We start from the raw sequence: 72,089 nt of genomic DNA on the forward strand, positions 1-72,089 counted from the left end.
AGGCATGGACTCAAGGGACAGGGACATAATACTCCCCCTTTATAAAGCATTGGTATGGCCTCACCTGGAATATGCTGTTCAGTTTTGGGCACCAGTCCATAAAAGGGACACTGTGGAGCTGGAAAGGGTGCAGAGACTCAAGACTAAACTAATATGGGGCATGGAATATCTTAGCTATGAGGAGCGATTAAAGGAGTTACAATTGTTTAGTCTTGAGAAGAGACGTTTAAGGGGGGATATGATAAATGTATATAAGTATATAAATGGCCCATACAAAAAATATGGAGAAAAACTGTTCCAGGTCAAACCCCCCCAAAGTACGAGGGGGCACTCTTAGTCTCAAGGGGCGACACGCCTTTTTTACCATAAGAACTGTGAACTTATGGAACAGTCTACCTCAGGAACTGCTCACAGCAGGAAAAATTAACAGCTTTAAAACAGGATTAGATACATTCCTGGAACAAAATAACATTAATGCTTATGAAGAAATATAAAATCCCATCCCTTCCCCAATATCGTGCCACACCCCTACCCTTCAATTCCCAGGTTGAACTTGATGAACGTATGTCTTTTTTCCACCGTACTATGTAACTATGAAACTATAAACACAATTTTGCAAGACATTAATGTCAATGAACTGCGTAAGAACTTACAGGTGCCTAACTCACAAAAAGTTAATGTATGTCTTACAAGATACTGTAAATTGCTCTGTTTATGTTAAATATTTGTACTTTTATTTGCAGGAAATGTTGCAGATTTATGTTGCGCATTGCACTTGTTATGTTGCCAGAAGGTACACCTGCCACCTGTCCATCAGTGTTACATCTGCAGTGTCTCACTGGGATCCCTGAAAGACCTGTGGTTGGGTTTTGTACAACCAGTTCTTTATTTTATATTTGTTTTATATGTATTTGTGCACACTTTAAAGGGGTTGCCTGGTTATATTCATATTTTCTTATTGTACTCAGGCTGCCTAATAAAATAACAAACATTTTTACTCACCTTCCTCCGCTCCCTTGTAGGTCAGTTATCAGGGCGCTCCATCTCCGACCAATCTCAGCTCACTGGTCGCAGTGGTGTCCTGACTTGGCCAGTGATTGACGAGCGGCACTGTCAGTTCTCCCGGCTGTGTAGACGCTATACAGCAGCTAGGGGGTCGGATTAACATGTACACATACACACACAGACATTAATAGGAACCATACAGACTTGCACCGGCTCTTCACTGTGTCACCCTATGTACCATGGGAATCAATAGACTGGATGCAGCAACAACAGTACCATGACATAGAAGTTTCTTTGAATAATTTATTCACATGTGCAATGTTTTTGCTCAACAATGCAGCCTTTATGAAGCATTCTGTCTGTAGGTTATAAAAAATTGACCAAAAGGGGTACTCTGCCCCTAGACAACGTATCCCCTATTCAAATGCCTGCATTAACGGGGTGTGGCCGTGACGTCATGAGCCTCCGCCCCACGTGCACCAGATGTCTAAATCATGGGTGTTCCCAGCGGCGGGACCCAAGCGATCAGACATCTTATCCCCTAGTAACAGGCCTCCAAAATTACTATCATGATCTCACACTGCTACTTTCTGAAGTGTCAAAATAATTTACAAAATATAAGCCCCCTTATACTGCTACTCATACTTACACTCTTATATTTTGCAAATAATGCTTCCCTAGGGCTTTCCCTTGGTTTCTAAATTGGATGCCAATCTACATTCTGAGTCTTCTTCATGAAAGGATGCTTTTTGGACACTGAAATAAAGTAAACAACAAGACATAAACTACCACTGACTCAACTTTCTTCATAAAACGTAAAGATTTATTATAAAACATTTCTTGCTGAAAGTGCATTGAATCCATTTAAACAGGGTAACATGCAGCATGTGTGATGTCCCAGTACAGGTATATGGTCCTATACAACCTGTAGGCCCTGTCAGGTTGAGTCCCTCAGTGACCTGGGGGCTCCCCTTCCTGGTCTCCCTTTGTTCTCCATTCACCTCATTGACCTCTTGCTGGGACAGTCTCTGCAAGATCATAATAGTGGTTTTCAATTGGATGGTCTAAGCATACCGTTTCCTCACTAAGGTGTGTCTGAGTGTTTAGAGAAAAGGAGTGCTGGACTATATAGGGGTACTCCGGTGGACAACATTTTTTTTTTTAAATCAACTGGTGCCAGAAAGCTAAACAGATTTGTAAATAAAATGGACAGAGATGTCAGCAGAGAGCACTGTGCTCGTGATGACAGCAAAGAGCTCAGTGTTCCAAAAAGAAAATAATTTCTTCTGTTGTATTCAGCAGCTAAAACGTACTGGAAGGATTAAGATTTTTTAATAGAAGTAGTTTACAAATCTGTTTAACTTTCTGTCACCAGTTGATTTAAAAAAAAAAGTTTTCCACCAGAGTGCCCCTTTAAAACTCTGTAGAATCTATCTAACTGCAAAGGTTTGTAGTCTGTTGCATCTGGAGACACATGGTACAAAGGAACTAAAGAGAAAATTGCGCTGAGTGTGGAAAGGGCAAGGGCAAATGCTCAGCCTAATGATAAACTCCTGAATAAGCCCCCTTCCTGAATATTTACCATCTCTATGAGAAAGAGTGAGGGCACACTTGCCAGGCAAGTTGCAGTTTAAAAAACAAAACAACACAACTTCTGCAAAAACGTCCAACATGTCCTCGTATAAAATGACTGAGGGCTGGGACAATGAGACCACACACTGTCAGACTAACTCTCCCTCACATTGTGGACTGTCAGTCAGAAGAAAGACCCCATGTCCCAACCGCTGTCTATGTGACAACCTAATTGTGGTACCCTTTAACTCCCCATATCTCCCAGTAGCACACTATGAATGATAAAAGTATAAATTATAAGCAAATTAATAGCAAGCAAAAAAGAAAAAATGATCTCCTTACTATAATAAATATAAAATAAGAAGGGAGGGTGGAAGAAAAACCAGACCCTGTCAAGTCTTTGGCAATAGCCACTTGGTGATTTGTTACTGTTTCCCTATTGGGAAACACTGAAGTCACAGTAATCCTAAAATTGTACTACAACTAACAGACAATGCTGAGTCTGGACTATAGGACTAAAACAGGATATGAAAATGTCATGCTCTCAGTTCCATGCTCATTACTACCGAATGTGGTGTCCCAGTACCGGAGTGCGTCCTGTCATGTAAACAATGCTTCAGGTGCCCACGATAGGCCCTGCTGCTCAGGTGATGCTTTAATATCTGTTATGATCTTTGCCTGTTAATTTATTTTGTTTTGTACTGTACCTTTAAGAAATGTACCGGATATTTGTGATGAGGTATGATGCAGAGCACCCATGTGACCCTGATTGCTCAATGGGAGGCCATATAACTAGGCCATGTATAGTGTAGGGGGGAGGAGATATTTAGTTTAGTTCAGTCAGTTTTCAATTTCAGTTTACTTGAGACTAGTGCAGAGCTCAGTGGGAGCTGTAGTGTAGTAAAGAGACAGCAGGAGTGTGAGGTGGATTCAAGAGAAGCCTAAAGTAAATCTTCAAGCAAGTAACCACGTCATTCTGTAAGTGTTCCCCGCCCAGGAGGATTCTGAAATTCTTAGTTGCAGGCATAATACCTGGTGACTCAACAGGCCACATAGAGATAGTTCATACCCTGGAGGTGTAGCATTAATTGGACACTATCAGAATTCTAGTCAGCGTGGGAGGCGTCAGCATTAAACCTAAAATCCCAAGCACAAGCACTACAAGTCACAGCAAGTCTATAGGGCTCCCAAGGGTTACACTGCATCTCCTCTAATCTAATCTGTGCAGTGAGGATTGAAACATCTACTCCTGCCTCAATAAAGACAGTTATCCGTTACCTGGCATCGGTATATTTCTTATCTCACACCTGACCCAGGAGAAGCTGTCCTATGCTCAGACTGTGTAGGTTAACGGTGCCTTGGCATCACAAAGTGATACATCCAACCACCCCAAGTCACGTACCATACCTCACTCTGTCCAATTCCCTGTGGCTGCCACACCGAAACACTCAACAGGGCAGCCCCTACATTTCAGTCAGGTTTACACTCTCTATTACGAAGTACTGAAGTTTTTTGTTCTGAGCACTCCAGTTTGCACATCTTCCATTTCTACATCCATATTTACCTCCCCCCAGTGCTACATGGACACTGAGCGCTGCTATCAGCACTCAGTGTCCTGACGCTAGCCATCCTCAGGACCTTGCATGCTTGATCCAGAAGGACTTAATGTGGCAGTGGACCTGCGGGGTCACTGGGCTACACAGCCTCATCAAAGCTATGACCCCTAAAGTTACTGCACTGTGAAGGGGAGTTAACCACGGTTCTGGTGCCTCTGGTGGTAGCAATCAGAAGAAAAGGATTGGGTATTTTGAAATCCAACTCTACGATCCTTCTCTCCTTGAACTTGCTGACAGAGGAGAATAAGGAGATGCCCCTACATGTTAGGAGTCTGCATGGCCAGTTTAAGATAATGCTGTGTTGTGAGCAAAAGCTAAAAGGATTTTATCTAAAACAAATAATCCTTCCCTTGCTTACTCCTTTGAGTGCCAGATAAAGGAGTTTCTCAGAATGTTTCTTGCTTACACTTGTTTACCAGCATGTTACAGTGTGTTCTGATCCTTTTGTACAGGTCATTTCCATGGCATGGGCCCAGTTATTTATTGCACACACTTGCTGATCATTACCAAAACAGTTATCTGCATCAATGACTAAAAGAATAGTAGAATCCCTAGAATAGCTAACTAAATGTGAATGCTTCCTCTACAAAACAAACCTATCCCACTACAGATATAGAATATATTCGTGCTACATAAATAAGTAAATTAATCTAATAGGTCAATGCTTGTGTCATTTACAGCACCGTTGACTATCATGTTCGAGACAACAAAACTGACTTTCATACTTTACAATCTTTTTTTTTTTTTTGGAATAAGGGCAGAAATATGAAATTTGTAAAGGAACCCCATACGACTATAGCTGCATCTCTATGGGAATTCAAGGTTGGTTCCAGGTACTAGAATAAAGATCAAAGTGATGGTAGAGACGCAGCTGGATGTCGAAGTCCAATTGCCTAGGCAATCATATGATGCCAAAAGTCTCTCTTGTAAAATATGACATCTGGATATCTACCCCAAAGTAGCTTCCATTATCATAAATATAGGCAGACATATAACATAACATTGGATCAAGCGATTATTTGGCCAAAATTTCTAGTGGAAAGTACATCCCTGACTTAGGAAATAGCCCTCTTGTACCATGTAGGAGGGGAAGATCAGATTGCTACTATCATCATTTCTTGTCATGGATATATTAAAAAGTTATTTTACACATATGAGGTGTACTAACTCCTCGGACTGCAGAGTCACCTTTAGATACCGTAAAGAGGGTCTCAAGACAGAAATTACACTGGGGTCACCTCTTGTTACAGAAGTTACAAACATGTCTGCCCTTAACTTCCATTATTTAAAAAAGATATGCTTATTTATAATTAATTAATTAGCAAATTAATTATTATAATTTTTTTGTACTTGCCAAACCTGTGCAAGAATGGCACAATTTCAGATTACATCTGTCACAGAAGTCTATAGGCATACAAATAATGGAAATTTGGAAAAATTACGTTGCCTGTAAGCAAATATCCTATTACAGAGCCACATAGATCCTACCAGAAAGTCTACCAATAACTTTGGAATATAGTAATAGCCATAATATTTTAATAGTAATAATGATCTTTTTTTTTTCAGAATGATAAAGGTAACACTATTTAAGAAATTTCTAAAACCCTTCCAGAAATGATGTTTACTAAGGACATATTGTAGAGGTTTAGAACTGCTGAGTACAATATAATGGTTAACTCAACCCAAAACTGCATAAAAGGCCTTTGTGAACTCTCTTCCTAATGATTTCTCATCTCCGTGTCCACAGTGAAAATTTCTTCTCACCAAACAATAATTTTATTACAAAATGTCCAAATTCCAAATTCCAGAAATCATCACATTTGTGGTATGGGACTACCTTGTTTTTGGAGCACTGTTTTTGATATCCGCCGGAATTGGGGTGTTTTTTGCTATTAAAGAGAGAAAAAAAACAACCACGGCGGACTTTCTTGTTGGTGGTAAACAGATGACATGTGGACCAGTAGCCTTATCCCTGACTGCCAGCTTTATGTCTGCTGTGACAATTCTAGGGGCCCCATCTGAAGTCTATCGTTTTGGGGCCTCCTTTGTTTTATTTTTTATTGCCTATGCATTTGTTGTCTTTTTTTCAGCTGAGCTATTTGTGCCCATGTTCTACAGGGCCGGAATCACCAGTACATATGAGGTAAGTCAATCTCTGCTTCACCAATGTATCTAGCATCTATTAACTTTCCAACATCGCTGACAATTTCATATGATTAGAAATTCATGAGGATTTTAAACTGTTTTATTTTGTAACATTAATGGAAATAATGGATGTGACATTTACAGTATTCACAGTTTTAAAAGTGGTCTTAAAGGGGTACTCCGCTCCTAGACATCTTATCCCCTATTCAAAGGACAGGGTATAAGATGTCTGATCAGGAGGATCCCACCGCTGGGAACCACCACGATCTCCCTGCTGCTTCGGGTGCAGCTCTGGAGGCTTGTGACGTAACGGCCACGCCCTGCTCATGATGTCATGGTCACGCCCCCTCAATGCAAGTCTTTGGACTTGCATTGAGGGGGCATGGTTGTGACATCACAAGCGGGGCGTGACCATGATGTTCTGAGCCTCTGCCCAGCATCGCGAGTAATCCGGCACAGAGCGAAGTTCTCTTTGTGCACCGGATGTCTGGGGTGTCTCAGCCGAGATCTTGGGGACCCCTGCGATCAGACATCTTATCCCCTATTCTTTGTATAGGGGATAAGATGTCTAGGGGTGGAATACCCCTTTAAGCTTGTATTGCCTGACTGTACTTAAAGCTTCAGGATCACAATCGGTGTAGATCTCTGCCCTTAGACACTGACTGATAAGTTTTTTTTTTTTTACATGTCTGCATGATATGTCCAATATATCATAACGGTTTAATACTATAAACAACTGTAAGAAACTTTGTAATATAGCCACCCTTCTTAACTCTGAAAAAAAAAACTGCTCACATCCATTTCTAATTATTTTAGCTCACTGAAGTGTCAAGTTAAATCTGCCTATAAAAGCCTATGGAGAAGGGGTAGACATAAACAGAGAGTGAGAAAGACAGAGACAGGGTTGCAGCATGTAATTAGGGTTATATTTCACCCAGTGCTGGATTCACTGCTAGATACTGTTTCATAATGTCCTTCATGCTGCTTCTTCTGAGATTGTCTGCTACAGAGAAAAAAAAAGGGAAGCAGGACATCTTTAGTGTGTGCAGTGAATGGGGGCCTCATAGCAGCTATCTTTACCCACCATCTCAGGGACAACTGAAAATTAGAAATTACGGTAAGTCTGCAGTGGGGAAAAAAAATGGTGAAACATGCCATGTACAGGAATATAATGCACAGAAATATTGCAACTTCTCATGTACACACATTAAAAGTTCTTTTTGAAAAGTTACCTGAAAGTGCTTGTATCCTTTACAGTGTATGTAATGTTTTGATCGGCAAAAAAACTGCTTCGCTTCAGGAGCTGGACTTCATATATTTATTATAGAATCCATCTTGCATCTAGCAAATAGCGAGCAGCAAGCCAGGGAGAGAGACGCTGTTTGGGGATCTGTTGGGGTCTGTACATGCAGACCCAACCTAGCAAGACCATTGACATATCTCTGTAACATGTCAAAAGTTTTTTTTTTTATAAATGACAGAGACACTTAAAATGACCAGCAGGCTTAGCCATAAAAACTAGCATCTATCACAATACTATAACTGGACAAAACAATAAAAGAACATCATATTTTCCTACTGAATGAAATCCTGTGAAATGCAAAAAACAAGCCCTTATATGCGTCTGTAGGTGCAAAATTGAACGTGTTATGATTTTTAGAAGGTGAGGAGGAAAAGATGAAAGTACAAAAACTTAAATTGTTTCGAATCCTTAAGGTTAAAATGGGCTGAGTCCTTAAGAGGTTAAGGGATCATTGTAGTCTTATATGGGTCCCTCCTAATGGCTAGATATTCTTCAGAAAAGTATATGCTTACATTATCCATATTTGGGGCACATTTTTCAGAGTTTTTCTTTAATTGCCAATGAATAGGCTTTTATTAACTCCAGTAGAAAAATTTACATACAAGGGAAAATTATCTGTTACACATTTCATTGGTCACAGATTTACCTTATTGGAAAGTAGGGGTTGAAATCTACATTATAGGGGTACTCTGGTGGAAAACTATTTTTGTTGATATAAAAAAAATAGTTTTCCACTGGTGTACCCCTGAAATTCAATATAGATTTAACAGTGTGTGATCATGGTCTAAAAGCTTATTGAAACAAAGTAGAAAAGGAAAAACTCACTCACCCCTCCATGATGTGCAGTCACAGTCCAGCAAGAAACAAGGTGCTATCAGGGCATCGCTGCCGCTAACAATTAGTAGATACAAGGAAATGGAAGCCCCCAGCAGGGAGCTAAAATCCCTTAGCACTCCAGAGTCATCTTCATAAAAAACAACACTTTTATTTATGATCGATTACAAATATCAGAGGGTACAAATGTTAAAAAAGACTGAGGCGTTCCAGAATGTGCCTTTCTTAATTGACATAAATCTGGGCCCACCTAAGGCTGCCCACTTGGCCTCAATGAATTACACTGCACTCAGCTTATTGTCTTCTGCAGCGATGTCCCGCCTCAGTAGGTGATTGGTTGAGTGGCAGTGTCATGTAACAGACCTGGGCCTGCCCTTCTTCCTGGTGCCCAGACCCCTTAAGGTATGTTCACTAGTGTTGAGCGGCATAGGCCATATTTTAATTCGCGATATTTTGCGAATATATAGACTAATATTCGTCATATATTAGCTAAATTTGCATATGCGTATTATTCGCGGTATATTTTCGCATATGCGAATATTCGCATATGCAAAAATTTACATATGCGAAAATCAGCATATATAAATATAAAAATGTACATATGCAAAAATCAGCATATACAAAAATTAGCATATGCGAAAATTCGCACACCGGTCTCACACAGTAGTATTAGAGCCTTCTTTACACCACACAAGCTGGAAGCAGAGAGGGGTGATCACTGTGATGTGTACTGTGAAAAAAAAAACTAATAAAAAATAAATAAATAAAAAATATTCGTAATTGTGAATATATAGTGCTAAATTCGCGAATATTCGTGAATTCACAAATATGCAATATTCATGAATAAAATTCGCATTGCGAATATTCGCGAGCAACACTAATGTTCACACTGAGGAATTGGAGAGGAATTTAATTCCGCTCGCTTATTCCTCTCCAATTCAGTCAACAGCGAAAAACCTAATCGAGTTTAACTATATTTCCGCTCCTCAGTTCACACTGAGGAATTTCCACAAACAGAATTTTGTCGCTGAATTCCGTTCCGCATGAAGAATGAATATGCTCTTTCTTCATGCAGAATCCGCGTCTTTGTTCCATTGAAATCAATGAATTTTTTTTCAGCTCAACGCCGTGTGGAATTCGCACGGAAATTCTAAAAAAAAAAAAAAAGAGAAATTCTAATTGGTGGTTGTCGTCCAGCATTAAAAAAAAAATAAATAAAACTGTTTCCTCCTGCATTCCGCACGGAATTCTGCGCAAATTCCGCACAAATTCTGGGCAAATTTCACATGGAATAAAAGAAAAGGAAATTCTGCAGCGGAATTTTTAAATGAGAATTCCTCGCCAATTCCTCAGTCCGTACAGAACACTGACACTCAGCCTATCACTTGAGCTGCAGAGGGGGGAGTCAAATGTTGAATTCTCCCTGGGTGCCAAAACTCTAGGTATGCTCTATGAATTGTTTCCTATTAAAGGTGGGAAAAAAAATCAAATCAACTTGTGCTAGAAAGTTAAACAGATTTGTAGATTACTTCTATTAAAAAAAATCTTGATCTTTCTAGTACTTATCAGCTGCTGTATACTCCAGAGGAAGTTGTATAGTTCTTTTCACTCTGACCACAGTGCTCTCTGCTGACACCTCTGGCTGTGTCAGGAACTGTCCTGAATAGGAGAGGTTTGCAATATGGATTTGCTTTTACAGTTCCTGACATAGACAGAGGTGGCAGCAGAGAGCACTGTGGTCAGACTGGAAAGAACTTCACAACTTCTTCTGCAGCATACAGCAGCTGATAAGTACTGGAAGGATTATTACTTTTAAATAGAAGTCATTTACAAATCTGTTTAACTTTCTAGCACCAGTTGATTTGGAAAAAAAAATGTTTTCCACCAGAGTTGCCCTTTAATTGTGAATTCCAGTGAAAAGTTTTCTTACCTCTATATGCCCTGGCTACCAAAATGAAAATGATAAACTTTAACTCTCTTTCTGTCGCTCCCCAGATGCCCCTGGAATTGCAGTAATCCCTCCATGGTATCACCAGGTAGCACCCTCAGCAAACAGGAAACTCCCCAGTTAGTAGCCCCCCCTCCCCCTTGTACTTATGAATTTCCGCAGTGGTCAGATGGTCCCCCAGTTAGCCCCCCCCCCCCCATGAGTCAGACAATACCCCCGCAGTAGGCACTTATCCTCCCCCACAGTCTCCTGCACTTATCCCCCCCACCCCCAGGAAATTGTCATCCCTCCTTCCTAATAGACACTTATCACCCAGACCAAGTAGGCAGGTGGTAATCACTATGTGATACTGAGTAGCTGTGGAGGCTCAGGTGCACAACGTCACACCCAGATGAAGATATTCACCCATATCCTTTTCTACAGGTAATCTCCAACCTGCAAACATAATAAAAACAAAACATAAATACTTACCTCCTCTCCTATACAGGGCAGCCGTACCGCCTCCTCCCTCTTCTGTTCTTCTGGTGCAGGTGGTGATGACATCACCGTCTACATCAGGGCACAGGTCGTGTAAGTTTCTAAGTATATCTATTAAGTTTGTCTCCCACAAATCTACTGAGGTCATGTCCCAGTAGGCAAGAAATCCCCCTATTAGTCAGATGGCAGCCCCAGTAGGCAGGCAATCCTCCCAACAGGCAGATATCCAAAACTTCCCATAGGTAGGTATTTCTCCAGTTTTCAGACAGTCCCTCAAGTAGGCAGTTAGCCCACTAGTAGTCATGCAATCCACCAAGTAGGCATTTAGCCCCCCTCCAATAGTTAGACAATTTTCCTAGTAGGCAATTATCTCCTCCAGTAATCAGGCAATTCCCACAGTAGGCAGTTATCCCCCAGTAGTCAGACAATCCCTCCCAGTAGGCACTTATCCCCCACCAGTCCTCCCCAAGAGTGACATCACCGCTTGTGCCGAGGCAGAGGTCACTCTTCCCTCCCGGTGTAGGCCACAGCCTGAAGCCTGTGCCAAGGCAGAGGTCACTCTCTCCTCCCAGTTTAGGCCATGGCGTGAAGCTGTCTTCAAGCTGTGGTCTACATCATCAACTGGAACTTGCTGACCTAGGGATCTGGGACAGGTGTCCAGGATTCCCAGAGTAGGGAAAAGATTATAATGCGGGCAGTTGTGGACGCACATTATCTGCGGATAAGCTAGGTCTAGGTTGGGGGGGGGGGGGGGGGTTGGGGCCTTGTCATTGCTATTGCCCAGGTCAGTGGCACCCGGGGTTAAAGTATAGTATTTTATATGGTAATGTATGACAAATTTCTCAAGAGACATCCGCTTTTTAATACATTTGTTGCATCCTTGGCTGTCGCACCATAGAATAAAACATACACTAGCAATGAGTTGACTTCACCTACAAATGGCGCCATGTACTCTCCCACTAGGCCCTGCCCTCTTATAAAGACATTAGTATGAGTGGTACAAAACTGAAAAAGTGACTCTTGTCTTCCAGGAAACTGTAATCCAGGGAATGAAAAATTGCCCATTATATTTTAAATGCAATCATCAGATATTCTTGACATATCCTGTGTATCCACATCCTTCTGAGAATTTGTATTATTGCATTAAAGGAACAAATTGACACTTGGACAGGAAATGTAGTGTAATATACCTGAACTTCTTAGAGCCTGAAATAAAATATTTAGTCAGTTGCAGTAATCCTAAGAAAACCAGCCACTAAAAATGTGTGTTAGGCTGGGTTCACACCCCGTTTTTGCAATACAGTTCCCATATTCGTTTTCAATTTGAAAACCGTACGGAACCATATTGAAAACCGTATGCATTGACTCTCCAATGTAAACCGTATGCCAAACGATGCATCCAGTTGTGTCCGTTTTGAATCCTATACGGTTTTGTCCATTTTTTTCCCGTACCCAAAACCGTAGCCTACCACGGTTTTTGGTCCAGTTGAAAAACCGTATTGAAACCATATGTATATATATATATATATATATATATATATATATATATATATATATATATATATTTAACATGCGAGTCAATGGAAAACGTACAGAACCGTATAGGCATACGTTTTCATCCGGTTTGCACCCTACGGTTTTTGATTTTGCACATGACGGTTTTTGATTTTGCACATGTGCAGTGCACACCGAAAGTTTTTTCTTGGAATTTCAATCAAACAAGTGAAACTTTATTCATAATGGAGTGAAAAGTTAAAAACATTTATGCTTTTTTTCTTAAAAAACTGATGCAACCGGACATAATTTTTCAAGCAGTATACAGTTTTCAACCGAATACGGGTTCAAATTTGTACAAACGTTTTGATACAGTTTAGTCCAGTTTTGAGGAATTTGTTTTCCATCAAAAACCTGGTACGGGAACTGTATTGCAAAAACGAGGTGTGATCCCAGCCTTAGAGCAGTAAAAGGTGTCATGATCAATCCTGGCAGTTAACCCCCTCAAAGGAGTATTCTGGGGGGGGGGGGGGGGGGGGGATGGGGGTATTCTAAAGGGAACATATATTTTTTTTTAAATTACTTGCTGCCAAAAACTTGTGCAAATATGTAAGTTGCCTCTATTTAAAAATCTCAATCCTTCCAGAACTGATCAGCTGCTGTATACTACAGAGGAAGTTGTGTAGTTCTTTCAAGTAAGACACTGCGCCATCTTCTACCACCTCTGTCCACGACAGAAACAGTCGAGAGCAAGGCAATATATTATTTTCACAATATATTTATAGATTGTCTTCCACAAAGATAAAAATTAAAGCTCTTGGACCCAAAGGCAAAATCTGTAACAAGGCCACATTTAAAACACTGTTGTTCTTTTATATACCAGAGGGACCTTTGGAGTCCTGTAGGCACTAGGACTTAGGTGGGACTACTGCTTACCTTACCTTACAATTTGTCCTACAATCATATTCTTCTACTATATCATCTCTTTTACCAACAGTCAGCTAATTGCCTATAATTTCCACTTGTTGTCTGTTCCATTTGCACAACAGCATGTGAAATTGATTGTCAATCAGTGTTGCTTCCTGAGTGGACAGTGTGATTTCACAGAAGTGTCATTGACTTGGAGTTACATTGTGTTGTTTAAGTGTTCCCTTAATTTTTTTGAGCAGTGTAGGAGTAATGCCTATGGCTTGCTTAGTTCTTTCCTTAATTTCCATATTCAAATGAAGAGACTCATGTGCATCTTAATTCCTCTCTATTTCGGTCTCCAGCTGCTTTGTGTGATTTGCGGGTGTCACGCTATAGATGTCTAAATGGAAATATCTGTTTAATGTAATTGGACATTCTGTAATACTTTATTGTTGAATGGAGAAACCAGTTAAGCAGTTTAAATGTAATGTATGTTCATTACAAATGCACAATAATAGACTTTCTTTTGCAATAATAACCTAGGTTTACAACACCTAAGTACTCATAAAAGGATTATTTATGCTTATACAATTAATGTTTAACCAAATAAAAGGACAGATTCGTCAAGGTGTTATCAGGCAATTAAGCAATACTATTGGTTGTGTGTAAGGTCTGTGCCTCATCTGAAGATGCAAGTTATACCCTGATAAGTCGTCGATATACCTCGTGGCACTTTAAACTATTGCTTCTATCTTTTCATATGCTCCAATTTCCAATGATTATTGGAAATCATTTATTTTAGATTTTTGTGTTCATCGTATCAAAGATGTCGAAATTTCAAGCACCAGAGATCAGTGGCTTTGTGGTGTGGGACTATGTTGTTTTTGCAGCTCTGCTAGTCATCTCCGCAAGTATTGGGGTCTTCTTCGCAATTAAAGAAAGAAAAAAGAAAACAACAAGTGAATTTCTGGTTGGTGGCAGGGAAATGACATGTGGCCCTGTAGCTTTGTCCTTGACAGCTAGCTTCATGTCTGCGATCACAGTTTTGGGGACACCTTCGGAGGTTGTTCGCTTCGGAGCATACTATTTTTTTTTCATCATTTCCTATACCTTTGTAATCACTCTGTCTGCAGAACTCTTTATACCGATGTTCTACAGATCAGGTATAACAAGTACATATGAGGTGAGTCAGATGCATTAAGAAATCTAACCGTTCTTTTACAATACATTTTATTCTTTGTTACATAATAGGTCTTGAAGTATACCTTAAAATGATTAAATGGGCAGTAACTTTTGCAAATATGTTTTATATGATGTGGATAATAACATCATATATATTTGTAATATATATTTGTTACAAAATGTGTACGTTTTTGGGTGAAAAATGTTGTCTTTTCCCTGCAGTTATTGCCTGTGTGTCTCTGTGCAAAGACAAAATACAGGAAGTGTGGGTGGGACAATCAGGGCTCTGTGCGTTAAGAACAAGCAGGGCTCTGTGCACTGAGGCTCTATGACACACCCCGGCTCACACAGCAGGCTGATTGACAAGTAAGGAGCCTACGCAGTTTAAAGCATTGAGAGTAAAAGTTGACTTATAGGTTAGTGACTGGTCTGGTAAAGGAATTGTTGGATGGGGTAGAGAACAGAGCACCCCTCTTCCAGTAAGATCATTTATGGAATTACCAGCACCCAGGGGCGTAGCTAGAAACCACAGGACCCCAGTGCAAAAAATTGCCTCTGGCCCCCTAACTCCCTACGCAAGGGTCAGCCTGGGACCAAAAATAGGCCCAGGCATTTTAGATTAAGCAGCCAGTTTTTTTTCTTTTTATTTTGGTGGGGTCTGACTGCTGGGACACCCACAATCACCTTGGTTCAAGTGGCTCTCCAGCTGTTGCAAAGCTACAACTCTGATCATGCCTGGAGAGCCTCCGGCATTATGGAAATTGTAGTTTTGTAACAGCTGGAGAGTCACAGATTGGGTTTACATCGTCATCCATCATAACTACAGAACTTACAAGTGACTACAACTCTGATGACAGTCAGGAGAATACACAATGGTATCAGTGACCTGATTGATATCTTTTCTTTTCTTCCTCATCTGGTTCAGATGTTAGGACTTCTTCCAGCAACATCTGCTCTGCAGAGTCTGATGCCCGCACATCATTGGTTTCTCACTTTGTCAGTAGATCCTCATCCTCTGTATGAAGACAATAACCATTATAACCATTATAACCCTGCCAGATACTCTGCGCCCCCTACTTCCACACACTGTACCCTCTGAATATAATATGGCAATATATAATATATGTGGAAATAATAATAACAATAATAATAATACTGACACACACCATTTCTTCTTCAGCTGAATCCCACTATTGCACTGTCCTCCTCCAGATCCCTCTATCCTCCTCCTCCAGGCTCCTCTGCTCCCTTCTCCAGACCCCTGCTCTAAGCCGACCTGTACCCAATCGCCCGCTGGCCCACATCCCTCCACAGTATATGTATGTATGTAGATTTATGTGTATATAACTGGGGAATGTATGATAGATGTGTGTATGATATGCATGATAGATGTCTGTATGTATAATAGATGTGTGTGTATGTATGATGGCTGGCTGTCCAGGCATGTTAAGAGTTGTAGTTTTGCAACAGCTGGAGGCACCCCCGTTGGGAAACACTTTTTTAGACCATATATTATCTTTAGGCTTTTTGGGAAATGTGTTCACGTTATAATGTTTTGGATAATTATTGCACTTTTTCACATAACGGTAATTTGTGTGTGAATTAGATATACATTATAGGCATCAGCCTCAGTCAGGGGCATAGCTAGAAACCCCAAAAAATTGCCTGGGCCCCCCCCCCTACCACCTGACGACCCGTTTCCCCAATCCCGGACGACCCCTTACTCAGCCGCACAAAGATATCAGTGACTACAGCACTGATGGGACACAGTCAGGAGAATACACAACAATATAAGTGACTAACAGGCAGGGCCGGACAGACAAAATATAGGCCCAGGCATTTAAGAATAAGCAGCACATTTTTCTGGAGGGGGTCCAACTGCTGGGACCCCCACCAATCACCTTGGTTCCAGTTGCTATAAAGCTATAACTCCCATCATGTCTGGAGAACCTCAGGAATTATGAGAGTTGTAGTTTTGCAACAGATGGAGAGCCACAGATTAGGCTACATCGTCACCTATCATCACTGCAGAACTAACAAGTGACTCCAGCTCTGATGGGACAGTCAGGAGTATACACAATGATATCAGTGACCTGAGTGACGTATTCTCTGTTGTCTTTTCTTTTCTTCTTCATCTGGTCCAGACGTCAGGATGTCTTCCAGCTCCATCTTCTCTGCAGAGTCTGACACCCGGACATCATAGGTTCTCACTTTGTCAGTAGATCCTCATCCTCTGTATGAAGACAATAATCATAATTCTGCTAAATACTGTACCCACTGCATATAATACTGCCAAATACTGTATCCCCTGAATATAAAACTATCATCCACTGTACCTCCTGCATATAATACTGCCACCTACTGTACCCCCTGAATATAATACTGCCACCTACTGTACCCCCTGAATATAATACTGCCACACACTGTACCCCGTGAATATAATACTGCCACCTACTGTATTCCCTGAATATAATACTGCCACATACTGTACCCCCTGAATATAATACTGCCACCGACTGTACCCCTAAATATAATACTGCCACCTACTGTACCCCCTGAATATAATACTTCCACACACTGTATCCCCTGCATATAATACTGTCACCCACTGAACCCCTTGAATATAATACTGCCACCTACTGTAACCCCTGAATATAATACTTCCACCTACTGCACCCCCTGAATATAATACTGCCTCCTACTGTACCCTCTGAATATAATACTGCCTCCTACTGTACTCTCTCAATATAATACTGCCACCTACTGTACCCCCTGAATATAATACTTCCACCTACTGTACCCCCTGAATATAATACTGCCTCCTACTGTACCCTCTGAATATAATACTGCCTCCTACTGTACCCCCTGAATATAATACTGCCACCCACTGTACCCCCTGAAAACACTGCCAACTACTGTACCCCCTGAATATAATACCGCCTCCTACTGTACCCCCTGAATATAATACTGCCTCCTACTGTACCCCCTGAGTATAATACTGCCTCCTACTGCACCCCCTGAATACTGCCACGACTGTAGCCCTGAATATAATACTGCCTCCTACTGTACCCCCTAAATATAATACTGCCACCCACTGTACCCCCTGAATTTAATACTGCCACATACAGTACAGACACACATCATACAGTACATACACACACATACGTAATACATACATACACACATCATACACACACATACATAATACATACATACACACACGTCATACACACACATATCATACACACACACATATCATACATACACCCGCCGCCTCCAGATCCCCCCCCCCACAGAATACATCTCCACACGTCATACATACATCTTGTTTACACACATCTTTCATACACACATCATTCATACATCATACATACAGTACATACACACATCATACTTGCACACACATCAGCAAAATCTGCTGAAGCAAATCTGCAGCAAAAATACACACACATGAACGCACCCTTAGGGTAGGGTCACATGTAACAGATCAATAGTGTATGTTACGCTGCTGATCAGTCAATGACCTGACCCTATAGTGTGCTTCCAGCTGTTTTTCCCCATGTCCTGCTTGCAGCAGCAATCTGCCGCTACACGATGTCTCAGAGTACACTGCATGTGCCCATGGTAACTCACAAGTCCCTGTGTGGCTGCTTGTTAGTGGCGGATTGCTGTTGTGAGCAGCACACAGGGGGGAAAACAGCAGGAGGCTCTCTAGAGAGTCAAGTCATCGGCGGATCCGCAGCTTAAAATACGCTGCAGATCTGTTACCTGTAACCCTACCCTAATGTTAATCTGTACAGGATGATTTATGATAAGAGAGGTTTCCACAATTTATAATTTTTTTTCTCTAACTTAAAGGAGTACTCCAGGATGCAAAAATGTTCAGACTGCCGGCAGTAAAATAATAAATATATATACGCACCAGGGGAGCGACCTCCGCCACGATCCTTTTCCTGGTTGCCGGTGGTTGGTGAGTCACACTGCCGCTAAGCCTATCGCTGGCCGTGGAAGGACTTCGCTTTGGCCGGTGATTGTCAGTATGCCTCCCCAACCACCGGCAACCAAGAAAAGGATCGCAGCGGAGGCCGCTCCCCTGGAGGCACCAGGGGAGCAACAAGAGGTATGTATATTTATTATTTTACTGCCGGCAGTCTGAATGAAAATTTTTGCATCCTGGAGTACTCCTTTAAGATATTTACTGTAAGCCAGTGTTTTCCAACCATGGCACCTCCAGCTGTTGCAAAACTACAACTCCCAGCATGCCCAGACAGCCTTTGGCTGTCCAGGCATGCTGAGATCTGTAGTTTTACAACAGCTGGAGGCACCATGGTTGGAAAACACTGGCTTCTAAGATCAGAGGATGTCACTATGCGCAACTACTATGAAGTGAGCGCAGGAGTTCCTGCACTAACTTCATAGCCATGCCGTAAATGAACGGCACTTCATGTCCCTTTTCTAACCCCCGTCCTCCTCCATGCTCCTTTTTTCCACCCCCTGTCCTCCTCCATGCTCCTTTTCCAACACCCTCCCCCATGTGCTCCTCCATGCTCCTTTTTCTAATACCCTTCCCCCCTGTCCTCCTCCATGCTCCTTTTTCCAACACCCTCCCCCCCCCTGTCCTCCTCCATGCTCCTTTTCCCAACACCCTCCCCTCCTCCCTGCTCCTTTTTCAGGGGGGTATTGGAAAAGGAGGTCCGAGGGGGGCTTATCCCCCCCCCCCTGTCCTCCACCATGTTCCTTCCCCCTCCCATCTGTCCTCCATGTTCCACCCCCCCCCCCCTGTCATACTCCATGCCATTGTTTCCCAACCAGGGTGCCTCCAGCTGTGGCCAAACTACAACTCCCAGCATGCCCTGACAGCCTTTGGCTGTCCAGGCATGCTGGGAGTTGTAGTTTGGCCACAGCAGAAGGCACCCTGGTTGGGAAACACTGCTCCATGCTCTTCTAGCCAGCAAACCCTCCCCCGCCACTCTCACCTCTGACCCTCCGTCATTGTTTTCATGCCTCGTCCACCTCCTCGCCTTGCAGGGAGGATGCACCATCTCTAGGTGGCGGCGGGATGCCCTTGTCTTCCTGCGCAGCTGGGGCAGGGACCGTGACGTCAGGTGCGTGCTTCCGACGTCTGCTGCTCTTAAAGCGGCAGTGTCCCTTCCCCCAGCCGACGTTACTTGGGGCCGGGGACCGGACTAAATGAGGCCCCCCTGGCGTAGAAGCCCGGTCGCCATGGCGATCATTACGACCTCTATAGCTACGCCACTGGCCTCAGTGCTTATTTTTATTGCTTGATCCAAGGAGTCGTATGTACTATATCATCCTTATTGAGGGGAAGTCTGTGTTCATTGTACATTGACCCTATTGGGATTGCCACCAAGGGGTTGGGGTTGTTAGTCACATATACACGATATACAGAACCCACCAGCAAACCCCCCCCCCCCGCCCCCCAAATACTGATTCTCCACAAAGCATTTGCCCAAGCATAGCACTAGAGGGACTGGTGGTAGTAGGTGGGATTAAAAGGCATTATGTTGGATATTTTGAGTGGGAGCAAGGAACCCATGATCAGACTATAGAAATGTATTCTGAAAGGAGAGGTGAGGATGATGAGGAGGAGGTGGATCATGCTGATGTCAGCAGGCCTGTTGGTCTGATCATCTCAGGAGCGGGTGATGGTGATGCTGCTGCATCTGCAGGATTGGGGCACAGTCTGGTGGTGGTGTTCCTATCTCTTTACAGTATCCTGCTGTGGGTAAAATCTTTTCTGTTTACCAGATGCAGAAAACCAGGCACATTGCTATTTCGGCAAAAAAAAAGTAAGACATATCCAGGGTCGGAGTTTAGAAATTATGTTTCTACTTAAGCACATGGAGCAGCATCACAAGGCCTTGCTAGAAGTATCACTAGTCCACCATTGCCTGCTGTCTGCTGGCTAGTTCATCACTGCCTGTTGTCCACTGGTGACAGCTACCATTAGTCCACCAATGCCTGCTCTCCACTGGCTATAACTACCTCTAGTCCACCAATGCTTGCTGTCCATTGGCTACAGCTACCACTAGTCTAACAAAGCCTGCTGTCCGCTTACTACAGCTACCACTGCTAAGTCTACCAATGCCTGCCCACACTCATAGGTGTATTATGCTCTTGAGGGAAAAAGATGATTACTGGATAGCCACACTCTAGGACCCTTTGTATAAAGGAAGAATTAGGACATTTTTTCACATTTTGAGATAAAGGCAAAATTGGATTTTTATAGAGGCAAGCTACACAGCCAGCTTGCCACGGCATTCCAACAGCAAACACCTGCCAAACTGGGGTTGCCCCTCTGATATCCACTCCACTCTCTCTGCCAGTGCTACCACTGCAAGGGGAATGAGCAGGAGCAGCATCTTCACATTGGAGTACATGATGAGGAAGTTTTTAAATCTGGTATTCTCACCTGACATGAATCATCACCAAAGGGATGTACTACTACTACCAGCCAGGCCTACACATAGACCACGATCCCATTATTTATTTATTTTTTACAAATTTGCTAAAGTTATTGCTTTCCTTTCCATAAGTTCTTTAATATCCTGCTGCAACTCCCAAAAGGGGATAGTTTTGTACATATTTTTTAAAAATTCTAAATTTGAAAACAGCTATTTCTTCATTTTAGATTCTTTATCATCTAGGTTCTTCATCTTCAATATCATGTTGCAACTTCGAAAAAGGAAGAATGTTTTCAAATTTATTTTTAAATGCAAAAAAATAAAATAAAAATAAATAAAAAAATAGATTTTATCACTATTGACAGATTCTTCAGTATAATGAGACACTGTCACCAATCCTGTTACAACTCCTAAAAAAGGATCATTTCTGGAATGTTTAGAAAATCCTACTTCATCTTCAAATACCTCTGTGTGCATTTTAACACTGGCAGGCATCTGCCAACGCCCAGGAAGACTTCATGCCGCTTTAGTTTTAGGGTACATTCCCACACGGCGTATTTGCTGCTTATTTGCTGCTGCGTATTTTATTTTCTCTGTTGAAGTCAATGGGTAGGAAAATACACAGCACCAAATACGCAGCAAATACGCAGCAAAATGCGCTGTGTGGGAACGTACCCTTAGCATACAAAATCTGCTAGTTCAGTGTGTTTCTAATGAAGCTGTCACTTACCATGGCTTACTGCATGTTGCCGTAACTTTGAAATTAACTTGGCCATAAAAACACTTTAAAACTACTTGAATACTAGGTGACCATAGCAGTGTTATACAGTTATATGAGAAGATGTCTAGGCCACTGTCTACAGATCAATGTCCACTGTTGTCCCATCCGAAGGCATTTCACAACTTTTTCTCCTTTAGAAAAAGAAAACTTAGCATTATTAATTTTGTACAATTTTTGATGTCGTACATTTAGGTTATATACTATTTTCAACCATAACTATCATTCTCCATAATCCATAAACATCACTTTATATACAGTATGTTTTGTAATTAGGGAAAAGCAAAGAAATACTGCAGCTGCAAAGGGCCCTTGGAGAAGGGATGTTTAACTCTAGATGTTCTATCTCTTTTACTATAAGTAGCTAGAACTTGTGCAAGTTTCCCCCTCTCAAGGAACTGTATTGTTAGCAAGCAGGAAGGATGTGGAATCTATCCAATGGCAATTGACCTAAAGCAAATAACAGGGCTTCTATGTTGGGAGGAAAACCTTGCCAAATAATAGGAACCAATCTTTGCTAGTGTTCCTCTCCATGGCCAGACTGGGACCAAAACTAGGCCTTTTAGACTAAGCAGCCCATTTTTATTTTTTGTTGGTGGGGGTCCGACTGCTGGGAACCCTCACCAATCACCTTGGTTCATGTGGCTCTTGGTTCAAGCTACAATCAAGCTTGGTTCAAGCTACAACTCCCAGCCTGGCAGGGACACATCTGTGACTTCAGGGGCATGTCTGCAGGCAGCATGTCTGGTAACAGATGTGATACTCTTAAAGTGGCAGTGGTCTTGCCCCGGCCAATTGCACTTGGGGCCAGGGGACCAGCCCAGAGTGTGAGGACCCCTCCAGAGAGAAGAGAAGGCACAGGCCAGCTGAGTTTTTTTTTAAAGGGTCTTGGGCATGTGGATGGCCTGGCGGACGGCCCAGTCTGCCCATTGGCCAGTCCAGGCCTGGGCCCCTCTCTGCGGTGTATACCACTGCTTAGGGTTCTCTTTCAGAAGAATGCAACTTTTTAAATGGGTTTTGCTAAATGAACTGGAATGATTTATGATTTTGTGTCAGTAAATAAAACATGACATGACATGAGTTGTGATTAAAGTAGTGTGAATTTATTCTAACCATGTCAGTATTTTAAAGTTTTCTTTTTGTCTTCCTATAGTACCTAGAACTGCGGTTTAACAGAGTTGTCCGGTATGCAGCAACAATTATGTACATTGCACAAACGGTAAGAACTAGCTACTATGGATCATAATTAGTGATGAGTGGCAGGGGCCATATTTGAATTTGCGATATTTCACGAATATATGAATGAATATTCGTCCTATGTTCGCAAAATGAGCATATTCGCCATGTTTGTTCTCTTTTTTTCCATGCGAAAATTCATAATGAAATTGGAATAGTGCGCATGCACAATTATATCACCAAAAAGAAGGGAGGGATCAGTGTCCAGTCTGGAAATGCGGATATTCGCATAAATATTTGCTTAAAATAAAATTAAAATTAAAAAAATTACGAATATATATCTAAATATTCGCAAAATCGCAAATTGCCAATATTCGTGGTAAAAATTTGCATCGCTTAACACTAGTTATAATCTTACAAAAGTCAAATTATACATTGATGCCATTAAAAATACATAAAAGTATAATTGTGATTTGGATTTACTGTCAGAAAAAAATGTCATGGTGAGCACAAAAGTGACCTAGGTATGTTTCTGGAATGTAATAATTGAATATAGTTACTAGTTCAGGACAAGGTGTATTGATCATTTTCAAAAGATGTTTAAGAACCTGCATGGTTTTGTTAGATTAATCTTATAGAGTGGTGACAAGGGGATTTTAGTGCACTTTCTGCCGTCATTGAGCCCCTGAGAGTCCTTTACATGGTGCACAGCTATTTCTCATTCTTTCAATTTCAGGGGGCAGGAATAGAGATTCCCATGGGAATTCCAGTCCCCGCTGCTCACCAAGGACAGGACTGGGAAACCCATACAAACCCCTGGGGGGTCCTGAAATCAATTCAGATCGATGATTTGCGGTGATTCCCAGCCAATCGGGTCACCAGTGACCTGGAGAAAAAAGGTGCTGGGTGCCATCCGAGATGTAACCTATCAACCTTTAGCAGCAGGAGTAAAGTCGGTCGGTTACCAACTCCTGCTGTGGGGGGTGTCCCTAACGGCACCCGTTCCGCCCCTATTCCTGAGGATGAGAGCGGGTGCAGGGAATCGGTACCTGTAGTGAGGGCCCTGATCCCCAGCGGTGGGATCAGGGCCCCAGAAGCGGAGTCAGCTGCTGCGGCGACAGGCTGGAGTATCCTGGAGCAGCAGCAGGAGGTAAGGCTGGCCTCCTGCTGTTGCTTAGCAAAAACTCCCAGCATGCTGGGAGTTGTTGTTATGCAACAGCAGAAGGCACAACTACAGCTTCCAGCATGCCCTTTGGTAGTTTGTGCAAACTGGGGGTTGTAGTTATGCAACAGCTGGAGGCACAATTTTTATATGAAAAAGTATGCCTCCAGATGTTGCAAACTACAACTCCCAGCATGCAAGGACAGCCAAAGGGCATTCTGGGAGTTGTAGTTTTGCAACAGCTGGAGGTTTGCCCCCAGCTCCCCCCCATCCCCATGTGAATGTACAGGGTACATTCAAACGGGCGGGGGTTTACAGCGAGTTTCTTGCTGCAAGTTTGAGATGCATAGCAAAGACAAGAAAAATGCGTTGTAGAGATCAAACAATACTTTATTAAACACACAGAATCATTAAAAACCCATAAAAGGGATTGAAAGAAGTACAATACACATTATAATGATGGCCACAATGGACCAGAATGGTGGCTACCAATGAGATAAATATAAAACACAGGAATGTATGTAAACAATTCCTTATTGTTGGGCCTAAACAGGTGTTGGTTACCCAGGTATACTCTGTCCCACTGTGGTTTTCTATATGTTGTTATATATTTTGCTATAATCTATTCAGCACTAGAGTAACCTGTCTTATCATGTTATATCTTTTCATGTGGGTTTAGGCCCAACAATAAGGAATTGTTTACATACATTCCTGTGTTTTATATTTATCTCATTGGTAGCCACCATTCTGGTCCATTGTAGCCATCATTATAATGTGTATTGTACTTCTTTCAATCCCTTTTATGGGTTTTTAATGCTTCTGTGTGTTTAATAAAGTATTGTTTGATCTCTACAACGCATTTTTATTGTCTTTGCTATGCTCTTGTAAGTAGCGTGGGATCAGTTACCCATTGGGGTAGTTTTTGATTTTCAAGTTTGAGATGCAGCAAATTTTCCACTGCAGCTCAAACTCCCAGCGGGAAATTCGTTGTGAACCCCCGCCCATGTGAATGTACCCTAAAAACAGTACACTAATTCATAATAAAGAGTAAAAGACTACATGTACCCCTACACAGTTACCCCCCCCCAACCCCCCACCCCAATAAAAATGAAAAATGTCTTGTACGGCACTGTTTCCAAAACAGAGCCTCCAGCTGTTGCAAGACAACAACTCCCAGTATTGCCAGACAGCCAGTGACTGTCCAGGCATGCTGGGAGTTTTGTAACAGCTGGAGGCACCCTGTTTGGGAAACACTGTAATAAGGTATTTTTTGGTATCGGATTATTTTGCATCCAGGTCCATCCCTATGAAAAACCCTAATTTAGACCTCAAATGCGTATTTCAAGGCAACAGTTTAGTGCCAAATATGGGCTATTTTCGTATTTGGGAGAAATTGCCTAACACATTTTGGTGGGCTTTTTCTCCATTTACCCCTTATGAAAAGGTAAAGTTGGGGTCTACTCCAGCATGTTATTGGAAAAAAATGAAATTTTTTACACTAACATGCTGGTGTTGCCCCATACTTTTCATTTTGGTAAGAGGTAAAAAGAAAAAAATGCCCCCAAAATTTGTAACGCAATTTCTCCTGAGTACGGAAATACCCCATATGTGGATGTAAAATGCTCTGTGGGCGCACAACAGGGCTAAGCAGTGAGAGCACAATGTACATTTGATGTGATTTGCACAGGGGTGGCTGACCAATACAGTGTTTCTGACATAAATGCCATTTTGGAAACTACACCCCTCACAGAACGTAACAAGGGGTATAGTGAGCCTTAACACCCCACAGGTGTTTGGAGAATTTTTGTAAAAGTTGGACGTGAAAGTTATTTTTTTTTTTCACTAAGATGCTGGTGTTATCCCAAATTTTTCATTTTTCACAAGGGTTAATACATTTTTCATTTTCACAAGGGGTAATAGGAAAAAAAAATTAACACCATTTCTTCTGAGTATATAAATACCCCAAATGTGGATGTAAAGTGCTCTGCGGGTGAACTACAGTGCTCAGAAGAGAAGGAACACCATTTGGCTTTTGGAGAGAGAATCTGTCTGGAATTGAAGGCCATGTGCATTTACAAAGCCCCCATGGTGCCAGAACAGTGGACCCCCCACATGTGACCCCATTTTGGAAACTACACCCCTCATGTAAGATAATAAATGGTGCAGTGAGCATTTACACTCCACAAGTGTCTGACAGATTTTTTGAACAGTGGTCCATGAACATGAAATATTTGATTTTTCATTTGCACAGCCCACTGTTCCAAAGGTCTGTCAAACGCCAGTGTGGTTTAAATACTCACTGCACCCCTTTTTACATTACGCGAGGGGTGTAGTTTCCAAAATAGGGTCACATGTGGGTGGGTCCACTGTTCTGGCACCATGGGGGCTTTGTAAACGCACATGGCCCCACGAAAAACAAACAAATTCTCTCTCCAAAAGCGCAATGGCGCTCCTTCTCTTCTGAACATTGTAGTTCGCCCACATATGGGGTATTTCCATACTCAAAAATTGGGTTAAAATTTTTTGGAGGCTTTTTCTCCTATTACCCCTTGTGAAAATGAAAAATTTGGGGTAACACCAGTATTTTTGTGAAAAAATGAAATTTTTAATTTTCACATCCAACTTTAGAGGAAATTTGTCAAACACCTGTGGGGTGTAAGGGCTCACTGTACCCCTTGTTATTTACCTTGAGTGGTGGTGTTTCCTAAATAGTGTGCCATGTGTTTTTTTTTTTTTTTTTTGCTGTTCTGGCACCATAGGGGCTTCCTAAATGCGACATGCCACCCAAAAACTATTTCAGCAAAATTTGCATTCAAAAAGCCAAATGTGACTCCTTCTCTTCTGAGCATTGTAGTGCGGCCGCAGTGCACTTGACGTCCCCACATGGGGTATTTCCATACTCAGGAGAAAATTCCCCCCAAAAGTTGTAACCCCATTTCTTCTGAGTATGGAAATACACCATGTGCGGACGTCAAGTGCACTGCGGGCGCATTACAATGCGAAGAGAAGGAGCCACATTTGGCTTTTTGAATGCAAATTTAGCTGAAATTGTTTTTGAGTAGCATGTCGCATTTAGGAAACCCCTATGGTGCCAGAACAGCAAAAAAAAAAAAAAAAACACATGGCATACTATTTTGGAAACTACACCCTCAAGGCACTTAACAAAGGGTACAGTAAGCCTTAAAGGGGTTGTGCGCTGCCCTGCAGTTCGGAGCTCCGCTCACAGAGTCCGGAAGTTCATTACTCCGAACGCTGTGTGCGGGCTTCCGTGTTCGCAGCCGCCGGGCGTGACGTCACGCCCGGCCCCTTCGTGACGTCTCGCCCGCCCCCTCGTGACGTCTCGCCCGCCCCCTCAACGAAAGTCTATGGGAAGGGGGCGCGAACGCTGTCACGCCTCCTTCCCATAGACTTTGGTAGAGGGGGCGGGCGTGACGTCACGAGGGGGCGGGAGATACGTCACAAAGGGGCCGAGCATGACGTCACGCCCGGCGGCCGTGAACACGGAAGCCTGCACACAGCGTTCGGAGTAATGAACTTCCGGACGCTGTGAGCGGAGCTCCAAACTGCAGGGCAGCGCACAACCCCTTTAACACCCCACAGGTGTTTGACGACTTTTCATGTAAATGAAAAAAAAATTTTTCACTAAAATGCATTTTTTCCCCCAAATTTACAAATTTTTACAAGAGGCAATAGGAGAAAATTCCCCCCAAAAGTTGTAACCCCATTCCTTCTATGACCTCTTATAAAAAAAAAGCATTTTAGCAAAACATTTTTCTTTTCATTTACACGAAAAGTCATCAAACACCTGTGGTGTAGTTTCCAAAATAGTATGCCATGTGTTTGTTAGTTTTTTTGCTGTTATGGCACCATAGGGGCTTCCTAAATGTGACATGCCCCCCCCCAAAACCATTTAAAAAAAAATTCACTCTCCAAAATAGAGAGCCACCACAGAGCACTTTACGTTCACATATGAGGTATTTCCTTCTTTTTCTCCTTTTACCCCTTGTAAAAATTCAAAAACTGGGTCTACAAGAACAAGTTAGTGTAAAAAATTGAGATTTTGAATTTTCTCCTTCACTTTGCTGCTATTCCTGTGAAACATCTAAAGGGTTAACAAACTTTCTGAATGTCATTTTGTATATTTTGAGGGGTGCAGTTTTTTTTATAATGGGGTCAGTCATGGGGTATTTCTAATATAAAGGCCCCTCAAAATTTTTTGAAAAATTTGAAAATTGCTGCTGAACTTTGAAGCCCTCTGATGTCTTCCAAAAATAAAAACGTTTCAACTTTATGATGCAAACAAAGTAGACATAATGGGGGAGATTTATAAAAGGATTTAGACTGGTTTTTCCTGTCTAATTTTGTTGCACAGAAGGTCGCAGTCTAAATATGTGTGACTTTTTAGCGACTTTAGCTTTAGAGGGTTTTTAGAACATGATGCATTCTAGTCTATTTTAGACAGAAAAATGCATTGGTGCTGAATTTATCAGAACTGACTTTTCAGCGACAAGTTGCATCAGCTGAAAGTACGCTGAAATGTCAGACCATGCTGGAGCAGGTTTAAATACAGTCTAAATCATAGATCCCGAAGTCTGTGCGCAGAATTTATCAAGAGCAGTGCAACTTTTGATAAATTAGGCGCACAATAGACCAGACTAATGCTCTGCAGTTTGGTCTATATTGATACATAGACAGCTTTGATAAATCTCCCCCATTGTATATGTGAATCAATATATATTTTATTTGGAATATCCATTTTCCTTACAAGTAGAGAGCTTCAAAGTTAGAATTTTTGAATTTTTCAGGAAGAAATTAATCAAATTTATAAGTAAAAGCATCCCAGAGTTATTAATGCTTAAAGTGACAGTGGTCAGATGTGCAAAAAATGCTCTGGTCCTAAAGGTAAAAATGGGCTTGGTCCTTAACCTCTTAAGGACGCAGGGCATACCTGTACGCCCTGTGCCTGGTCCCAGTATAAAACGCGGGGTCATGCCGTGACCCTGCATCATATTGGGTTGGTCCCAGTGGCTAATGACAGCCGGGACCCTGGCCTAACAGCGTGCGGCAACGATCGTTGTGCCGTGTGCTATTAACCCTTTAGATGTGACGTTTAAAGTTCATTGTCGTGTCTAAAAAGAAAGTAAAAGCTTACCGGCAGCTCAGTCAGGCTGATTGGGACCATTGCGGGGAAATCGCAATGTCCCGATCAGCTAGAACACGAGTGGAGGTCCCCTCACATGCCTCAAGGCTTGAGCAATCAGCCGCCAATTACACTGATCTTTGCCGTGTCAATGCACGGCAATGATCTGTGCATGAGATCGGTATGTGCAGTGTAATACCCACTAAGGGGGGCTATAACACTACAAAAAAAAAAGTGTAAAAGAAAGTAAGAATTAATCCCCTTTTCCCATAAAAAAAAAAAAACTGTGTAAATAAAAATAAACATATGTGATATCACCACATGCAGAAATGTCCGAACTATAAAAAAATATATCGTTAATAAAACCGCACGGTCAATGGCGTGCGCGCAAAAAAATTCCAAAGTCCAAAATAGCGTATTTTGGCCAATTTTTATATCATGAAAAAATGAATAAAAAGCGATCAAAAAGGGTGATCAATATAATAATGGTACTGATAAAAACTTCAGATCACGGCGCAAACCGGCCCGTATCCAGAAAAATTGTAAAGTTATAGGGGTCAGAAGATGACAATTTTAAACGTATCAATTTTCCTGCATGTAGTTATGAAGTAATACAAAATCAAATGTTTATAAGTAGGGTATCATTTTAACCATATGGACCTACAGAATACAGATAAGATGTAATTTTTACCAAAAAATGCACTGTGTAGAAACGGAAGACCCCAAAATGTACAAAATGGCATTTTTTTTCTTTCATTTTGTCGCACAATTAATTTTTTTTCCGCTTCGCCATGGATAGTTTGGTAAAATGACTAATGTCACTGCAAAGTATAATTGGTGGCACAAAAAATAAGCCATGATATGGATTTTTATTTGCAAAATTGAAAGCGTTATGATTTTAAGAAGGTTATGAGGAAAAAAATTAAAATGCAAAAACAGAAAAACCCTGCATCCTTAAGAGGTTAAAGGGGTTCTCCACCATAAGGTGATTTTAGTACATACATGTCAGACAGTAATGGACATACATCTGCACTTGTCTTGGGGCTAAATGGCTATGTTGTGAGATCACCATAACACTGTGGCTAGCTTTTTGTGAACTGGTATTTCCATTTTGAGTTTTCTTTTTTGCCTATGAATCCCATAATTCCATTTTCCTCCTTCCCACACATCAGCCACCCCACCCACTGAAACAGAAATGAACTGCATCCATTCAAAATACCTGTGGTTTTCAATCAGGGTGCCTACAGCTGTTGCATTAGTTGCAGATTGATCTCTCTCCCACCAAGCGATCCCTCCACCCATTGAAGCACACAGGCTCCCTGTCATCAGCTGACTAGTGAGTCAGGTCTCGGCCGCATTGCAACCTGGGAAAATCTGAGACAACAGTCATTTTTTGTGCTGTGAAAAATAAATATGGGGTGAAAATCACAGAAGAATTGTGAGAAAACCATCACACACAGGTACAGACACTATATTATGAACTACACTAACTTTACAGCCCCTGTAGCATAGTCAAATAAAAATTATTCTGGAATACCCCTTTAAAGGGTTAAACAACTAAATCTGTATAGTCTGGGGGTAAGGAGGGAAATTTAGGTAACTGAATATGTTAAAGGGTTAAATAAAGTTCAGGAGTGAATCGTTTTTAATAAAAAACTTAACACAAGAATGAGGGGTACAATCTGAAGTTAGGGGGGGTGGGGGATTAATATCGGAAGCAACATAAGAAAAGACTTAAAGAAGTCCATTGGTAATAAACTTATCCCCTATCTGCAGAATAGGGGATGTGTCTGATTGCAGGGGGGGGGGGTGGTGTCCGACCACTGAGACCCCCGGGATCTCCCATACGGGCCCCCGGCTCTGCACATTTTGTACCCAGCACGTCAGCTGGTCAAAACACACCTCTCCATTCATCTCAATAGGAGAGGCAGAGTCACACAAATGCTGTGTCTCTGCCTCTCTCATAGAGGTGAATGTTGATGGCATGTTTCGTACATCTGACTTGCTGTGTCCGAAACATCACACACAGGTGTTGAGCCGGGGCCGAGTCGTGCCCCTGTACAAGAGATCGCTGGGGATCCCAGTGGTCAGACCACCAGCAATCCGACACTTATTCCCCATCCTACGGATAGGGGATAAGTTTATTACCGAGATCTTCTTTAATTCCAGCAGATAGGGTTGGTAAATTTACAGTAAGTAAACATTACTGTCTGACAGTCATTAAATGGATATGTGACAGGGACATTTATAACCATGTCTCCATATATTACTCCCATTCAAATGGCATGGGTAACAGATTTAAAAGCAAATTTCCCGATAAGTTTTTTTCTAATTGAGTTTATTTCCACCATCCTGAAAGCTATATTGTTATTTCCGTTAACAGATACTTTACACTGGAGTAGTGGTCTATGCACCAGCATTGGCTTTAAATCAGGGTAAGTAAACATAAAATCGTATTATAAATAAATATCTTATGCTCACAATTTCCACTAATCGAGCATCCCCTCCTCCCTCATGCCAAGCCCACTCTACCTGTGCTATGTTCACCCAATCCCCTCCCCCCCAGACCCAATATGGTCCTCTTTTAGGAATGTCACTCTAAACACGTTACTGAAGCCTAACACTAAATATTCAGAAGAGGGAGTCCAGTCTCTTTCTACACCTCTACATTATTTGCATCTATATACAAGATTTGTGCTGCCTTCCTACATTTTAACTTGCTCTGTTGAAACATCTGCTGGTCTACAGAGCTGTGAAGAAACATTATGTGTCTGTTTTCATGGAGCCACAAGACACACATTTCTGAAGTCATTGGAAACAGATTTGGCTTTTGAGCTCTTGGCAACTGTCCAAACTCACATTTTATGACACTCATCTGAGTTCTTCAGATCCAACAGAACCAATATAAATTGCTAACACAATGGTATAGGACACCTGATCTTCTCTTTAGGATGGTACTGCCTCCCAAATCTGGTGGCACTGCCCAGTTGTACAGGGAAGGAAGTGGAATCTACTATTCATACCAAATGTAAGATTCAACTTTAGTTGTCTCTTGTCACCTTGACTTTAGCAACGACTACTAAAGAGTTCAGACCCTCCAAGAGCTCCCTATCTACATACCTTCTCTCTGCAGCTAAACAGTTAATAGCACATCACTGGATGCAAAATCTCCCTCCTACTAACCAAAAATGGTTGACTAAAGTCTGCAGACTAGAGGAATTACCTGTCTCACACACATGATTCTTTTATCACTAGTTAGTCGCCTTGGATTAAAGGGGTACTCTGACGAAAAGAATCTTATCCCCTATCCTCCGCTGGGCACCCCCGCGATCTTTGCCATGGCACCCTAGTCATCCGAGCACGGAGCAAACTACACTCCATGCCGGATGACTGACGACTACAGCCGCCACGCCCCCTCTATTCATGTCTATGGGAGGAGGCGTGATGGCTACGTAGTAGCTGTCACACCCCCTCCCATAGACATGAATGGAGGGGGCGTGGCATGATGTCATGAACACGGAAGCCCTAAGCTTCTATGTTCCGGACACTGCTGCTGCTGGCCTGGAGATCGTGGGGGTCCCCAGTGGCGGGATCCCCGCAATTAGACATCTTATCCCCTATCCATGGTATAGGGGATAAGATGTTTTTCAGCTGAGTACCCCTTTAAATCTCACCTTTCAAATGCAGACTGGTTTATGGTGTTTCTTAACCAAGTTGTTTTTGGATTTTACACCGTCAAATTGCATCCCCCTCCCCCCAACAACAAATTTAACAAAAAAAAATAAAGAAGAAAGAAACCTGAAAACATTATATCCATACAGTATCTTCAAGTAGCTGGAAATTTCCACAGAAAAACACATTATGATGACATGTTAGCTGTGTAAGATTAATATTCCTCCATTACAAGCTGTCTGCCATAAAGTAAAACACTGTAGGTCCAGTTTATGATCATCATTCCTAATCAGCTACAATGCTGCCAAGCTGCTACATATGGGGTCTTGACCTGTGTCCTCACCATAAGGTAATTCTGAAATGAATTAATCTTGTCATAAATCATGCACATAATCATACCTCTTACCACCAGTCCATGTGTTCAGAGACATATATCATTTCTGAACTGAAAAATAATTCTGATTCATCATTAATGTGATTCTGAGCCAATATTATTGGTATATGTATGTTATTTTTTATGCTCAAATATATCCATATTTCAGATGTAAATCACATATTAAGTAATGACCTACTTGTCAAAGAGTCACTCCATGATTTTGCAGTAGAATGTTTTAACGGGGTGTGGAGAAGGGACATTAATGATTTGTAATACTCAAAGCTAAAAATGTCATAGAAAGTCTTTGCTTTTTAGAACAAGATAAAAAATTGTCAGTACATCAGAAGATCAATAACAGAAACAAAGTAACAATCCAAGCCAAAGCATTCCAAACCAATGGTTTGTCAAGTAGTCTGATGCCGAACAATCCCTCCATAAAGTACCAATTCACTAGCAGCAGAATTCAGATGGGGTACTCTGCTGTAAACATCTTATCCCCCAACCTAAGGATAGGGGGTAAGATGCTAGATCGCGGAGGCTCCACGGCCAGCAGCGGCAGCCACTGGAACACGGAAGTATGCAACTTCCGTTTTCGTGATGTCACACCACACCCCCTCCATTCATGTCTATTGGAAGGGGCGTGACGGCAAGTACAATAGACGTGAATGGAGGGGGCATGGCGTCCGGCATCGCCAGTCATCGAGTTCGCTCTATGAACCGAATGACAGGGCTGCCCCAGCGGCGGGACCCCCGTGATCTGTAGTGTTATGGGATAGGGGATAAGATGTTTACAGTGGTGAACCCCTTTAAAGGGTTTTCCCATTAAAAAAAGACATGTATGACAAACTGACTTGATAAACTGTACTACAAACCTTAGCTCAGCAGAAAAACTGAATGGGAGATTAGGAATCATTCTTCATAAAGTGAATGAAGGTTGTGAAAACAAGAAACGGAGTGACTGAGCATGTACGGCCATTTCAGACACTGGCTATCATTGTTCTCAGGGTAAATAAGGGTTCCAGAGTTTGGTACCCAATCCATCTGGCTTTTTTTTAGGAAAGTAACAAAGTAGCTTTGTAAAAAACCAAATAGGTTTTGCCTGAGCACATATTTATCAGATATTTCATAAATATCACATTGGTGGCATCTCCACTCATCTAGCAATGGGGCCACAAATATGATGGTGTCCACTGCTTTTACTAAATCAGTGTTTTATGTTTCAAAGGTGTTATCCCAAAAGTGCTATTTGAGTCATTACCAAAATTCAGAAATGTTGATAATAGCTGCATTTAAAGAACTATCCTGTTACAAAAACATGCTCTTTATATTTCCAAAAACTTTATATGACCTAGTTTGATTACAAAAACTAATATGGATATCATTTAAAAGAGCTAATGCAAAAGTCTTTTCTGGTCATTTGACATGGCCCTCACAACATTCAGTGTGTTAATCTAAGTAATAGTGTTGCTCACGAATATTCGCAATTCGAATATTATTCGCGAATATCGCATATTCGCGAATTCGCGAATTTCGCGAATATAGCGCTATATATTCGTAATTACGAATATTCGTTTTTTTTTTTTGGTTTTTTTTCACAGTACACATCACAGTGATCATCCCTCTCTGCTTCCAGCTTGTGTGGTGTAAAGAAGGCTCTAATACTACTGTGTGAGACTGGCGTGCGAAAATTCGCATATACGAAAATTAGCATATGCTAATTTTCGCATATGCGAATTTTCGCGTATGCTAATTTTGTATATGCTAATATTCACATATGTTAATTTTCGCATACGCGAATGTTCGCATATGCGAAAATAAAACGAGAATATAACGAATATGCGAATATTCGCGAATATATGACGAATATTCGTCCATATATTCGCGAATATTCGCGAATTCGAATATGGCCTATGCCGCTCAACACTACTAAGTAATACATCACTAGTATACAACATAAAGAAATTCTATTGCCCTTGTAGACAAAGTACATTTGTTGATAAGCAGGAGCTTGGTAAACATGACATGGGGAACAATATTGTCAAGGAAACTAAATTGTGTTTTTGTCTCTTGCTGCTGAACAACAAGACAATATTGCAGGATCATTTTGCTATTGATATGTCCAACTTCTATAAGGTTTTTTATTTATTTTTAATAGCTCATGGTGTAAATAAATAAAGGGACAAAGAAAGAAAATAAATAGTACTACTCACCTGATAATACTCTCAATACAAACATGTCACCATTGTGGCCAATCACAGGCTGCAACATTGTGAGATGGTTGAAAAAAATATCTATAAGGATTCAGACAACCACTATAAACACAATTTTACATTTAACATTAACTACATCAGCAGTTAATATTCTAAATAACTAATATATTGTTTTAATTACCAAGCAATTCACATGGAAGTGACACTAGGAAAACTTGTCAGAAATCCATTTTTTTAAACATATTTTATTACTGTTTATGTTTTACATATTACTATAATTTTTATATTTATCATGTGATGCCTTTTCTCATTACTTCTCTTCTGTTTTTACAGTGACAGGATTCAACCTCTGGGGATCGGTATTCGCCACTGGCATTGTTTGCACCTTTTACTGCACATTGGTGTGTTACCAATTTTTCAAAACATGACGTATTCACACGTAGATTTACATTAAAGTTCACTACAGTGTTTCATTGTTAAAGGGGTTATCCAGGAAAAAACTTTTTTTTATATATCAACTGGCTCCAGAATGTTAAACAGATTTATAAATTACTTCTATTAAAAAATCTTAATCCTTTCAGTACTAATGAGCTTCTGAAGTTAAGGTTGTTCTTTTCTGTCTAAGTGCTCTAAGATGACACGTGTCTCGGGAACCGCCCGATTTAGAAGAGGTTTGCTATGGGGATTTGCTTCTAAACTGGTCGGTTCCGAGACACGTGTCATCAGAGAGGATTTACACAGAAAAGAACAACCTTAACTTCAGAAGCTCATAAGTACTGAAAGGATTAAGATTTTTTAATAGAAGTCTTTTACAAAATCTGTTTAACTTTCTGGAGCCAGTTGATATATAAAAAAAAGTTTTTTCCTGGAATACTCCTTTAAAGGAGTACTTCGCTGCCAGACATCTTATCTCCTATTCAAAGGATAGGGGATAAGATGTTTGATCGTGGGGGTCCCACTGCTAGGGCACCTCGCGCACCATCCGATGCTGGGTTCCTGCGGCAGTGGTTGTGAGGTACGCCCCTCCATAGACACGCCCCCTCCCATAGACATGAATGGAGGGGGCGTGGTGTGACGTCACGAGGCTACAGGAGAATGCCTCTTTAAGGCATGTCTAGAGATGGTCAAGTGGTCCTAGAACTTACTGAATATGTCGGTGTCTGCTGTGCATAGAATGTCAGCATAATATTTCTCTGGATGGACATTCTGAAGTGTGAAAGGACCCATTTGGCTCATTCACACTACAGATGGTTAGTGATTCAGTCCATAATATTGCCAAGCAAATGACTCTGCTACTCTTTCTGCCTCCACTGAGTTTGTGTATGCAGAATGAGGAACATGATCACATGCTTCTCCATGCTTCGCCGTATTATGGACAGGATTGCCATTCACAGTGCCCGAGAAGGACGGCACAGTAAGGTGTGTGGCTTCTTATATCAGTACGACGGGGCTTACACAAGCAATTCTCAGTGAGTATAATTCATATCCTCACAAATACACTACCTGATTCATTTTACTACAAAGTGGCCAACATTTTTAGCAAAGAGTAAACACCCAAAAAAATGAACATTCCCAAGTGTATGTTTTTTTTTTTTATTATTATTATTATTATTATTATTATTTTGTCAAACAAATCAGGATTTACTTGAAATAATAGTTAGGGTAATTTTATTGTCCCCTATACAGTATTTTGTATATCAACTATTTTATTAAACTTATTGAATAAATAACTTTACTTGTTTGTTTTCTTTCTTTTTTTTTCCCGCTACCTCTAGGGTGGACTGAAGGCTGTTGTGTGGACAGATGCCTTCCAGATGGTGGTTATGGTTGTCGGATTTTTGTCTGTTCTTATTGAAGGAACGATTCAGAACGGAGGGCCAAGCAAAGTATGGCAGACTGCAATAAACGGATCGCGTCTGGATATTGCTGAGTAATTGTCTTATGATCATTGCATCAAATAGTAAACCTGCTAAAATGTAACATTTGCTAGATAAGTATTAAAAGCCAATATAAATATACTTGAGTTGGTAATAATAATAATCCAGAATGAACAGTCTTTATGGTATATTATATGAAGTTGACTCGTGTAGATAAACAGGTCTTTTCGATAGGTAGCACAGGGGATTATGTGGGACAATTTTGTTGCAATTTTGTACAAAAGTATTTACAATGGTTATTGGCTTTTGTAATACATCTGCTTCTCTCTTTAAAGCTTTGATGTGGATCCATTAAGAAGACATACCTTTTGGACAATTGCAGTTGGGGGAACATTTACATGGCTGGGAATCTATGGAGTCAACCAGTCAACAGTACAGAGGTGCATTTCCTGCAAGTCAGAGAAACACGCAAAACTGTAAGTTTTATTTCCTCAATTTACTAAACATGCACCAGGAGTCTGCAATTTGCCCTGTATATTCAACTATACTGTATATAAATAAAGATACAAGAAAGTAAATAACAATAGATTATTGATTGGATATAGATCTAATATCATTCAAAATAATTTTATGTATCAATTTATAAACTATTCTTTTGGCTCACTTGTGGGGCATATAAGGAAGATATTTATATGATGCCTACAGTTTAGATTGTTACAGTTTAGGGTTATTAGGGTCATTTGAACTCTAATTGATGAGGGTAGAAGTCCCTGATATGTCAGTCCCTATGTGAACCTCACAATGTCATTTTCAAATGAAGCTGTTCCCATTATGCAAAGCCGAGTAAAAAGACTTCTCATAGTTTTGGCAAAAAACTGCAAACTTTACTTAACTCCCAAAGCAGATTAATGCAATGCATATACTTTGAAAAAAACTTGGATTTGTACAGTTCTTGGTAGTAAAACTTTAGTTTCAGGAGAACAAGAAGTCTAGTCACTGTCCCTTTAAAGCGTACCACCACTTTAACCCTTTCCCGCCCTATGATGTATAGTTACGTCATGGGAGTAAGAAGCCAGGAGACTGACATGTGACTAGATTCTGCCCTCTTAACATTTTGCAAATGCAATGCAATGCAACTTTTAGCAAAACTTTAACCCTCTGCACATTGTAGGAAATTCAGTGTATGCATGTTTTACCAAAGAAATACATGAATATATAGTGTAGACTAGACAGTAACATAGGCCATCATCACTTTATTCCCACATTTCCCTGTCCAGTAAACGCTATGATAATTCAGCCACCCTAGTGAGTTTGGCGCACTGGGCCATACTATTAGAACACCAAGGTTGCTGGATGTGATGAGCCAGCTTCCGGACTCCAGCCAATGACATCTAAACAGTAATCCAGCATACATACTGAACCGCCAACTGGGACATTAGCTGAAAGTAGTAAACAACAACACACTGTAAAAGATTGAAACTAACAGTACAAAAATAAAACCGAACAAAGAAGAGCATGTCTTATAAACAGTTGAGAAAACGGAGGCAGGGCGGGAAAGCTACTCTTGCCGGGAAATGTCCAGGTAAAATGTCTGCTGCTTGGAATCACAGTTTTTTTTTATCCCAGGGTGCATGGACAAAAGCCCACATCATAGACAAGGTGGGAGGAGGAGTAAGGCATAGGGGAGTTAATTCTTGCAGTACTGCTCACAGTAAGATGCAGATGAAACCAGGAAAGGAGGGAAGGAGGGGGGAGAAAATAGGGGATACATAAACTGCCCATAACTAGAGCCAGAGCAAGCGTAACACAATAGCCCTGAGTTATTAAAATATTGGTTGCATATAACAACCAATCACAGCTCAGCCTTCCCATAGCAACCAATCACAGCTCGGCCTTCCGATAGAAACCAATCACAGCTCAGCGTTCCCATAGCAACCAATCACAACTCAGTTTTAACTTCACCAAAGCTGGAAAGCTGAACTGTGATTGGTTGCTATAGGAAAGCTGATCTGTGATTGGTTGTTATGGGCAAATTCTTTCAAGTTTTTCTCTCACACATTTAAAAAAATCAGGTCCATATGTGTATATAACAAAGGCCTAGGGAATATAAGTATGGGGGGGGGGTGACCACATAGCTCCATGATCACCAATTCACCAATCCCGCTTAATGACTGGCATGTAATACTATGGCCATCATAGGGACATGTATGGACAGATATGCTGCTAACATTTGCTAATACTGTGTCACATGGTACATGACACAAAGCATCATGATGTGGAGCAGTAATGGTGCTGCTCATAGAGCATACTGAAAGTTGACTACAATGCCTGGGTGGGGGGAACCTAAATTAAAGGAGAACTCAAGCAAAAATTAACTTATCCCCTATTTACAAATGTTTTCCTTTAAATGGAATATTTTCTTGGTCACACAGCATGGTCACTTATTGTCACTAAAATGCTGAATCTTGTGATCATCTTAACAATTGTGTGACAAGGAAATGTAAGTGATCGTGTAGCCTGGCCCTACATGTATTTACCGTTTTAGGAACTTTTTCAGTAGGTTCTATACGAGGGCAGCATAATCTAGTTACAGAGGCATTAAAGACAATTGTAAGGACTTCTTCCCTCTGCTCTGACTCCTCAGTTTCATTGAGGACATCAGAGGACTGGCTGCACAGAATTAAGTAATTCATTGTTCTGATCAGTGTCTGATTACGAAGGTATGCTGGACTGTGGACATTCCTTTCAAAGCCTTTTAACTCAAAATGATAACAGTCAAGCAACAGCTTCCTGGAAAGAATGTTGTTTTGCATACATAACGTTATCAATGAGACAATGTATTTTCCAATTAATGCTTGTTAACTCTAAGGATCATAAATTGTTTTATAGCACCCAGTTATCTTTATGTACTGTCCTACATAGCTTTGATGATCTGCGCTCTTAACTTAAAGTAGATAAACCTGTATATTCAGAAGTTTTCATTCCTAGCTTATCCATAAATCACATATCTCTTCACCTTTACCAACCAATGTAGGAGACCCAGGAGAATTGGTTATTGCTGTATACCACAGCGTATCCCTGTTGGACCAGTTAATTTCTATGTTGAAAATGACTGAAATTGACTGTGCTAAACACATTTGCAAATGTATATGATTTTTTTGTGGGACTCAAAAGCTAGTCAATAGTCCTTTTTTCTTAAAAAAAAGAATGATAACATGGTGATGTTCTTGTTCCTACTGCTGTCATTGAGTGCCTGATAGCCCCCCTCCTATGATGCACAGCTATTTTTTATTTTCCATATTTCAGGGGGCAGGACCAGAGCTCAACTAATTCACAGTAGTACACATAGTTATTTACTCCTATAATAGTCAGTCCAACGTCCAATCACAGCACAGGACATAAGCCTCTTTGTTATAGATACTACTATAAATGGTAAGTATGGGGGGGGGGGTTTGTTCTGGCTTTGCAAGGTGCTATGTGGCCAGAACAATGAAGGTGTTACACTAAGCAGCTTTATTTTTCATGGAAAATGCTGTTCCTCTGTAGAATAAACAGTTTGCAGATGCACAGTCTCTCTTCTTCATTCCTGTACAAAACACATGCTAAGCTCTGCCCCAATATCCTGTGTTACATCTTGCTGCCTCTGTTACTAGAGACAAATTTCTCCTGACAACATTCAGTGGGCAGCAGATACAGGAAGGGTAGACATTTAGTGGCCAAAACTTTAGAGCTTTCTATACTAATGAGTGATTTATGTTAAATGAAGTGTTAGAAAAATATTAGAAATCACAAATGCTATTAAATGAAGGAAATTTGTTTGAAATGCCATGATTTCTTTCCATGAGTCCCTTTCTGCACTTAATCATGCCTATTGTCTAGTGAAGCACAAAAAGTTTTAACAACACTTCAAACATGTGCCTTACAGCATGTGCACTAGCATTCTTGTTCACTTTTATCAGTAAAGATGGGAAATGTTTGTAATAACTGTTGACCCAACAATCGTTCGGGCGACAGTTATATCTAACCATCTCTCCATACACATGAACATTCGATACCATCGTGAGTCCACTATAGGGAGAGGAAAGCCACTGCCAGACAGATCTGATGCTGGTTTATGCCTCCTTGAAAAGGGTCAGGCAGCAAAAAGCTATCAGATCCAACCCTTTACTGTTAGGAGAGAAATGGAGGCTGCCATAGGCCTAAAACAGTTGACCGAATAAGCAAGTGGTGGCAGGTTCAGCCAACATTAGTATAAGATGCATCAGCACCTTAAATCTTCCCTATTGTATTTGCTAACTATGGGGGACATTGATCAAGGTATTTAGAGCCTTTTTTTTGCACAGAAAGACTCACATGCACCTAAGCACTTTTTGTGCAACTTTTGTGGGTAAGCAAAAAGTTACAAACAGCCTTACCTAAGCAAATTTCAGTTTTCACTTTGCAGTGGTCAGGTAACATTATTTCTTGTAGAAAACCACCAACTGCTCTACTGGGCCTAATAATATCAATATTAGGTAGACTGAAATAGATATTTTAAAGGGAATCACTCAGCTCTAGATCATGTTTAGTGCTCAAGTGTCAAAGAGGCGGTGCTTAGCTTCAGGATATACTTATTCTGTCTCCCCCACCTCTTCCTACAGGGTTCAGTGCTAAATGACCAATCTGCAAGTCAATTTCCAGCCAGAAAGGGGTAGGAGAGGGAGAAGATGTGCATCTTGCGGCTAACCACCACCTTTTTGACACTTGAACTGTTAGCAAGAACTGAGAGCTAACAGTTTACCTACAAGAAATTCCTAGTGAGCAAAACGGTCACTGCTGGCCTTTCCAGGTGAAATGAATGTTATGACATAATTTAGATAGTCCAGAGGTTAGCCAAGACTATATTTGTGATATATTTTTGTCTTTCTAATGATACAAGCCTTCATAGTTAATGACATTTGAATGTTCTTCTTTTTTCAGAGCCCTTTATCTTAACTTGATTGGTCTCTGGATTATCTTGGTCTGTGCAGTGTTCTCTGGTTTAGTCATGTACGCACACTATGAGGGTTGTGATCCTTGGACTGCTGGATTTATTCAAGCTCCTGACCAGGTATGTGGACAACACTGATAGGAAACCTGGAGTTGTGTCCGAATACAATTATCATACAATCTGATTTATTAGAAAATAAGTTATTAATCTGGGATATCATTTTTTCCTATTGCATATTTTTCCTTTGAATACTAAAGAAAAATGTCAGGACTCCTAATTACCCTTTGTCTAAGTCTGAAGATGTATTGAGAATTGGGCATGGAAAGATTGACCTACAGCATCACTTGCGAAATAAAAATGGTATAAACCAAGAACAGTTTGTAGAAGAAGACTAGCACTCTGTTCTGTTGCTCTTTAGTTAGGGAGAGGTGCAGACAGGTGCAGGAACGTGAGGAGACGATTGCTGTTTTGTGTGTGCTATTGCTTTATCCCTGCTGGCCCTGTGCCAGTCTGCACCTCTCCCCTATTAATGTCAGGAGTTTGATAAATAAATAAAGAGAAAGATTTCACTACAGAATGGTGAGTGACAAGTCTTCTACTAACTGTTTATATTAGACTGTGTTCTGATACATTGGAACACCTCTGCTGGTTGTGAATGTGGACATAGCTAAAATAGAAGTACAGCTTTTGGATGAAAGTAGTACGATAGTACAAAAGCGATTATGAGTGAATATGAGTATTATTGTAGTCGTTTTGGCTCACAGAATTTTTTTTACATGTGTTACTATAAAATGCCCATGCCCCCTCTATAAATCTCTATGGGAGAGCTGTTTGGCTATCTCTGGCTCTACCAGAGATATATATAGAGGGGGCATGGCGACCCTCACTTCATGCTGGGGGTCATAACGTGCCGCTCCCGGAGAGAGTCGAGGATTGTACAGGAGATCATGGAGGGGTTCGGGCAGTCGGACAAACCCCCGCAATCTAAAACGTATCCCCTATCCTATGGATAGGAGATACATTTTTTTCCCATGGTACTTCTCCTTTAAAGGGGTTCTCTGGTGCTTAGACATCTTATCCCCTATCCAAAGGATACGAGATAAGATGCCTGATCGCGGGAGTCCCGCCACTGGGGACCCCCGGGATCTTGCACACGGCACCCCATTTGTAATCAGTCCCCGGAGCGTGCTGAGGGGCGGAGGCGTGACGTCACACACCGCTGGCCTTGTGGTCGTCGGTAATCATACCCGGAGCGAACAGGCTCCGGGGACTGATTACAAACGGGGTGCCGCGTGCAAGATCCCGGGGGTCCCCGATCAGGCATCTTATCCCCTATCCTTTGGATAAGGGATAAGATGTCTAAAGCACCGGAGAACCCCTTTAATTAATGGAAATGACATAATCATGTATTTATCATGTATGATTTACTTTGTAACTGTCACGGCTCATGGTGTCAAGGAATTAGCAAATAAAAAATTAAAATGAACCATGGTAAGCTGAACTGGTCCAAATCATTAATATTTGTTTTTCCAGATGATGCCCTATTTCGTTATGCATATATTCTCAAAAATGCCAGGACTTCCGGGTCTCTTTGTAGCTTGTGCCTTCAGTGGGACATTAAGGTAACGCGCCATTGAATGCAAATAATAATTAAAACCACACAATGCAGTTTCTTTGGGGTTGGCCATATGCAGTATGTACTTTAGAAATTCTGCCCTTTATACTTGGCAGTTTAAGCTGTTCATCAGTTAGGCTAAGTTTTCACACAACTAAGTTCTGGTGTTTTTTGGGCTTGTTAAAATGCCCAAAAAAAAAAACGCCAGAAAAACTGCCACTGCTTTTTTTCTGTATTATGGCTTTTCTTCTAGTGGTTTCTATGGCGTTTTGTAAAGGGTTAAGTAGTGATGGCGACCATATGCCATACGGTCATGCATACAGTAGCACACCGCTGAATACCCTACTGGACTCCTGTCACTTTAATGAATTGTGTCCACAGCTATGTGCCCATGGGAGCAGCTCGGGCTATGCAGGAGGTTTACATTGTATACCTTCTGGACAGCCAGATGAGGAGGGTAGCCATGCATGGTTTCTTAACTTTTGCTGGGCAGGAGGTATGCCTCCTACACAGCCGAAGCTGCACCCATGTGCAGGGCCATGTGGAGGTAAGCAGTGATGCTAGCCATGGCTACTTAACTCTTAAGGCAATGCCACTTGTTTTTTGGTGGGGGCAAAAACTAAAAAAAAAACAAAAAACGCCAATCTTAAATCTGCATGCCGTTTTTACTGCCCCCCCCCCCCTTTTTTTTTTTTTTTTTTACTCCTATGGAAGTCTGTGGGAGAAAAAATGCTATATTGAGCCCAAAAAAAAGCCATAAAAGCAGTAAAAAACGTCAAAAGAAAAAAGGGTCAAGTGAGTTTATTGTTTCATATTTCCCTACTGACTTCCAGCTTACATATGGTTGTGGTGTTTTTGCAGCACCAAAACACCATGCGATAATTTTGCTGATTTCATTTGCATTTTTTAAGGCAATAAACAAGTGGAAACTTTGCCTTAGGCCATGTTCCCACCACAGAATCTTCAAACGGAATCCAACAGCAAATTTTAGCTTGGGAATTCCATTGTTGCAGAATCCCATTGCTTTCAGTGGGATTCTGCTGCACTGTGCAGAGGAAAATATCTGCTGTGGAAATCCAGATTCTGTCCTCCACCGAAAGAATTGACATGTCAATCCTTTCAGCCGAATCGGCTCAGAATGCATTGCAGTTTGTGGATATGGAGCATTTCCAAGGGGTCCTAGCACTGAAGGAACATGTAAATTGGCAGAATATCCATCCATGTTTTTCTTGCAGCCATTGGGCAACTTTTTTTGCCTTGTGAACATACCCATGGTACCAGCTGAAAGTAGTTACAATGTAGATGCCCATGTGGAAGAGATTTATCAAAACTTGTCCAATGGAAAAGTTGCCCAGTTGCCCATAGCAACCAATCAGCTCGCTTCTTTCATTTTTAAAAAGGCCTCTGCAAAATGAAAGTCGCTAAAACGAAAATCTGATTGGTCGCTATGGGCAACTGGGCAACTTTTCCTCTGGACAGGTTTTCATAAATCTTTCCCACAGTATTTGTTCACAAACAATTTTTTTTTATAGGCCAAAGACAGGCTTTTTCATCATCATCCATCATCATCATCATCATCGTCAATTATCATTATTATTATTATTATTATAATTATCATTACTGTTATAATTTTTTGCAAGCAAAAAACATCTGAAATTACATGCCGCCATGTTTTACGAATATTTACCTATGGGAATATGCGCATATGCAGAAAAAAGCAAATATTCACAATTTTGAATATATAGCGATTATATTTGCAATATTCGCGAATTCGCAATAAAAATTTGAAATGCAAATATTCGCGCCCAACACTAATAGACAGTAAGTGGAAATTCTGAAGTGTGAATTGGAGTGCGGAATCCCATAAAAGTCTATGGGTTTTAATTTGAGGTGGCATTCCGCAAGTGGATAGACCCTCAGGCTGGCAGACAGCTGGCACACAATTTAACATTTTTACCTGGTACGTCTAACCAACTTTAACTCTAAGTACTTGCGGAGTGTGCGTGGTGTGTATAAAATATGGTTGACATTCAGTTCTGTATCACAGCACTGTGGCGGCCAGCATCAATGCTCTCGCTACTGTCACCTATGAAGACATTGTTAAGAGTTTCTTCAAGAACATATCAGACAAGAAGAGCACCTGGATTAGTAAAGGCTTATGTGAGTATTGACTACTACAGAATAGACAGAACTAAATAGGAATTTGTAACTGGCAATTTCCAGATATGGATATTTTACATTCTCCATACAGGAGATCAGCAGTAGGTTAATGGGGGTCCTATTCCTTGCACCCTATCGATCAGCTGTTTGCAGCAGTTGAAACGTTGGTGCGAGCTGCAGAGTCCTTAATCTATATGTATACATACTGGCCCTCATTTACTATTCTAAACCCGACTAGTTTTGTCGTTTTTTTTGGCGCATGTCACAGACATCGTGCACCAGTCTGCGGCACGATGCAACATTTTTGCCCGACGGACCCGATGTGGATTCTCCCAAACCCGAAAAAGGGGCGTAACCCGACATTTCTGAGCTTTCCCACATATTTATAAAGGTTTCCAACCCGAATTTGTTGAATTGTTGTGGATTTTTTCCCGAGTTGGAAACCAAAACCAACAAAACCCACGTGCGACAAACAGGATGCGACATAATAATAAATATCAAGGGAAAAAAGCAGTCGGGTAAGAAAGCAAGATAGACTTACAACCCGATTTTCTAAGTAAATCAGGGCCACTGTGTGTATGTGTGTGTGTACATGTATGTATGTTCCAGCATCATGTCCAAATGGCTAAAGATATTAACATAAAACTTGGCACACATGTTACTTATATGTCAACAACAAACATAGGATAGGTAATTTAACCCTTACTCACCCTCATTTGCCAGGGGCAGGGTTTTTGTTTCAAGTCTATGGGAAAGATATTTTACTGCATAACTTCCAAACGGCTGTAGATATTTCCATAATACTTGGTCACATGTTATTTATATGTCCACTAAAAATATAGGATAGTTAATTGAACCCTTAACTACCCCCATTTGTGAGGGTTGGGGTTTTAGTTTAAAGTCCCATGCAAATCTACGTGAAATGTATGTTCCCACATAACTTCTGTACGGCTGGAAATATTTCAATAATACCTGATACACATATTACTTATGTAAAATAAAGATATATGATAGTTACCCTTACCTACCCCCTTATATAAAAGATGGGTTTTTGTTTCAAGTCTAATGCAAGTATATGGGGCTTCCAGTACCTTACTCCACAAGCTCCGCTTTGCATCTCCTGGTGAATGTGTCAGTCCAGCTGGTAAACCACACCCCATATCACAAAGACACACCCACAGTTTAAGCCACACCCCTTTTATTTGCTACCCTTTTTGTGCATCAGTCTGGCTTGCAAATCACGTCCAGTCCCACAAAGCCACCTCCCCTTCTATATGAGAACGGGATATGAGGATGGAACATAAGGGTTGGATATGAGGACAGGATATGAGGACGGGATATAAGGACGGGATATGAGGACGGGATATGAGGATGGGATATGAGGATGGGATATGAGGACGGGATATGAGGACGGTATATGAGGTCGGGATATGAGGTCAGGATATGACGATGGGATATGAAGGTTGGATATGAGGACGGGATAAGAGGACAGCATATGAGTACAGGATATGAGGTCGGGATATGAGGTCGGGATATGAGGTCGGGATATAAGGACGGGATATGAGGACGAGATATGAGGATGGGATATGAGGATGGGATAGGAGGTCGGGATGTTAGGACGGGATATAAGGAGTGGATATGGGGTTGGGATATGACAACAATTGATGAGGATGGGATAAGAAGTCAAAAGCTTCCTCCTTTGTTTATTTTCCTCCCCAACAAGGATTAGGAAGGAAAAAACAGGCAATGCAGGGTACTCAGCTAGTATTGTCATGAAAATAAATGTAACACTGAAAGTAAGCACAGGGACCTAAATACAGAAATAATGCCTTTCTGCACTCAGGCCATTGCCAATGATGGAATGACGTCACATGCCTCTAACAGTCACAGAGAACAGAGGAGCATGCAAGGGGGGGGGGGGAGGGACACATAATCTGTACCCTCTCTGCATTCCTCTGTATGCAGATCACTGCTGATGGTTCTAATGTCCAGTAGACATTATTATCTGTGATCTGCATGCTGTGGACATTCAGGTATTTGAAGGTCTTGGTCTTTAAAGGACTAAAATATAAAAGTAAAAACTAAAATATAATTGAGCACTTGTTAATGCTGCATTATAGTGATCCTATTTCATAGTAACATATAGTTACATAGTTAGCATGGTTGAAATTACATACGTCCATCAAGTTCAACCAAGGAATTTCATGTTTTAGGTGTCCTGTTTGGTATTCTCTGCACTGTCATGGCTGTGGTTGCATCGCTGATGGGTGGAGTAGTACAGGTCAGTATATTTTTACTTTCTGAGCTTCTATTCATACATTGTTTTCTGAACCTCACAAACATAATTTTTCAGCCAAAGAATTTCTGAAATATGCAGGTGTTTTTGAGCCTTTTCTTCTGGACAACTTTTTTGCCCGTTTGTGTGCCTCTAGCTGTTGTAAAACTATAACTTCTAGCATGCTCAGAGTTTTAGTTTTGCAACAGCTAGAGAAACAGAATTTGGAAAACATTGTCTTAGATGTCCAACATGCATAGCAAGCAGAAGGAGAACACAGGAGTAACATATGACCACATATATTATGTATGTAGTCTGTAACTATGGAGATAAATAGTCCAGCACAGGAGTTTCACAAAAAATAGAAGAATATTGCAATCAAAGTTGCTTCTCAGTTCATTTCATGTATTGGGGTAATAAAGAAAAGTCCAAAAAAAAAGTGTACCGTACATATCCTATGAAATGAATGACCGAATGAATGAAGTGTTTGCTGGTGCCAATAATCATTGATACAGAATTACTGATAACCAACATTCATTACTTTGAAATGTCTTATGTCCACAGGCTGCACTTAGCATCCATGGGATGTGTGGGGGCCCCATGTTAGGATTATTCTCTTTGGGCATTTTGTTCCCATGGACCAACTGGAAGGTAAGTTCCATCATACATCTGTTAACATTAAGAATGTCTATCATTCAAGTACTGATCACTATGGCCGAGATTTATCAAAACCTGTGCAGATTAAAAGTTGGCCAGTTGCCCATAGCAACCAATCAGATCGCTTCTTTCAAGAATGCTATGGGCAACTGGTCAACTTTTCCTACGCACAGGTTTTGATAAATCTCTCCCTATATCCAAAAAGCTTACTGTAGATGTGCAATGTTTTCCATGAAAATATTATGAATATTGCTTATTTCTTTTCATTTTGAGCTTTTGTAATTAACTAGCAATACGTATAAAGAATATCTAACTCTAATTGCAAAGTCTTCTATTAGTATAATCAGCCATCAGTGCAAAACATATAGCTTATTATTTTTCCTAAAGTCAATGTTTACCCTAAGATAGGAATGTCTCTTGGCTCTAAGCTACCCTTATAGCATTTATGAAATGGGACATAGCAAACCTTATCTGGACCTTGTAATATTACGACATCCTATACTCCCATCTCAAATGTAAATTACAGTTGACCTTGTTTGAAGAGGTCTACCATCTTAACAGATTTCCTAAAAGATTCTTCATTTTGGACCATGCCTTTGTGACACAGATATGTAGATTACAAAGTGTCCCCCTGAAATTACCAGACAGGTAATTTAAGGATTTAAGGACCACTTTGTTAATTTCCCATTGGTGTGTATGATTTTTATTATTTATCTTTAACAAGCTGGGCAACCTCTTTTTAAAAGGCAAAAAAAGAAAAAAAGAAAGCTAAACTGGCTGTGTATTTTGGAGCACGTCATACAATACCAGCCTTGTTTGTGGTGTGGATCATGCCCACAGCAATGTACCTGAGGGTGCGTTGTGCCATTTACTCAGGTTTTATGCAGGTTTTATTCGCTCAAGCTCTTTGTCAGGAGGCCCCCAAACAATAAGCTCATCCATACTGTGTGCCGGACCATTCAGTGATAGCATGCCATCTTTACACTATAAGTGCTCGGTTTCCCTGCAGCACCACCACAGGAGGAATAAAGCATTACAAATCCCTTTAGAATCAATGGTTTATCTGTGTAATGCATGTCATGCCTCTGTCTACTCCTGAATGGGGTTAGGTACTCCTCTTGATATCTGAAAGGAATCCCCTACTTTATGTTTCCTTGACAAATTGTCTAAACCACTGTCTGTGCCCCACTCAAAAGTAAGCCAGTGCTGCTGTATACAGTGTTGGCTTACTGTATCTACTTAATGCCACTGTGTTTTCCAGGCAGAGACAGAAGGTGTGTCAGATTGTGGCTCAAGATCTCTATGCACAAAAGTGCTTGACTTGTACAATGATAACCTTTGCAATGTTTTTACCTTCCAGGGTGCTCTAGGAGGTCTGTTGTCAGGAATCACCATGTCATTCTGGGTTGCCATTGGAGGATTTATATATCCTGCTCCTACATCCAAGTCACTTCCTTTAATTCTAAGGACAGATCAATGTAAATTGCTTAATGAAACAATCAATGGCACATTGTCCACAGTCCTACCTACAACCCTAGCTACCACTGTTCAACCAGAAAGGTATAAATACCCTTAAACCAAATATCTCTTGTAAATGCCATTTTACATTTCACAGAATTAATCTTCATTTATTGTTATGTAAATGTACAACTACATTGTATCACCTTTGAACTGATGTAATGATACTTCTTATGCAGGCATCAGAGCATAAATCTCCCAGCATTACTTGCTGGAACAAATATCTGTAAACAAATGTCTCCTTGGTTTAGGTAACAATAATTATTTCATCACTTACATGAGCTCAGCTCAGTCATGAGGGATGTCTGATTAATAACCAGTTCATTAATGTTCATTAATAACCAGCAGAATTGTGAATGCAGCTCTGAAGTGCAATAGGCTGTAACTTAGACCAGTGGTGGATCCAGGGGGGGCACAATGGGGCAATTGTCCTCCCGCGAGCCCACCCCCCCCCCTGCCACTTTACTATGTGTTGTAATACAGGTATATACTATTTTCCTTTGCTGACATTCCCCCTTGTGGCTATAGCCTGATAGTGCCCCTCCTGAGACTAGATTCTGGATCCGCTACTGACTTAGACCAGTTAAAGTTGAGAATTGAAATTCATATAGAAAGTTAGTTACCATTTAATCTCCATTATGCATTGGGTAAAGCTGTTTTAATCACCTACACAGCATTTGTAAAATAAATCTTACACTGTACACTGTTTTATTCTTTCCAATCAGGTCAGTGTTGGCAGATAACTGGTACAGCTTATCATACCTCTACTATAGTGTTGTGGGCTACATTTCATGTGTCATCATTGGGCTTTTAATCAGTTTTATAACAGGTTGGTAAAGTCTTTATGTTTCTTATGTTTCTACTAAAGGCAGACAGAGATCTATCCCACTCCCCATTAAAATAGACATGCACACTCCACAAAGTTGCCTTAATTCTGCTAGAGTGGACAGAAATAGGTGACTGAACTAAAAACTGACATGTATGGATAGCTTAGATACAGTGCCAGGGGGTTAAAGCATCTAAATCTATGGTGATCAAAGGATATCATATTGCTCACTAAATTTAGCAACTTTTTAAATAATCTTTTTAAATTCCTTAGCATTTTGCAGTTGTAGAGTCTGAATAACTCCTGAACATATCAAGTTGTGCTGTTTCTTCTGACATTGATTCAATGGCACACAACTATTGGCTGTGCCGACTCTCTCTGATCTTCCCTTCCCTTAACTTAGTGTCTGAGGTGTCAGTAGGGAAGGGTGAGGGGTTGCACAGATCAGAGTTTAGAGGGGAGAAAAGCAACCAAGTCTCCTGGGAAGGTAGATGAAACAGGGTTTACTGTATTAGAATGTGGGTAGGTAGTAGAGTGAGGAGAGGGTGTGAATAACGCAGGCTGTGTATTAATGTATTTATCCACTCAATATATTTTTTCTTGGGGGGGGGGGGGGGGGGAATTCTTTGCACATCAGGCACTGACTCAATCAGTTGGCATTAGGACCGCTAGGAAATGCACCGTGTCCATAGATGATACAGTGATCTTACTTATACAGAGAGTGAAAGCTGTAACACCTGTTTTATGATAACAAATGCTATATTACAACCATATACATATATAATATGCCATATATTTATTTTTTAGGTCGCGAGCATGGAAGAAATATTAAACCACTATTTATTAGACCAGTCTGCAATCTTATCTGCTTCTGGTCAGACAAGTACAAGAAAAAATGTTGGTGTGGTGTTCCACATGATGAAGAAGATGAAGAGGAACTGGTAAGTAATTATTTGCAAGCATTGTACTATACACACTGTTTGAGTTTGTGATTGGCAGTGATAGTTATGACATATGTGTAAGTAGATATGTATACTTATGGACAACAAACAACAACACATTCAGATGTTGTATTGCTGCAAAACTCGACAGGCAGTTACGTCTCAGGTTGGTATAAATATAATTAAATGATTACAAGTGTGGTCTTTTAAGACATTAGATCTTGCCATAAAAGTGCTTCTCATTGCTTGCCATGTTAAAAGGGTCTCAGATGCTAATTTTGGCTAGTGGACCTGTTGGTGAAAATTTTTGACTGCTAGACATGCCTCCATGACAAACTCAAAGACATTTTGTCCAGTTGACAGACTTCAAGAGGGAACACATTACTGGGCTGAGAGAAGCAGGGTGGTTGTTTCGACAAATTGTCCGTTATCTAGGCATCTATTTCTGACCTAGTCTTTAGGAAGTGTTGGAAGATATGGGTATGGAATAGCTCATACACATGCCAAACATGCTCCAGATGGACCAGACAAACCACATATAGAAAGGATCATTTGATCCACAAACAATCAGGAGAGGCTCCCCTAGTTTTCTAGGCATAGATGACATTAATTTTGTACCCAATTCTGACGATTTCCAGGCACTTAGCAGAAGAAAATTTAGAGTCACTTGGCCACAATGTGTCCTGTTATTGACAGCCAGCCACCACCAACTAAGTTTGCTATGGTATCATGAACGAAAAACCTGGACTGCTACAGAATGAAATCGTATCATCTTTAGTGATGAATCCAGGTTCTCTTCGGGATCACATGACATTCCAATTCGAGCATGGAGGTCTTGTGGTATTTGTTTCAATCTTGACTTTGCTGTGGAATTACGTGCTGCCCCAACTGCCAGTATGATGATCTGGGGAGCCATTCCCCTGGTGGTTATATAAGGGACACAGCTCAGCCGCGTATGTTGCCTCTCATGGCAGGGCTTCTAAGTGGCATTTTTCAGCACAATAATGCTCACCCACACACAACAAAGGTGTTACGCCGAGCGCTCCGGGTCCCTGCTCCTCCCCGAAGCGCTCGCGGCGCCTCTCTCTCTGCAGCGCCCCGGTCAGACCCACTGACCGGGAGCGCTGCACTGACATTGCCGGCGGGGATACGATTCGCATAGCGGGACGCGCCCGCTCGCGAATCGCATCCCAAGTCATTTACCCGTCCCGGTCCCCGGCTGTCATGTTCTGGCGCGCCAGCTCTCTAAGATTTAAAGGGCCAGTGCACCAATGATTGGTGCCTGGCCCAATCAGCCTAATTAGCTTCCACCTGCTCCCTGTCTATATTACCTCACTTCCCCTGCACTTCCTTGCCGGATCTTGTTGCCTTGTGCCAGTGAAAGCGTTTAGTGTTATCCAAAGCCTGTGTTCCAGATCTCCTGCTATCCTCTTTGACTACGAACCTTGCCGCCTGCCCCGACCTTCTGCTACGTCTGACCTTGCCTCTGCCTAGTCCTTCTGTCCCACGCCTTCTCAGCAGTCAGCGAGGTTGAGCCATTGCCGGTGGATATGACCTGGTTGCTACCGCCGCAGCAAGACCATCCCGCTTTGCGGCGGGCTCTGGTGAAAACCAGTAGCAACTTAGAACCGGTCCACCAACACGGTCCGCGCCAATCCCTCGCTGACACAGAGGATTCAAATCCAGCCTGCCGAATCGTAACAAAAGGTTTCCCAGGAATGACTCCTTGCCAGATTGCAATACTTTCTTGGCCCACCGGTCACTAGTTAACCTTCGGGCTTAGCTGCAACATCTGTGGGCTAATGTGCCACAGGATGCCATATGGAACCTGCATGCCTCCATGCCGAACCACATCCTTTCATTGTAATATTGTAATCACATATCATCATGATATCCACACAACTCTTCTTGGTGCACTGTTTTTATTTTTTTATTAATGTGTGTGCATATTCACATATAACTACCACTATGGATTATTAAACTTTTTCACAGTGGTACTTGACATTTCCATGGTGTCTTAACATGTTTGCTTTCTTTTAAAGGATGGAATGGCTCTAAAGAAGGACGTTAAGTTGACTCCAGCCCAAGAAAAAACAATAGAAAACTCCTACACGAATGACTCCACCAACAAGCCTCCACCTGGTTATAATGCTGAAGAGAAATCTTACACAAACACAGATGTAGATAAAGAATGCAAGTTGTAAATAAATTATTGACTACTAAAGCAGGTCATACACATTGGGTTATTTTTGGACGTATCCACCCATTTAATGTATATGTGACTTCCCAACTCTTCACTGTTAGCAGATGACTTGGACAAAGATTAGGCAGGGGGCAAACACCTTTTGCTGTGTCCATTGAAAATGCATGCATACTTGGTTAAAATGAGTGGGCATGTGTACTGGGGATTTGGACACATAGTTGTCAGCTAAATGTACCTGTCATTATGAATTACCAATCAGGGTCTGAGTGTTTAGACCCCAAAAAATTATTAGAACAAGTGGAGGGAGAAGCACCTTCTCTCCCCACTTTATGTCTATGTGAGTGAGACAGTCCCATAAAATTACATTATACAGTGACACAGAGCAAGGAGAGAATGCGCTAAGCTTTACCCATCCCATTCTAGTCATTGGTAGGGTTCTGAACATAACCCTGAACGATCAAAACTTTGGTATGTCTCTGACATTTTTTTATAATAAAAATAGCAGAAACAAACAGCTGTCCTGCACTCACCACAGCAGTACGGGTCATACGGCGGTTTCGCACAGTGTGGTATGCTGGGCCATAAGAAGTTTACCATGCTGAGCGAAACTGCCTGCAGTCGCCTCTGAGCGCTTTGTCTTCCCGTCTGTCGGAGGTCGCGAAGAAGAGCCATATGACCCGTACTGCTGCGGTGAGTGCAGAATAGCTGTTTGTTTCTGCTATTATTATTACTCATGGATGCTGTTTGATATTGTCCTAGCATCACCGCTGGTCAATGCCTAGAGTACCCGCGGTGCACATCCAGGTCTCATATAGTGGAGGTGCCACATTGGGTGGTTGCAGTGCCGCTTTGATTTCTTTTGAGTTGTCTTTTTTTATTTTTTATGATGACAGTACACAGCACCAAATGTACATAGTGTCACAGTCATTGAAAATCATTTTCGCTTATTTCTTTGTCTCTGTCCTCTAATTTGTTCATGCACCAGTGGTATTGTGCAGAATTGCTGTATAGTATTTATTTTCATTGATTGTGCGTTTGATAATGTAATATACTGGACACTGGACAAAATATTAAGAGAAATTAGACAAGTCGTGACCCTCATGGCATGTTCATTGGAACTTGGAAAAAATACCACACATGATTAAGAAAGACTTTAAAAAAAAACTCCAATCTCAGCCCATTTCAATATAAATATCACTTTTTGTAACAATCTTATTGAATGGAGACTGAGTCAAGTACTGGGAAAAAAAAGGGATGGGAACTCACCCAAGATTCCCTCTCAAGGGCTGGTCCTGCATGACTCCTGCTAATGGGAATAGTGTTTCTGCTGAGGAAAAAGTGAAGGAACTCCGTTCCCATGCGTTCCTGCAGGACTTGAGCCCTGACTGAGTGTACTGGTAAATCACAATTAAAGGGGTATTCCGGGCACAAACATTTTATCCCCTATCACCTGGGAGGTGACATCACGCCACGCCCCCTCCATTCATGTCTATGTGAGGGGGCGTGACGGCCGTCACGCCCCCTCCCATAGACATGAATGGAGGGGGGCGTAGTGTGACATCACGTCCCCAGTTCCAGAAACCCGCCCCCCTCAATCAGACATCTTATCCTATATCCTTTGGATAGGGGATAAAACGTTTTTGCCGGGAATAACCCTTTAATGATCTGACTTATAGTAGTATGATAATTTTCTATAGCATCTAAGAGTAACCAGCAATGTTTCTTTCTATTACCCAACTTACTGTCACTTGCACTTCAGCACTGCAGAGTATAATATGCTGTTTCAATCAGGAAGTAATAAACTCGAAGCCGTTCTGTAATTACCTTTTTATTTCATTGCTATAATATTACTATTACTATTGCTATTAATATTACTATTAATACTATAATATGCTTTTAAAATAATTTTGCCATGTTCCATTTTAAGTGTATGTTCACACTGAGAAATTGACGTGGAATTTACTTACATAATTCCACACCATTATTCAGCTCCAATGTCGCCTTGAGTATAAGTTTTATGGACATTTTTCCACCACTTTGTTCACAATTTCCACAGATGAAATTCTGACATTGAATTGTATTACACAAGAAGAATGAACAGTTTCATTCTTTTAGCAGAATCCACAGGTAAAAACACATTTAAGTCAATGCAACTTAGTTTTTCCTGAAAAAAATGAGTTTGGAACTTAATTTATGCAGAAATTTATACAGAATTAATACACATAGGAGACCATGAAACCTCTGGCCTCCAGTAGGTATATATTTATTCACACATTCATTTATTATTAATATTTCAAGAATATACATATGCATATGTTATATTATCTATCTAATCAACATCACTAAGTGTGAATACTAGCCTGTCAATACAGCCACACATTCCTGTGATCCATAACCGCATTTTGATAAAGATTCTTTGTTCAGCTGCCAATTAAAAAACTGCTATAAATATGATGAGATTTATTTCAGTAACACAGCTACTGAGGAAGGGGGTAGAATACTTTGTTTTAAGCACCCCGAAACGTGTTTAGCCAAGTGCCAAAAAGACGCATTGTGACAGTATCACGGACTATAAGCCACTACAAGTCCAATACCAGTTCCAGCTTATGAGAGACACCATTTGGAAATCCAATACTCCCATTGCTATCCATCTTCCAGAATCACAATCTATCTGCTGTCATCTGATCCACCTGCCGCTCCGATCTTCTCATCCACTGTTTCCATCATCCGCTGATGTCAGACGCAACCACCACGAGGAAGCGCCATCGGTCTGCACATACGGACCTTTGGAGCTCCTGCACAGCAATCACTGGGTCTAGCGCCCTCTGGACCAGCCGCACTCGGCACTTGCAAGCGCACTCAGGCAGGTCTGCTAACCACAAGTGCAAGTAGACCACCGCATATCAGCGAGAGGAGACGGCACCCACAGAGAAGCTGGTAACATATTACATCACATAATCAGTGGCAACATTTTTAATATTATATGGACATTTAATCTCACTACTAGAATTATTGTTGGACTATCAGACAGTCTATTGCCGGACTATCAATTAGTTAGTCATATATTGCCAGACTATCAGTCAGTTAGTCATCCCATTGCCGGACTACCAAGTAGTTGCTATTATTCAAGTAATTTTTATGTTCTATGTCACATGCATGTTATGATATGTATTATTTCATCATTCCTCCCACGAGGGCCCTGTGAGGGGACTTTATATGCAATTTTTATATTTTTTAATAAATTCTATTCATTGATACTTGAAGCACGGTCTCAGACAATCATTTTTATTACTTAATTATTATTGAACCCAATTATTATAACTGTCCTTGAGGTGGTGGTATTAAAACTGTCTGGGGTACAAGAAGGGTACTGATACTGTGCCCAAGGGAGAGCATTATTACTGCATGGGGGCACTAATTGGGACAGTTATGAGCAGGGCCACCATCAGGAATTCCGGGGCCCCATAGAACTGTGGTAGCCCTTGGGGGGTGTATGGTAGTGGGGGTGTTGTTTCGGTAGATGAGGGGTTAAGGTTAACCCTATAGTTCGTGACGCCAGGCTGAGGGCTAGTATGCTGAGGTAATTCTCCGGCCTATCGCCGCCCTTCCCAGTAACGATAGGTGCATGCATAAAATGACTGAAGGTCCACAAGGTAGTTGAACTTGAACTTGGATAACTTTACTTAAATGCTTGCGGTACATTCAATGAACAGTAACAGTTTCAGGAATACAGTCTCTATATAGTTCAATGACTGACAGTTGTTGCGGACCTTGACTTCTGATATAGTCTGAGAATTTAGGGTAATTTGCAAAGATCCATCCGGATTTATGGGATAGATAAGGTCCGGTGATCTTGCAGAGTGCTTAGGGATTGATACACTCACGATTCCGAATAGATCAGCCGTTGCCGCAAGGCTCGGGCCTAACTCACTGCGGAAGACAGCTGCAGAGATCCTGCTCGTTTGAAAGCCCGGGAACAAGAAGAGAGTAATGGCCACCGCTCCCTTATATGGGCAGGGGCAGGGCCGCTTTTACTGGTCCAAGCAACTGTCACTCACCGTCCTAGGGAGTGATGGGTGAAATACGTCACAGGGACCTCCAAAAGGTCCTTAAAGGACATCTGCAGCGTGATTAACACTTATCCCCTATCCACAGGATAGGGATAAGTGTTTGATCGCGGGGGGTCTGACCGATGGGACCCCCTGTGATCTCCTGTGATCTCCTGTACGGGGCCGCGGAACTGTATGGGGACGGGGAGGAGACGGGGCGTCACCGTCGACCTCTAGGTCGCCGCTACGCACCTTAGCGCTCACCATGAGTGTTAATGGCGGCGCCCGTTTGGGAGATCGCGGGGGATCCCAGTGGTAGGACCCCCGCAATCAAACACTTATCCCCTATCCTGTGGATAGGGGATAAGTGTCATACCGATACAGTTGTCCTTTAAGCCTAAAAACCATAGAGTTTACCTGATCACGTGACCCGCAGGTCCTGCTATACTCCGTACAGGTAATTAACCATTTATATACATTTGTACAATCATATTTATATAAATCCTAAATAACTGCTAGATAAGTAATACCTGGATGAGAAGTGACAAGGGGTGGACTAGATACGAACAACCCGACGTCCTTGGGACTCTGGCTATGGGGACTTCTACAAAGGTACCATATAGGATGCGGTACCGGGACACCACAGAACCATAGTGTCTAGCCCCCCACACACGCACACACCTTACCAAAAGCAAAAAAAAAAAAAACTCTTAATTTCATGCAGCATGACAAGTCACAAAATGGCCAAATTTTGGCATGTAAATAAAAAAAAAGAAAGGGTCTGTAAATCATCTTTTATTCAAAAAGTGGGGTCTGGCTGCTGAGACCCTACTTGCAAAGTTTAGCCATTGCAATTCAAGCTGTGAATTGTAATATAACAGAACAAAGTGCTTATCTTTTCCCTAAGAAATTCTACATATATTTCTAGGCTGTATTTACATGAGCAGTATTCTGCCCATATTTGATGCACAGGATTTGAAGCTGCAGATTTCAAAGTAAATTATTGAACACAGAATCAAATATGCACAAACTACTGTACATGTAAATACACCCATAGGCACATTTAAATATAGATTATATACATGCAGTGGCGGATGAGCTTTTCACAAAACCTGGACCACCACACATTATACCAAACAAAACTAGTATACTAATACCACTACACAAAGGACAAATAATACCGCCACATCATTATTATACATTATCACCACACAGCGACTGAATATACTGATACTGAATAAAACCCGGAGTAGTTACTTTATTTTTCCTCCAGGCCTGGATGGCGACTTCTTCCAGGAGACTTGTTTCCGCAGAATCTGTCAGACAAACATTTTCGGCTCGGCACTTTTCCTGCATCCTACTCCTATACAGACTTTCTATCCATAGTGCTCCACACTGTGATAATGCCTCCTTTTGTGCCCCACATAGTAGTTACTCTCCTAATAGTACCCCCTTCCAGTAGACTGTCCCCCAAGAGTGGCCACACACAGTAGTTACCCCCATAAAAGTGCTCTGACACAGTAGTTTCCCCATTAATAGTGCCCTCACACCATGGTGACCCCCTAATAGTCCCCACAGTAGTTTCCCCATTAATAGTGCCCTCACACTGTGGTGACCCCCTAATAGTCCCCACAGTAGTTTCCCCATTAATAGTGCCCTCACACCGTGGTGACCCCCTCATAGTCCCCACAGTAGTTTCCCCATTAATAGTGCCCTCACACCGTGGTGACCCCCTCATAGTCCCCACAGTAGTTTGATCCAAATATAATGCTCCTCACAGTAGATAGTAGGGATGTTCCGATATTGGTATCATTGCTGTTACTGGACATTTGCATGAGGTCTTGCACTCGTGCAAATGTTCCTGATACCTATTTCAATACCTGCCAGGGGTTTGAGGAAAGAAGGGGCACAGAGAAGCATGGTGGGCTGTGGTGTCACCCAGTTAGTGTGAAGGTCAATTAAAGTGGAGGCAGGGAGACGGCACAGCAGCCATACGAAGTGACAATTGGAGGGAGGAAAGACAGCATCACTTCTGGGGTTAGGGCTTCTGATGACTTGGAAAGCTGGGTGACAAATGGTACAGAGTGTAGGGCTCACAGTACTTCTTTGGCTTTATGTATACTGCCTGGCACCCAACTTTCCCAGTCTCCTGAAGGGAATATCTGTCTGGTGATGCAGCCGTATTGAAGACATAAAGTACCAGATGTCAAACTAGCAGTCTGCCATTCAGGAGACTTACAAAGCTGGGGAAGTACTGTAGGTCCTGCACTAAGACTGCTGAATGGCAGAATACAAGTGTGACACCTCTGGTACTTTACTCCATGTCTCCTCTCCAATATGGCTGCTCCACCAGACAGATACTCCCTTCAGGAGACTGGGAAAGTTGAGTGACAGGCAGTACACATAAAGCTGGGAAAATAGTGTGATCCCTGCACTGGGTACTACCTGTCACCCAGCTTTCCCAGTTTCCTGAAGAGCATATACCCATATAGTGACCCACACAGTGAATACACATATAAACACAACATTACCTGTATATAATTACAATACTAAGGGGAGGAGCCTAGCCGCAGACTGAAATGGACGTGTGAGCCTGCAGCTCTCTTGTCTGCTTTGTGATTCCTCATCTCACATCCTTCTCTTTCTCCTGTACGATGGTCAAGATTGGTCGCAGAACGCCTGGTGATCCTGGAGAATCCCCCAGACCGGGTAAAAACCAGGCGGACATGTCCAAATTCTTTAAGAAGAAGGGCAGTGTTTCCCCAGCACGTCTACCCAAAATGGCGCAGGATGCTTCCTCCCAGCAAGATTCTCACAAGGAGGACAAACTGGGTAGTGACACAGAAGGCTTCTCTCCGGCCGTAATCACTCAACACTTCCGAAAATCGTTTATGAAGAAGCCCATGGCACAAGCAGTTAAGTCGGTCCTGCAGGAGTTGGCTGAAATTAAGGCTGAGGTGCAGGCCATCGGTACCAGAACGGAGGCCCTGGAGATGACCTTCGCTGCCCCGTTCTCTCACTCGACTGCGGTAGCGGACCACACTACTCTCATGGAGGCGCACCTCAATACTACTTACTCTCTCCTCGAAGATCAGGAGAACACGAGCCAAAGGAAAAATGTGCGACTGAAAGGCTTACCTGAATTGTGGGTGGCTGACGCTCTTCCGAAGGTCACCAGGGAAATCTTCTCGGGCCTGCTGGGCCCTGATCGGGCCAAATCGATTGTGATAGAGAGGATACACAGGGCACTGAGACCAAAGCTGCGTCCCTCTGACCCTCCGAGAGACGTTATTTGCGGTCTGTTGTCCTTTTTTGAAACTGCTGCGATACTACAAGCTGCCAGAGAGAAAAGACCCATCTCATATGGGGAAGCAGAAGTTGCCCTCTATCAGGATATAGCACCGTCTACTCTAATCCTGTGACCGCTGCTGGAACAGCTATGAACTATGGGCCTTCAGTATGCCTGGCTATTTCCGTTTGGCCTCTCTATCTCCCATAACAACAAGCGGATTACAGTCATGACCCCAGCTGATCTCTAGCAAGTCTGGTCGGCGCTTGACATACCCCCTGTGGAGATTCCTACCTGGCTATCCATTGCTGACCTCAAGCTGCTCCCTCCATTGCCGAAGGAAGATGAATGGAAAGTCGTTTCCAGAACCAAATCATCCAAAAAGAAGAATACTCCACTCAAGGAGGGACCCCCGCCACGCTGAGTCTCCTACATTGAGCAGGGAGGCTCCTGCCTTTGTCAGCTGCCAGGGGGCTTCCCTGCATGTTGCCTTTGTGCCGCTGAATCTGTCCTTCTCTCCGTGGAGGCACCTGGTGGACGTTATGGGTCCTTGGACCTTCTGTTTTCTTTTTCCCCGGTTTGAGTGACACATGTCTTGTTGCTCTGTCTCTCTTCCCATCAGCCCACAATGAGCCTTGACCCCCCCTTGGATGCCGCATAGAGGTATCCCCTTCAACCCCCCCTCCCTCTTCCTCCTCCCCCGCTGTCCGTCCTGGTCGCTAGGAGACCCTGGACTTAAGACTTTAAGACTTTGGAGTACCCCCCCCCCCCCATTCACTGCCCATTCCCTACGTCTATGGATGTTTTTTTCTCTGTGGACTACAGTGAGACTCTGCTGGGTTACAAGTTGAAAGGCCTCTACTGCTTTAATTTTTTTCTTTTTCTTTTGCATTTGACTTTATCTTGGGTGTTCTTGCAGATGCACTTGGTCTCCTTGACTCTTGTCTATTGCCAAGACTGTGAACTGCAGAATTGCTGTATTGTATTCTCATTCATGTCAGTAATGCTCCTTGCCCTGCGTAGTTCTCTCCCTCTCACTCTCTTCTCCTGCGTGTTCGCTGTCCTGGTCACGGCCCTCTCTTTCTCTCTTTTCTTTCTTTTTATTGCTTGCCCTCTCCCCATTTTATCCTCTTCATTCCCCCACCCTTCTGTCCCGTCCCCCCCTTTTCTGACCACCCTCTTCTTACACCTCTCCCTCTTTCTTTCCTCTACCTCTCACCCCTCCCTATTTACCCTCCCTACTCTCTGCCTTCCCTTCCCACCCCTCTATATCCCTCCTCCTAACCCCTCTTATACTGTTGGCTCCTTGTGTTACTCTACATGAGGCGATTGTTGTTATTTTTGCACTGTACACATTGACCATCATTCCTCCAGAGGTGTGGATCATGAGTAATCACAGACTAGGTAGTTTTGGTTAACCTAACCCCCCCCCCCCCCCTCATTCACTTGACCTCTTCGTGGTTAAGTGTATTTGCTTTCTTACTTGTCCCCTTGTTTGTCACTCCCTCTCCCCACTCTTGCTTCCCTTTTTCTTTGTTCACTTTCTTCCCTCTCGGCTATCCTACCTCCTCCCCCCTTTCCTGTCCTTCTCCCTTTACTCCTTACGTTCTCCTCTTTGCTGCTTTTACCCCTACACCTTTTCCTCCTTTCTCTGCTTTCTCTCTCTCTCCCTCCCTCTCCCCCCCCCTACAGGATGTCACACTTTTCGGTTGTTTCTTTTAATGTACGATGTATGAACACCCCTGAAAGAAGACACCATGTAATGTAATGCATGCACTATTTCTTCCGTTTATTCGCCAGTCACAAAATAACGTCCGTTATTAATAAGGGGCGATAATGGGTTGAAATGGCTGTTAGAAAAATCCCATAGACTATAATGGGATTTTCTAACAGACGTTTAATGGCCGATTTCCAGGGTTTTTATAAAAGGCATTTATAACGGAGGTATTTTTATAGTGTGAAAGCAGCCTTACTGAGGGGAGGGGGAGGAGAGGGGTCGGGGTACATCTTCCTGCCCGTGTGTGGGGAAATGCTGACCCCCTGGAGCTTCCAAGCAGGTAAGTCCTACAGAGTCCATGCAGGGCAGGGGGAGCTTTTTACTAACATGCAGTGTGGAGTGCAGAAGGAGGGTGATAGCCTGCGGGCCCCTGCACACAGTACTCCATGTCCAGGCCCCTGACAGCAGTACTGCCTGTACTGCCTTGATGGCAGCCCTGGTTATGAGACATGTAATTGGGGCATCATTGTTGTACTTGACTGCAGTTTACATGACTGTGACCCGACTGTTCTTGAAAACAACTTCTATTCCATTTCTATTTAAACCCAAGGGATCTCCATTGAAACATTGAAATGTTTTTCCTCAGTCACATTGTTCTCACTTTACTATTGACACAGTACAGGAAACTCCATAAGTTGGTAGTTTTTTTAAATACTGTCCCTGGCTAGTCTAGCACCAATGACCGTGTTTTCTTCCAAGTCCCTCATGCACAGTATGTGCACGAAATGTTGGTGTAAATGTAAACCAGCCAAATGTGTCTGGCGTGACTAGTGAGCTTTGATAAATGAATCCTGCTACATACACTACACTATGAAGAAATGTTCTCGAAAACTGTATGTGTGTCATACAATTATTTGACCACTAGATGGCACTATTTAACCAACTCCTAAATTTCTAACTAAGGAGTAGGAGGATATACTTGACAGGCGTAAACAACGCAATATTTCAGCAGCCTGCTTGCATTATTTATGTCCCATTCTGATAGCGCTACTTGTTCTTGAGCTATAAAACAGGAAAATGCCATTATAACTTGTTGCTAAATTGTTTCATGTATATATCGATTTAACTGCTGTTTGAAAGTTAAAGGGATTTTCCATACTTAGTAATGTTTTACAATTTTTGTAATATTCTTTGTGTTTTCATTCCCTAGCAAGATTTCTGCTTGCTGAAGGTGAATCGAAACACATCCTTTAGTAGTCCTCACAGCTGGGGTCTTTCTGCATTGTCTCTAGCCTCCATCTGCAGGCTAAAATCGTCAATCACATACATGTAATTCCAGCTTTTGGATTAACTTGGATGACATGTTTTTTAATGGTAAATATACCAAACTGAATTTCATTTTACATATTATTTAAGGATGTCTAATTTTACTTGGGTGTAGCAGTAGCCCCAAATCTCCCAGCTGCATGGAGCATGGGGTTAGCACTGCATTCTCTATGGGAGCACCAGAGATACACGAGTGCTGTACTAGAGTATCTTTGGTGCTCCCATAGAGAATTCATGGAGAGTGATCTAATCTTGTGCTCCATGTAACTGGAAGATTTGGGGCCAGATTCTGGAAATCGTGGGGGCCCAAAGATTGGATCTTCCGCTATCAAACACTATAGGGTATAAGTTATTAAATGCTAAAGTACCTCTTTAATAAATTTTCAATGTTTTAGCAATCCCTTTTCATTAATTAAGCAGTAATTTGTGGGAATATTTATTTTCCTTGCTCCCTGGCACTCCACTTTCATCTTGCTGTCACCTTGGAAGTATAACTTCTGAGATGGGGTGGGTCTATTCTATCATAAGCATTGAATACAGGTAAAATCATGCTCTACGTGGTGGCAGATATTTTGTGTTTATTGGCCACTGCATAAATGTGTGGCTATGCCCAAGTGTGATGATTGCAATAGAGTATTTCCACCCCATGTCTCAAAAATGATACAACTCAGACAACATTAATGGGATACTCTATCCAAAGCATAGGGGATAAGATGTCTGATCGCGGGGGGTCTAGTGCCCCCCCCCAATCTCTGGGCACTCCCCCGTGTTCTGAATATTTTTGTTCAGAAGGCTTGGTTTGGGCGGCAGTGGTCATGACACGCCCCCTCCATTCATGTCTAAGGGAGGGGATGTGACGGATGTGGTCGCTCCTCATGCCCCCTCCCATGTACATAAATGGAAGGGGAGTGGCATAATGTCACAACCAAGGCTGCCCCAACCCATCATTCTTATTTACAAATCTGTTTAACTTTCTGGCACCAGTTTTTTACCCCTTAAAGTATTTCATTTCGTTACAGTGAAGAAATTAAGATTTACACAATGGTATCATTGAGTTAGAAAGGTGAAAGTAAAGTGCCAGGGAGTGAGAAAGGAAAAATCTTCTCTGCTTCATGCAAAAGTTCCTCAGATATTTCATTTCCCTACAGCACCACCACAGAAGAAGTAAAGATAGATACACACATTGTTATTAATGAGCTGCTCCTATGCGGCACAGATAGGCAAGGTTCTCCAGATCAAGAGAAGAATTTAGTAACATAGTTCATAAGGTTGAAAAAAGACCAGAGTCCATCAAGTTCAACCTATAAGCCAAATGAGTCCCTGCTAAGTTGATCCAGAGGAAGGCAAAAAAAACTCATACTAGAGGTAAAAATTTCTTCTCGACTCCAAATATGGCATCAGGATAAATCCCTGGATCAACCTTCTGTCCCTATAAATCTAGTATACATAACCAGCAATGTTATTATTCTCCAAAAATTCATGCAGACCCCTTTTAAATTATTTTACAGAGTTCACCATGACCACCTCCTCCGGGAGAGAATTCCACAGTCTCACTGCTCTTACAGTAAAGAACCCCCATCTGTGCTGGTGTAGAAACCTTCTTTCCTCTAGACGTAGAGGATGCCCCCTTGTTATAGATACAGTCCAGGGTATAAATAATGGGAGAGATATCTGTATTGTCCATTCATATATTTATGGATAGTTATTAGGTCTCCCCTAAGCCTTCTTTTTTCTAAATTAAATAACCCTAATTCTGATAATCTTTCTGGGTACTGTAGTCCTCCCATTCCCCGTATTACCCTGGTTCCCCGTCTTTGAACCCTCTCCAGCTCCACTATATATTTCTTGTACACTGGTGCCCAGTACTGTACACAGTATTCTGTGTGTGGTCTGACCAGTGATTTGTACAGTGGTAGAATTATTTCCTTGTCATGGGCATCTATGCCCCTATTGACGCACCCCATGATTTTATTTGCCTTGGCAGCAGCTGCACGACAATGGTCACTACAGCTAAATTTACTGTTGACTAAGACTCCCAAGTCCTTTTCCACATCAGTCGTCCCAAGTGTGCTTCCATTTAATACATAATCCCAGCCCGGATTTTTCTTCCCCATGTACATTACCTTACATTTATCAGTGTTGAACCTCATCTACCACTTACCAGCCTAAACCTCCAACCTATCCAGATCCATTTGTAAAAGTGCACTGTCCTCTATAGTGTTTACCGCTTTACAGAGTTTAGTATCATCTGCAAAGATTGCTAATTTACTATTCAACCCCTCTACAAGGTCATTAATAAATATATTAAATAGAACAGGACCCAAGACTGGCCCATGTGGTACCCCACTAATAACAGTCACCCAATCAGAATAAGTACCATTAATAACCACTCTCTGTTTCCTATCACTGAGCCAGTTACTTACCCACTTGCACACATATTTCCCCAGCCCAATCCTTCTCATTTTATGCATCAACCTTTTATGTGGAACCATATCAAATGCTTTGGAAAAATCCTGATATGCGACATCCAGCGATTGCCCCCTGGTCCAGTCTGGAGCTCACCTCCTCATAAAAGCTGATCAGGTTAGTTTGACAGGACCGATCCCTCATAAATCCATGCTGACATGGAGTCATACATTTATTTTTATCAAGATACTCCAAAATAGCATCCCTTAGAAAACCGTCAAACAATTTACATACAATGGAGGTTGAACTAACAGGCCTATAATTCCTGGGGTCACCTTTTGACCCCTTTTTAAATATTGGCACCACATTTGCCATGTGCCAGTCCTGGGAAACAGTCTCTGTTACTATAGAGTACTGGGGGGTCTGTCTATTAAATTTCTTAATTCCTTTAGAACACAGGGGTGAATGCCATCTAGACCTGGCGATTTGTCTATTTAGATTTTTTTGTAGGCGGCACTGTACTTCCTGGGTTAGACAGGTGACCTGTACTGGGGAGTTTATCTTATCTCACTATTTAACCTGGCATTTCATTTTACTCAGTGAATACAGTGGAGAAGAATTTGTTTAATATATTTGCATAGAAATGAGAGAATTTTTAAAAAACTCGATTTATCCAATTCTCAGAATTTTCTGAAAAAAATTTGGTTCCGTCCAAATTTATTTGCGGCGAATATGTATTAAGAATTGCTGTTTCTGGAATACAGAGAGCCTCAATAGGGGTGTAGAACACTTTTCCTTGCTGTAACACGTATAGGGTGTGTGCTGGGTTAGTGAAATAATACTGTTATTCAGTATGACATTAAAATCCTTGTCGCAGGGCACATTGACAAACCCTGGAGGTGGTATCAGTATGAAGAGACCATATAGTGGCTGAATGACACAGCGTGGAGGTGTCGGCAGCATGAGGCAGTATGAGACAGCTTGGAGGTGGCATCAGCAACATTAGGAGTCCTGAAAATGACCCGGTAATATAGTGGGGCGGAGGGTGGCAATACAAGTAACCAGTGACGAAGGTGGGTGAAAAAATGAGAACTTGGCATCAGATGGGTGGCAGGATCAGAATAGTAGCTAAGGATGGACGGCAGAAGAAAATGGTCTCTTTTGTACAAGTGTTAGTGTGCACTAGTAAGTATTGAGGATATGCATTATGTAAAACTTAACTTTTAATAATATTTTTTGGATAAAATATGTGTACCCAAACTTTTTTTTAAATCAAACAAAAGGAAAGGTGTGCAAAAAAACACCATGTGCTACCTCCACCATCAAGTATTGATGTGCTGCAATGACCTCTAAAATGAGGAAGGGAACAACGTATGGTCCAATGTAATCGGAGGGGGTAAAAACTTCCCCTGTAAGGCCCTACTCTCGCATTACTAATTCCCTTCTTGGCAAGTGTTACTGTGAAATGGCAGTGCTTGTAGGTGGAAATGGGGAGAGGTTCCTGTGTGGGGGTGCCTTTTTTAGGGCGAGCAACACTTGCCAAGAAGGGAATTAATAATGCGAGAGTAGGGCCTGTTCCCTTCCACCTTTTAGAGGTCTTTGCATCACATCAATACTTGGTGGTGTAGGTGGCACATGGTGTTTTTTGTACACCTTTCCTTTTGTTTGATTTAAATTTTTTTTTAGCTAATGCATATCCTCATTGCTTACTTGTGGTCTGATGAGGAGGAATGTTTGTAATTGGGGAGCGGCACCTTAAATATGTTTTGCACTATCCATATTTGTGAAGTATTGGTGTGGCACCATGGTCAACCTACTCTGATGCATCAGGCGTTGGTTGGGTGGAAATCCTGGCTTATCCATGCCTGATTAATCTTCACAAAAGGTCAGTCTCTCCACATTTTCTGGTGGAAGGGGAGCACAGAGGATGGATGATGGCACAGATAGGCATCGGCCAACTGACTAAGTAGGATGTCTCTGTAGTAGGTCAGTTTGTCCTCCCTCTCAGTGGGTGTAAAAAAGGCTCCCATTGATTGCTGGTAGCGAAGGTTCAACGAGGTGCAGAGCCAGAAATCATCCCGCTGGTGACAATTCGGTGGTCACTACGCAAGCAAGTGAGCATGCATCGTGCCATTTGTGCAAGTGACTCGGAGGGACTCCCTGCCTCCATCTCCACTGCATACTGCCATGGTGTTTCTGAGTTCTCTGTCTCACCTTCCTCAACCCTCTAGTTGCTCCTGCTTATCCTCTCCTGTCAGATGAATAGAAAAAATGCACATCTCGCTGCGATTCCTGCTGCCACTCGCTCCTAGTCTGCTGCAACATCTGCCTGATGAATTTAGGCCTCTGCCACTCTTCTGTGCATGTCCTGGCACTTCTATGCCTGACATACTTAGTGGGTATATAAAGGGACTACAATACACTCCACTCCACTTAAAACAGTATTTGTCTACAACACCAGCAGGTGTGTACTTTTGGCTGTCCTTTCACAGTATGTAGGCCCTTAAGACTTTAACAAGAACAAAATGGTACATCATTTAGATGTACGTATGTGGTATGCACTTATGAGGGAAGGACAATGCCTCCAGCACACTTAAAACAGTATTTGTCTACAACAACAGCAGGTGTGTACTTTTGCCTGGCCTTTCACAGTATCTTGGCCCTTAAGACTTAACAGGAACAAAATGGTACACCACTTAGATGTACATATGTGGTATGAAGTTGTGGTGTCAGGGTGTGATGTGCAGGGTAAATGCAGGGCAGGTGTTATGGAACAATGGGCAGATGGTATTAACCCCTTCTTGTCATGACGCCCGGGCGTGGTTTAGCCTTAACCACCCAAAGGTAATACCGCTGATCCTGGGTTAGGCAGGGGCAATGAAGACACAAACGCCAGATTAAGGATAACGGCAGCTTTACTGAGGCAAAATAGGTGATCTAGTGATGTCCCAGGGAGGTGACCAGTGACACAGGGGGATCTTGCAGGCTTGCCAGGACTTTAGTGCAGGCCACGGTGACTACAGATAGACTGAACTTGACAGAGATGGTGACTGACAATAAGATGACTTGACTTACTGAAGACCGACTTGTGGCTGCAGGACTTTAGACATGAGGCCTCCAATGCTCTGGACACAGACACTGGAACAACTTGACTGGACTTGACCTCAGCAGAAGCAGCAATGTGCTAAGAGCATGATTGCAGCCCCTCCCCTTGTTATATAGGGGGGCTGTGCAAGAGACCATAGGTCACCTGGGGGTCACCTGATCACTGGAGCCCTCTGGGTAACAATCATGTGGTACAAACATTAAAGAAACAGTACATTAAATGAGACAAACCTATATACATAATTGGGGTAAGTTGCAGGGGAGCTCTGGGGACATGCAGGGACTCTGCCTGACAGGGCAGGAGGACAGTACGGGGCCACATCATCCCGTACTGGGACATCACACATTCTTGAGGGGAGGACAATGCGCTCCAGTACACTTAAAAAAGTATTTGTCTACAACATCAGCAGGTGTGTACTTTTGTCTGGCCTTTCACAGTATCTAGGCCCTTAAGACTTTAATAGGAACAAAATGGTACACCACTTAGACGTACGCACAGGTTACAGTTAATAGAAGACAATATGCTTTTAGTGCTCTGCTCACCCTAACTGGCTGGCCACTATTAGCTTTTCAGTTGTTATACACACCAGTGATGCAAAACACAGTCGCTGTGTACTATACCCAAAATTGCACTCTCTCTCTCATTCTCACTCCCTTCCCTATCAGTGCTTCTAGGCTGGATTTGGGTTTAAGGTTAATTGCTGCTATAAAAAGCTTTTCTGTGCAACACACACTGCTCTCTGTCCCCCTCTCTCTGCAATAGAACGCTGATGTGACTGGGAGGTGAATCGCTGCTGTAAAAATGCTTTTCTGTGCAACACACACACTCTCTGTAATAGAACGCTGATGTGACAGGCCACAAGATGGCTGCCGATTATATAGGGCTGTGACATCAGCTGGCTGTTGATAGGCTGCATGCAATTTAGGGTCATCCCACCAACCCTTGTTCCCGCCTTCCCAGGATTCCTTGCCCCATGTCCTCACATGTGGATCTGCTATTTTAGATGCCCTGGAGTCTGGACCTCACTAAATGGAGTTTAATGAACACGCCCCCTCCCATAGACTTGCATTGCGGGGGCAGGGTGTGACGTCACATGGGGGCAGAGTCGTGACGTCACGATCCACCGGCCCCGTAGTCGTGACCCGGCAGACTCCGAGGCTGCAGCACTGCGTGCAGCTCCCAGAGGTGGGTGCTGCATGCGAGATAGCAGGGCTTCCCAGCGGCGGGACCCCTGCGATCATACATCTTATTTCCTATCCTTTGGATAGGGGATAAGATGTCTTAGGGCCAGACTACCCCTTTAAGCTTGCGGCCTAAGTCCCTGAAATCATTTTTAAGGACACTTACTGTGTCATTGGTGCCAATATGTACCATGACTGCTGGGTCCTCTCCAGCCCCACCCAGCAACCTGTCAACCCAATCCGCAATGTGCCGAACTCGAGCACCAGGAAGACAACACACTGTTCGGCAACAGATCGCCCTGTCTGTCCCCCTAATAATTGAGTCCCCCCACTACCAGTACCTGTCTGGCCTGCTCTGCACTCCTCCCTCCCTCCTTACTGGAGCAGACACCCCAGAGACTGCTAGCTCTGAAATGGCATCCCCCTCATCTGCCAACTGGGCAAACTTGTTGGGGTGTGCCAGATCAGGACTAGCCTCCCTAAAACTTTTCTCTCTACCCCATTTTCTAACTGTAACCCAGCTAGCTGCCTGACTGTCCTGCACCTCCGT

At 42.1% G+C, this 72,089-nt stretch overlaps 1 protein-coding gene across 2 annotated transcripts; it reads left to right on the forward strand.

Moving 5' to 3' along the window:
* The first annotated feature begins 5,939 nt into the window (after positions 1-5,939).
* Positions 5,940-57,704, forward strand: SLC5A12 (solute carrier family 5 member 12). Of its 2 annotated transcripts, XR_008845253.1 has the most exons (16): positions 5,940-6,336; positions 22,842-22,907; positions 31,550-31,601; positions 35,758-35,825; positions 37,200-37,354; positions 37,637-37,777; positions 42,261-42,390; positions 43,804-43,892; positions 45,933-46,045; positions 48,259-48,326; positions 48,885-48,971; positions 50,338-50,537; positions 51,221-51,324; positions 52,129-52,262; positions 54,305-54,937; positions 54,968-57,704. XR_008845253.1 is itself a non-coding variant. In XM_056526697.1 (15 exons), the coding sequence occupies exons 1-15, from the start codon at positions 5,980-5,982 to the stop codon at positions 54,464-54,466; spliced, it is 1,926 nt and encodes a 641-aa protein (XP_056382672.1). In that variant the 5' UTR covers positions 5,940-5,979; the 3' UTR covers positions 54,467-57,704. The 2 variants fall into 2 exon arrangements, 1 of the variants encoding a protein (XP_056382672.1); XM_056526697.1 differs by having other exon boundaries at positions 54,305-57,704.
* Positions 57,705-72,089: the final 14,385 nt, after the last annotated feature.

This window comes from Hyla sarda, chromosome 6 (genome assembly GCF_029499605.1).
Source record: "Hyla sarda isolate aHylSar1 chromosome 6, aHylSar1.hap1, whole genome shotgun sequence".
NCBI classification, from domain to species: Eukaryota; Metazoa; Chordata; class Amphibia; order Anura; family Hylidae; genus Hyla; species Hyla sarda.

What these genes read in the sequence shown, in the direction of transcription:
- SLC5A12 (XM_056526697.1), top strand. Translation starts at nt 5,980, where the DNA reads ATGTCCAAATTCCAAATTCCAGAAATCATCACATTTGTGGTATGGGAC. An exon ending in TTATGTACATTGCACAAACG is followed by an intron (nt 22,908 to 31,549) that starts GTAAGAACTAGC and finishes TTCCGTTAACAG; the next exon opens with ATACTTTACACTGGAGTAGT. An exon ending in GCACCTTTTACTGCACATTG is followed by an intron (nt 35,826 to 37,199) that starts GTGTGTTACCAA and finishes CGCTACCTCTAG; the next exon opens with GGTGGACTGAAGGCTGTTGT.